At 40.1% G+C, this 56,140-nt stretch overlaps 2 protein-coding genes across 2 annotated transcripts; both read right to left on the reverse strand.

The window, feature by feature from the left end:
* Positions 1–4,175: 4,175 nt before the first annotated feature.
* On the reverse strand, positions 4,176–7,224 carry LRAT (lecithin retinol acyltransferase). The gene is made up of 2 exons (XM_072335899.1): positions 6,605–7,224; positions 4,176–6,228 (listed from the first exon to the last, which is right to left on the reverse strand). The coding sequence occupies exons 1-2, from the start codon at positions 7,148–7,150 to the stop codon at positions 6,076–6,078; spliced, it is 699 nt and encodes a 232-aa protein (XP_072192000.1). The 5' UTR covers positions 7,151–7,224; the 3' UTR covers positions 4,176–6,075.
* Positions 7,225–10,718: 3,494 nt separating this feature from the next.
* LOC140251742 (uncharacterized) lies at positions 10,719–53,595 on the reverse strand. Its single transcript, XM_072335812.1, has 20 exons — positions 53,384–53,595; positions 53,136–53,236; positions 52,975–53,044; positions 51,816–51,946; positions 51,061–51,149; positions 49,912–50,011; positions 47,636–47,679; positions 47,070–47,147; positions 40,280–40,476; positions 38,026–38,090; positions 37,215–37,321; positions 35,094–35,205; positions 31,057–31,156; positions 25,281–25,320; positions 25,015–25,066; positions 22,959–23,070; positions 19,036–19,119; positions 17,423–17,546; positions 12,877–12,967; positions 10,719–12,357 (listed from the first exon to the last, which is right to left on the reverse strand). Exons 1-20 carry the CDS (start codon positions 53,547–53,549, stop codon positions 12,283–12,285), a joined length of 1,938 nt encoding a protein of 645 aa, XP_072191913.1. The 5' UTR covers positions 53,550–53,595; the 3' UTR covers positions 10,719–12,282.
* Positions 53,596–56,140: the final 2,545 nt, after the last annotated feature.

The following is a 56,140-nucleotide window of genomic DNA, read 5'->3' on the forward strand; positions in this document are numbered from 1 at the left end:
TGTGCGATCCAAAGAGTGAGCCCCCAATACACCACCCATCTATCTGTGCACTGTCACCCAGTTCCTTGGCAATAACCATCCACATGGCTCGCAGATCTGCCCGTTGGCTACTCTGACCATCCCCCTCTTCAAACAAGATTGTGTCAGTACACCACTGCTCTCTACACACTCAGGTTACCCCAGTCCAAGCCATCCTGAGTAATATGAACATCCAATTCAGCTGGGAAGGTAGAATCAAATATACCCAAATGCATGGGCTTGTTTAACTGCCAGTTTTGCCCATTGGAAAGCCTTGTGTTCCATTCTCCCCCAGTTGCCCCTTTTTTTGAGTCTATATAAAAGTCTCATTAGCTATGCTAAATGAAATACAAATCAACACCAGTATCCCAATAAACCCAAGAACTCCTGCAGCTGCTTTGGTGTTTAGGAACTGGGAATGCCTGAACTTCATCTATGACAGCACTGGGTAGTACTTTGGTTTCAAGTGGGTATGAGTACAAAACAGGATCAAGAGATGGTATTCACTCACGTCCCACAAGCTGCAGTGATGTGATAGCACGATGTTAAGCCAGTCTTCTTCCACTTGGGCTAGATGCAGTTCAGTTTTCCACAGCTATACTGTTTCAGGTTCTGCAGGCTACCAAGTCGTCACTGGCTCCAGGTTACTCAGTCTGTGCATTACCCCACTGTTCAGACAGACTGTGAATAAGTGTGGTTGAAACCAGGGGCCTCCCTCCCCCTGAAGATATGCTTGGAGCTAAGTACAATCTCGTACAAAAGCAGAAATAGCAGAAGTTACTGTGGTTGATATCTAATTCCTGTCTTTCAAGCAGGGCTATGGGAGACCTCTCATTATCTTCGCACCTGCATTTCTTCACTTGAGAACAGAAGTCATTAATAACTTTCTTCCTACCATGTGACACTGGCAGACCCACCCTTCTCCGTGCTTCTGTGCAGTGCTAAATGGAAATGTACAGGTACAAGATTGCAGGGAACATAGATGCAAGTCTGAGTCAGGCCTAAGACTATGCAGAGCATTATGCAGCTTGGCAAGTTTAGCAGCACATAACCCTTCATTTGCTTGTAATTCTTAATTATATGAAGCAGCATATCTACTTAGCCTCACAGAAAACTCTGGTTTCACAGGGAATGAAGTTGCCTTCTGGTAAAAGAACTGTACATCTCATTTATCTGCTATGTTCTATGCAAGAAACACACAATCTTAGGCAAGTTAACCAAGTCTTGCAGCTGGCAAGAAGACATGAAGACATTTATTCTCCCAGTTATAGACACAGGGAAGACATTTGTGGATTAAAAGCTATAGGAGAATTAGAAGAAGAAACTAAAGGCAATAGGTACAGCAGGTATCTGAATACAAAAAGAATGCTCCACCAAAGTGCCCAACATTTGTTCTTGCCTGATGGCATCTTCCTTCTTTCTACCTGGAAGATTCCTGAATAGCTTGCAATGTGTTGAAATCAGGAACATCCCAATCTTAGCCTTTCTGATTCCCGATTAAGCCTCGGGATGTGCTTCCCACTCACAGCCTCAGTAGCACCCATCGACCACGAGAAGCAACAGCTTCCTCAGCAGCGCTAAAATACGCAGGGCTCCAGCAGAACCAGCTCACAGTGGAAGCTTCAAACTTGGAACCAAAGGTACTGCCCAATTTGATAGAAGTAATTCCATCTTCAACTGTCCCAGTCATCAGACAAAAGTAGAGAAGGGTGACACGTGGCCACCTCCCAGCCATATAGAGTGGTGAATGCTGGATGCAGTCTGAGAAGGTGCTAGAAAGATGTACCCCCCCCCACCCCTACCCCGCCTACAGAAACGCTGTAGCTATCAACCTTATAAAAGGTTGTTGCTGTTTCTACACCAGCACTGCTCAGTCAGGAAGGAACCTAAGGGTTTGCATGACAAATGGGCAAAGACAGCTATACCTTAGAACTCTGGCGGGACTAATCAATGAAGAACTGATTAATAACAGAAATCTAAAGCTACGAGGCACCTCACAAAAAGTTTTCCACCTTGTGACACAGAATCAAAACATAAATCAGTTTTGCTACAGAGAACTGCTGCACTCGGATCGGTGTGACTATGATTTAAGCTTTCCCACAGCCTCTATTCTCAGCTCCGTACCCTAAGTGCTCCCGTGACCAGAAGTGAAGCTATGTCACAATATACGACAGAAAGCCGAGTTTTAAGAATATTTTCCAAAAACCAGCCCTCAACTATTTATATTCCTATAGTAGAGCACGTGCTCTGTTTTATAAGCGCAGTGTCCTGAAAGATTTCCATAGGGCTTACAGGAAAAATCAATCCACTGCAGCAAAGGGCCTCAAACGAGCATGCTGTAGCATCTTCATTTCAGACCAGTCAGCCCATTCAGGACAATTAAGTGCTTACAGGGATCGTGCTGAGCTATTATTTCAAAGCCAGGAGTCAATGGCTCCGAGAATCACCTGAGAACTTTTTTCATCTCAATGGAAAAAGGTGATGCAAACTAACGAGTGTCTAACACGGTTCTGTACCATTCAGTAGCGCGTGACTATTTATTATGAGAACACGCAGTAAGTAATGCTGCACCACATCGCTTGTAGAGATGACAGTACTGGTGTTTCTTGTAGCTGCAGCTCGCTTTCTAAAACCTGGCTGCATGACGTCAAGTCACACAGCAGTTCAGTTCTAACTCCCTGTTCCCCATCCCACAGAATCACAGAATCACAGAATGACCCGGGTTGGAAGGGACCTCAAGGATCATGTAGTTCCAACCCAGACATCCCTTCAGACTTTAACAAGTAATGCTGGTTTTGCTTTCATTAAGAGCCTCAGTGGTATACATAGCATTCTCCTCCAGCACAGGAGGACCCAAAGGTGAAATCAAGCAGCAGATGACTACTCACCCACAAAATGAGTAATAGGTTATGTTCCAAGCTAAAATAAATAGAGACAGAAAGCTCGGTGTTCTAATGCCTTCGTTTAGGAACCTTTTCCCCTGTTTTAAACACAGGTTTTGTAAAAACATCTCGAGCCCCATGAATGCTCATTTCATTTTTGTTTTCTTTGGAAAGGCCAAAGCGAAACATCTCTCCTTTTCACTTGGTGTCCTCGCTACGTGCATTTCCCAGCGGCGCAGGGCAGTGGTTACACCCCTCCATTACACATTCACATTTAACCACACAGCTTCCCAGAACAGCCCCACCGCTAAAATGACCTGCAGCTCTAGATTTACGCTCCCTGTCACCACCACTTAACAGTCATCAGTGAACAATGTCACTTCTAAACTCACCAGCTTTCCCAACAGATGAACCGCTCGGCAGCTTTCCACGGCTTTCTCTCACAACTGGCTCCTTCATTTCAGCAGCGTCGTGCTTGAGCTCAAGGCTGAAACGCAAGGCTTGACCTTGGGGAAGCGCTTATTTTCACTCGAGTCATTACAGACAAGAAGTTGACACTGACATTTACCGAACTATTTCAGAGCGTAACCACCACCTGCTGAGCTGAACATGAGAATTCATGCCTGCTAGTCCTACCTTTCCCTTAGTGCGCGACTTACCTGACTTGTGTTTGACTTCCACAATATCTGTGTCTCTGCTACAATTGCCAGCAGCCAGAAAAACTCCTCACCCACCGCACAGCTGCATTTCTCTTCCTTCACCTAAGCTATTACTCATCTCCGAGGTAAGGCTACAGCCCCACAGTCTGCACTATTTCATAGTATTCTGTAAGCTTCTTAAAACTTGACAATTTGAAGGGAAAATCTCTAATACTAATAATTAGGTAACTGTGAGAAGCTGGTTTCATTTCTTTCATTCAGATGCCTATCAGAATCCCAGCGCAGCTCCGTGGGTTAATCTCAGTGCTTCCTGTACAGCACCGTCAGCAAGGCAGAGCATTGGCCCTTTGATACAGAACCTAGAGCAGCGATGTTTATCCACTGTCCAACAATCTCACTTATGATTTGGTTCCTGGTCATGACCCCGCTGTATATCATATAAGCGAATCATAAGGATTACTGGAATTCTTATAAACCCCCGGTAAATAAAGTGTGAAAGAAAAGCACACTGGTAATCAAACACCATATAAGTGCATGTTAACGGCCCATTCAGTGCCCTACTGGGGCACATCGGAGAAATGCTATAACATTATACTCCATATCGAGAGACATTTTCAAACGAATAAATTCTATTTATATGGTTACAATAGTGACTGGTGACTACAGTTCATTACCTTATGCACAGCGAATACAAAAAGCTCCTTGGAATTTATGTAAATACTACTGACACGTGCTCTATGAAAAAACAACTCACAGTAAGTTAAAATACCAAAAACCACCTTAACTTGGAAAGTTTACCAAACACGGTTACGTGGAGCATCTCAGTCTTTGAAAGCAGAACAGAAACTGTTTGCAAGGACCCGATAGTAATTGATAGACAACTTCTTTGGAGTTGGGCTGCAGACTGGAAGTGTACTGAAAGCTATGCTGAAATCCATGCTCAGTTGATGACAGCAATAGTGCTGCTGTTTCCTATGAGACTGGGATTTCACTCTAGTCTTTGCATCCTTTGTCAGTTATAGTGAAGCAGCCGGAGAGGAAAGATGATTAGAGAGCAGCCAAGTAGGTTCGCAGTTCAAGAATCCAATTTTCAAACAGCCTTGAGGTCTAGGGAGAGGTAAGGGAGTTTACAATGGAGCTACACTAAGTCTTAATGGAAAAATGGGACAAAAATGGCACCTTCCAGTAGCTGAGCTGATCAGAACACTGAACACCACTCAGAAAGGAGTCAGTCTGAGGTTGCATCCTTGGTAAAGGCATCATTGTGTTTGCCTTTGACTAGGAAGGGAGGCAGGCATACTGTGCCGTCATGTAAGTGCGTGTAGAGCAAGACACTCCAAAGCTGACTGATATCCTTGCACACATTAAGACACTGCTGAGGAGGAAAAAACAAGAAAGCAAAAAATAAAAGTATCTTCTAGCACTGATAACATGATTTCAAATGGAGTTTTACATAGCCTTGATCAACAGAAAGGACGCAACATTGGAGATGGAACGTTTTTAGCTGGTTTGCCACTGGGTACTTATTTGCAAGAGAGGAGCATAGAAAGACATCTTCCTTCACAGTGGCTGCAGGAACCACACCAATGAACGCTGATGCCTTACAACACCCACATAGCTCTAATTACTGTGGGAAAGAAAGAGCTAAATAAATACGCATTCATTTTCCTCCCCCTCCATGCCATGTGCCCTGCAAGTCTAGAAACCCATGACATCTGCATGTCACAAGCTTTCAAAAAGCAAACTGTTTTCCTCCCGTACTGCCTGGAAGCTCTCTGCAGCCATTTGCATTCACCATACCCTCCACTACCAGCAGCAAAGAAAATGCCAAGGGATCACAGACTTTCCGTACCACCAACCCAATCAGAAAATTGCTGAGCATGCATTTTTTTTTTTGCTGTTTATGCCACTGATATGAATGAGAGATATGAATGTGGCCATTTCCCAGGAGGGAACTCAAAGCCAATCTGGCCAGATGTGACAGTGCAGCACAGTACCCAGGCAAGGGCCACCTTCTCTTTTTTCTTGGCTATCAAATATGGTCAGCTTACCTGACTGCATCTCCATGATAGAACATTTCAGGAACGGAGACAGTAACTCCTGCACATTAATGAGCTCTACCAAAGTAAGATGTCAGTAATTCTGAATACCCATCACTGCGTGGTACTCCATCATCTATTTTTATTAATAGCTGTAGCACCCAGGCACGCAGCTAGGAGATAAAAGAACACGAAGGGCACGAGCAGAATCACTTAAGGCTAAAGGCATGCAGCAGAACTGCATCACACCCCTACGTTTTCATTATTTTAAAGGTGTGTGAAAATGTATTGAGATTTTCAGGAAATCTATTATTTGGCTTACACAGTAAGCTATACCTTGTGCACTGTGTTCTAGACAGAGCTGCATTTGAAAGTGGCACACAAGGTTAAGTAACTTTACACAGCGCCAGCAAGTAATTTGTGCTCTCATAAATACAGTAGTGTACATCCTATATACAAACAGCTGCGGGCAGGCTGTTAGCCAGCCATCCACAGAATGAAGGTAATGAAGATGGTGGGGAGTGTGGTGGAGGGTGCCAGACCGAGGCAGATGATGGATGCTAAGCCCACGAGCACTGAAGCAAGAACGCTCCTCTGGTCACGAATGATCATCTTGATGGTCTCACAGAACTGCAAGGAAAAAGAAAAGAAGAAAAAGAAAGAAAGAGTAAATGGTCAGGGTTAAGGAGGAAAGGGTTGAGATGACAGCTGGGATCGCTGCCTTCTCTAGTACAGAGGGGGCTGCTGGTGCCACAGCACTGACACGTTGTGTGAGAGCATGCAGCCCGCCGCTCCGTCACCACGGGAGCTTTAGCTAATGTCGTTAATCGGAACTGAGCCCCGTTTCCAGCCAGCGGAGGTGAGGTCGCATACTGTCCCGCAGCCCAGCACTGGAGTAAAGCGGGGCAGCGCAACCGCAGCCTGCCAGCTCTCAGCGGCACTTGTGACTTCAGGAGTCAGGGACTCACTTGGGGGCTGCCCCTGCCGCCCCTCCCCAGGGCTGTACCTTGTCGGTCTGGAAGCTGACCGGAGCTCCGTAGCGGCAGTAGGTGACGAAGTGCTCGCAGTTGTTCCAGAGCAGGCTGTACGCTGTGGCGCCCACCAGCTTCTCCGCACGGCGGGCGGCCTCCTCGCTGCCCAGCACCTGGTCCTTGAACAGCCGGTCCATGTGGTTGACCAGGATGCTGCCGCCATAGGCAAAGTCCTCCACCGTGTCCACGCGGATGCTGGCCGTCTTGGTGATGACGCCCAGGATGAGCCGCTTGTTGGTCACCACCCGCTGGATCTGCCGGTGGTCGTCAGTGAAGGCGGGCAGGATGTCGGGCATCAAGTGGGCGACACGGTTCTCACCCAGGTAGATGCCGAAGTGGATGAACAGGGTGCGCGGCACCTCCAGCAGGTCACCCCGCCTGAAGCAGCTCGTGTCGTAGTAGCCGGAGGCGGCCGGTGGCGGCTCCCCGCCCTCGGTGCCCGCCGGCAGCGCCCGGACGTGGACGAAAAGCAGCAGCTTCTCCAGCAGCAGCGAGGCCGCCTGCGGCACCGACTTCTTCATGGCCGGCCGGGCCGAGGACGGGAGGAAACCGGGGCGCCGCCGAACAGCCCCGCTTTTCTAGGCGGCCGGCCGGGGCGGGGCGGGCACGCGGGGCCACCCCCCCGGCTGCGTGCGGGGAGCGCCCGCCCCGCTCCACCGGGGAATGCCGCCCGCCAGGCTCCGTCCGCAGCCGGGACCGGCACGGGGGAACTAGTCCCCGTCACGATCCGGCTCGGTCCGAAGGGCTCAGAAAGAACGGGAAGAAAGCAAGAGGCATCGCCGTGCGTTTTGTTTCATGCTAATCCATTACGTGAATGGCTAACTCCTGGCAACGAAGCCTACAAAAGAGCGGCTCTCACCGGCCAACAAAGCCGACCCGTCTACAGGGTTCGGTAGCCGAGCCGCTTTCCGCCCCCAGGGCTGCGGGATGATGGATGGGGCCGGCATTCATGGCACCTGGGAGATGACAGGGCCCGTCCGTGCCGCGGCTCCCTGCCCGCCGCCTTTGTGCGGCCGCTTTCGCCTCTCTGCACACCAGGCGCTGAGGAATAGGGGCAGAAGCGCCGGGTGAGGGGCAGCTTGTTGGAACGTCTGCACTCAGAGCCGGGTTCCCAGCGGCTCTTCCCTGCAGGTTGTGTGCACGGTTGTGGTTGCCACACAGCCAAGTACAAGGGAAGCTGTGTAACGTTTGGCACCTCGCCACAGGCAAACAGATGTGAAACAGCAAGTTATTTTTCCTACGAAATTACTTCCAACCCGAGAGCCTGGGGACCATGGACAAGAAGCCCAGAAGAACCTCAAGCTGTGGGACTCCTTTGGTTGCTCCAGGAGAAAGGGCTCAACATCCCTTTGCTTTCCGCTGTGGAACAGCTCTGGTACGAAGGGCAAGGCCCACCATGACACGTACCGAGCCAAGGTTCAAGGGAGGTTCCCGCACACAAGAACTATCAGGCTTATCGCTGACACGAAGCAGTTTTTCCACCACTCCTCAGTGACGCCAACACGTTATGAGAACACACTGCCCTCCTCATTCCTCCTGCCCCAAGCAGGGAGCTTCCTGAGGAGCTCGAGATTGTTCTCAGCTTGTTTCACCTACACAGACGTCCCCAGGAACCTCCCTCAGCCTCTAAGCGCAGACCAGGGCTCCAGCACTGCTTGCCAATGCGATCAGGCATTTGGGATTTTCTCTGAAGGGTCTCAGCCAAACTTTTTATGCAACGAAGGCTTAGCTCTCTCCAGTCAGTTACAAAGGAGGAAATACCCTGTAGATGCAGCTCGTGGTGCTGGTAGGAACCAGTGGATTAGCGACAAGTCACATAATTATTTAAACTCTTTCAAATCCAGATGTACCGATACACGTAGAAAGGTTGATGCATTTGCTCACAGCTATTAGTGAACAAAAACATGGGCAAGGGGCTTTATGCACTTTTAACTGGCACATTTTTAAGGGACTGGAGAAAGGGTGCAGGTTAAAAACACATCACGGGGCTGGTCCAGAGATGGAACAATGTGACACAGCCAGAGGTTTTCAAAGACTTCACTTGAAGTCCTGGCACAGAATCATTCATCTTTCTCTCCTGGAAGCATAAACCTTCCATCTCGAGGCTCCCTCCATCCAGCCCTACCGTCTCAAGGTTCCCTCATCTCAGAACTGCCAAGGGCCTGCATGGTCTCTTTTGAAGCAAATGTAATCCTTCACAGCTACAGTTCAGGTCTCTCTCCTACTCAGCACAAGAGAGGAATTCAGCTGAACTCCCTGACAGAAACAGACATTTCCTAACTGGATCTTTTCCTTGGAGACATCCTTTGTTTGCTCTCTTAATATCCACGAGCTTTAATCCGCTAAATCCTCATTTCAGGTAAATCCAGAGAAAAAGCCAGGATGAAACCGAAGAATCGCAACGAGGAGACTCAAAGTCTTACCACGGGGAAGGGTTTCAAAGGAGTAAGGTGACAGGTGTGACATTATGCAGTGGTCATTTCCTCATACCTTCATACCAAAGCACTAACAAACTTTGTCTCTGCCTCCCCCTAAAAGCACTCAATTTCAGAGTCTGAAACCCCAAAGGAATAAGCACAAAAGGCGTCACACAGACGACAGATCTGTGGGACTACTTCACTTTATACACGCTTCACTTACGTGGTGGCAGCAAGTGAAATCCACCCTGATAACACTGCCTTGAAACTGCAAAGCACTCCATACAACAAACTCAGTTCTGAAATAAACTCTTCAGATTCTGGAACAGCAAACCTACAGGCCAGCAACAGTCAGCCATCTTTCTCAAACTGCCACCATGCAAAGCCAAATTCAAAAGGTATAATTAGTTTTTCCCTCTGCTCAAAAGGGGGGGAAAAAAAGCCCAAAATATGTTGTGCATGAAAACTGTTTTGTCAGAGATGGGCAAATACAAAGCATACCTTGTGCCTCAGACTAAGCCTCCCATTACTTCTTTCCCATCTTCCTGGATCACTTCTGTGTAATAACTTTTAGAACTTTAATAGATTGAATTGCCTCAAAGCTGGCAAGATCACTTTGACATATGAAATATGATGCAGCAAATAAAGTACTTGTTTGGACTGTTACCTGCTATGGAATAATTATTTCATGACAGACCCCATGATTTGCCTTTGGGAGATGCAGTAATAAAGCTGAAGGAGGTGAAGGAATTCAGCGTCTGTTTTGTACTGCAGATGAGCCACGGCACAAAAAATATTCCCAGGTAAGAGGCATTAGCCAGTTTCCATTACACTGAAAACCCAGTACATGAGACGGACCCTTACTTTTAGGATTCGAGTCATTACTGTTTCCATCCTGCCCTCACAGTTAACAGAAGGGAAAAGGCAGGAAAGAAAGGCAACTGGAAGTGCAAGTTCTTGCCTACATGAGGAACAGCCCTGCTTTAACAAGCAGGCAAAATGTATTTGTTAACTAAAGTTAGGCCGATGCTAGCAGTATTCACACCCACCTTCTACTACAATTTATGCTTTAAACAAACGTTTTTCAATTACTGAATCTCTACTGCAGATTAACAAACAAATGCAGCTTTAACAAGCTTTCAGGTCAGCTGGGATTGCTGGAACAAATACAAGTTCATGAATTTAGAACACGTTAAGGAGGATAAAATCTTTGGATGGGGATTTCTGAGAGTATCTTATGCAAGAAAAGTACCTGGTGGGCAATGCCATTTGTTTTACACTGATGCCCTGAAATAAATAATGGACAGAAAACACATTTGTGAAGGAGGCATCCACACGGGGTAACTGCAGGGATAAAAAATAGCCCTTTTGTATTCCCATATCCAATCCATTGGAAGAGTTCTTTTAAGCAAACTGCAGCCTCCTCTGCAGAGCTCTGAGTGCCAAACTCTACAAAAGTCTATCATTTGCTTGTTGCATTTTTGTATCAAACAAAAGCAAAGCACGGATAAGACAAACTCTGATAGAAGAAGGGAACCAACGAGACAAAGCGTGAAACTGTAGGTTAGTGAAACAACCCCAAAACAAAGAGTTCTAAGAACCTCTGAAATATGTATCAAAGTTCTCCAGTAGAAGAGACAACTGAACGTGGCCAAAACAAACTCATACTTATAAATGTATACTTTAATTCCAAAATAGTTGCATACACATTTACAGTCACTTAAGCAGCATATTGAATAAACTGCATATATTTACCGTAGCCTTTCTTATCTCTGCAGGTTTGCTACTGAGGTCTACCTGTTTATTTGCAATTTCCTCTCAATATCTTTGCGTATTTTGCTAGGGTAAAAGGCTTCCAAATTATTAACAACAGTTTTCTAAACAAACAATGAATGTAAACATAAAAACCAGCAAAAAATATATGAAGTCGTATACTTTTCTGCAATGAAGTAATGATTGATTTGCATGACAACTTCCATGAACCATGCTGTATGCACAGGTAGGATTTACAGCTGGTTAAGAGAGCAACGTGCTTAGATGGATAAAGCTCTCACTTATACCTTCAAGTCAAAACCACAGGAAAAGGTGGGAACAATTTGTTGTATAATCCTCATTAGCAAGCAAGAGGCCTGGAAACTGGTAATAGTGGTAGCACAGTCTGAGATTTAGGAGAACAGTTTGAAGTTTACCCAATACTTACTTTTGTCCTTTTTTTTCTTACGTTATTAGTACAGTCTTCCCAAAATAAAAGGGAAGATTCATCTCTGAATAAAACTGTTGGAACGTGCAGAGTAACATCTGTATGGCTTCTGCAGAAGAAACAGAGCTATTTTGAGGGCCAGAATATCTATCCTGGCAGTGCCATAGGAACTGTGACATAGATCTTGGGAGTGTTTGCTTCATCAAGTGAAGAAGTTTTGAGTACCCCAATTTGGATACAGGGGAAAAGGGTGGATGGAGAAAGGGAAATGCGGAGGTGAAAACTGGAGTCAGAACAGACACAAGAGAGTGCTTCACTGGTATGGACTTGGCAGGGAGGCTGGAGCTCAAGGATCTTTAAGGTCCCTTCCAACCTAAGCCATTTTATGATTCATTAGGTAGATGTTGGAAATAGGAGATAAATCTGTCATTAATTGGACAGAGAGCTGGAAAGTTGGTGGATCACCACCAAAGGGCTGCATTTACTATTGGTCGCTACATAGTAGTAACAATTACTAAATTCCATCACCACCCATTAGGGAAAGCTGTTCTCCAGTGCCAGACAGCGCTAACTTCATGGTGATGCACAGCAGGTTATCCAGCTTCGCTCTACACACAGGATAAATACTGTTGACAGGAGCTCAACTACACGGGTCTATTTAATGTTCAAATAAAGATTTAGAGAAGGAAAACAAACGAATGGAACAGAAGGTCATTTTCATCTTGGAACAAAGACTATTTCGTCTCATAATTAAATGTTATGTTGCAATTTGTTTAGTTCTATTTTACAGGAAATAAATTAATTCTTCATCAAATGTATTATCTAGACCGGAAATGTCATCAGTCACAGGCAAAGCTATTAGTCTGGCATTACTCAAAACAGTTATTAATTGGTGCCATATAGCTAAGCCTCTGAGAGACAACTGTCACTGATTTCTCTGCGGTGACTTTTAAAAGTCTGACTCAAAAAAGCCAGTTCTCCTTTATGACATTTTTATGCTACTCGAAGTGTTAAAAACGTTTGTATCGAGCACCTGTTACTCTATCAATGATTTTAAATCAGGAACATTTTTAATCTGGAAATCCAACAGCATCTGCCCAAGTGCTTTGCCCTGTAAGGAGAGAAAAATAACAACAACCACTTACTATCTAAATATACAGTCTTTGTAAATTAAAACTGTATGTATATATATACATATACATATATATATATATATAATCAATATAAGTTTTATCATTGGTGTAAAAACTCAGCATGGTCAGTATGTTTAATGACAATGTTTTATTTGACGCTATATGTACTTAGATTTCAAGTGAGTTTTCAGTCAAGATTTGGATCATAGATTCACTCAAATTATACTTACCTTTTTTTGTAATTTATATTTATCTCTTCCATTTAATTGCCTGACTTGTGAATTAACGCAATTACGTGTGAAAAAGCATTTTATCTTAAACAGATTGAATAGTTTGTTCAATTTGTTACCTGCTAAAATAAAGGAGTTCAGCTCTGCTACCCAATTCACACCTAGCATCATCCTACCTTGTGAACAGTCCCACAGCTAACAACAAAGCATTGAGAAAACAATGCAATATTTAGTTACAAAATATAAACGCATTAAATCAATACATGCCTGCGGGTCACTTCTTAGGGACGCCACGCCACCACCACCAAGGGAATTCTTCAAAACAAAATTTAATGCATGGATTCCTGGCAGTTCATATCTGTAAAATAAGATTTATATTCTTGTTACACCCCCTCCACCCCAGAGATTTTGGACAAAAACTCATTTAAACAGAACAGAAGCAAAAGACTGTGCAAAAACCTGTGTGCTTTTGATAACACCCTCTATTGGTAAGTCAAGTCTAGAAGTTAAACTGAAGGTTAACCTGTCCTACTTTCTTATTTCTCATCCTTAAACCCACAATCCAGGTCCTGCACTTTGGCCACAATAACCCCATGCAGCACTATAGGCCTGGATTGACTGTGAAGAGGAAATGGACCTGGGGGTTTTGGTTGATGCTCAGCTGAACATGAGCCGACAGTGTGCCCAGGTAGCCAAGAAGGCCAATGGCATTTTGACCTGCATTAGAAATAGTGTGGCCAGCAGGAGCAGAGAGGTAATCATCCTCCTGTACTCAGCACTGGTGAGGCCACATCTCGAGTATTTTATTCAGTTTTGGGCCCCTCACAACAAGAAAGACATCGAGGCCTTGGAGCATGTCCAGAGAAGGGCAACGAAACTGGTGAGGGGTCTGGAGCACAAGTCTTACGAGGAGCAGCTGAAGGAGCTGGGATTGTTTAGTCTGGAGAAGAGGATGCTCAGGGGAGACCTCATTGCACTCTACAACTTCCTGAAGGGAGGCTGTGATGATGGAGGGGTTTGGCCTCTTCTCCCAGGCAAGAAACAGGGCCTGAGGAAATGACCACAAGTTGTACCAGAGGAGATTTAGATTAGACACAACGAAAAACGTTTTCTCTCAGAGAGTGGTCAGGCACTGGAATGGCTGCCAGGAAGGTGGTGGAGTTGCTGTCCCTGGCAGCGTTCAAGGGGTGTCTGGATGAGGAGCTAGGAGAGATGGTTTAGTGGTTTGCTGTACAGTAATGGGAGGGCGGTCGGACTAGATGATCTTGTAGGTCCTTTCCAACCTTGTGATTCTATGACTTGTCAGTCCTTAATAGTTCTAAAGGAAGATCATAAAGTAATAATTCTCTCCCTATTTAATGTCAAAATTCATAAATTTCTAATTAGCCACTTTTCTCATTTCCATCTCTCCTGTCATTTAGAAAGCTCTAGAAGCACGAGTTTCAAATCTAGTGTGATTTAAGAAAACACAATGGACAGAAGGAAGTATTTTTAATATTTCCTATGTCTGATACTGAAAAAAAATAATCACATAATCCCCAGAACTCACTTTTCTGATGCTGCCTGCAAGCTGATTTGGAAGTCACACTCAGTGTTACTAAGAAATAACGATGACTCAGTAGCTCAAACTCTTGCAACTACGGAGAATTTAACAAGCAAAGCTACATTTCATCACTTCACTGGAGCCACGTGCTTCGTTAAGATAAAACAATTTTATTTTCGTATGACAGACCCATTTTCCTGTTCCACTGCCACTATATGCTTTTTTTCATCCTTGCTTTTGGTTGCTGCATTTCCAGTTTGGAAACTTTCGTAGAAGTCTGGCAAATGGCTTCATGATTTCCTAGCAAAGCTATTTCAGATTCCATAAATAGGTCTGTAGCATATTTCCATCTGCAATTCCTTCCACAGTTTTCCAGTGCTTTGTCTACTTCTGTGTCCTCATCCAGTGCTCCTTGGTTTTTTGCTTTCCTCCATTACTTTCTTTATCTAAGGACTTGATGGCTTTCCTTTTTATTTATTTATTTCCCCCCACCTCTTAGGAAAGAATTTAATCACAATATCAGCAAGACACGAGGAATAACTGAAAAAGACCTTATCCAGCTCTTGCTGTGTCTCCAGATGTTTGACTGCTACAGTTTAAATCACATTTCCTCCAGTACTGCTTGCTTCTCTTTAGTCATTTATCTGATCTTCATCTGTTTGCAACAGATTCTTCAAATCTTTTATAAAAAACCTGTATTTTCTTGCAGTACTCTTCTATGGTCGAGGTTTATCTTCTCCAGTCCCTCTTAGTATTGTAAAACTTAGGGCTATTGTTGATACTATTCAGCATTCAACAGCAATGCGTAGAACAGAGTAATTGTAGCAGTGTCATCTATGTAACTGATTAATAACATAATCAACAAGGATTAGAGAACCTCACAGCATTTTTCTATACGCAAAAGCAATTTAAAAGTATTGGTTTATTACAAATTTATTGTTTTGTTCCTCAGTTCTTCACAGCAAGTATTTAAAAAAATACCCTCACGGATTCTAACTCAGTTCTAATACAAATGCAATTCTGTGCTATAGAAATAGGTAACTGCAGCAATAATAATGAAAGATGTTGTAGTGGAAATGCTAAGTCACGGCTTGAACCAGTGATGGAGAAGCAGGTGGGAAGGTAAAGGCACCTCAGGGGAGCTGAGGTGCATGCAATGCAAGGCAATGCAGTCCTGGATTTCATTTAAGGAATGGCAGTGGAGGCAAGGGTATCTTGCTGGAGTTACCTGCCTACCTGAGATCTTCCAAGGGTAAGCTTCTTTTCCTGCTTCTGTGCCCATAGCTGCTCCATTTGAGCACATCCTTACCTGCTCTAGCCTAGGACTTTGCTACTATCATTGCTATGTTTTCCATTGTGTTACAGCATTACAATTGTGTACAATTCTAGTGCTGACAGGAGATGAGAGAGTTCTCAATAAGGAAAACAATACGTAGTGAACTAGTGAAGTATTTCATTTTCAGGTTTTGTATAAGAGAAAAATGCTCCCTTCTCCAGTCATATTCACTCTCTAGCACTTTAGCACAATCACTTCTCAATTTATAAAGTGCTGCACGTGCAACACCACATAGGTAAGATTGTATTGGCAAAATGAAGTGTAAAATGACTAAAGGGAAAATAGACCCTTTAACATGCAGTAACATCTTATAGCTACCGTAAGCCTTACCGCAGCATTAATGCTATTTTTTAAACAGCAGTACCATTCAGACTTGTATAAGACTGACATCCTCCTTTAAACACAGAGCAAATTTCTGAGTACGACACTCTCTTACTTTGCTTGATTTGGATTAGCCTAACTTTGCTTGCACATTACTGCTACACACAGGAAACACTATGATTACTTGCTGGGAAGGTACTCTTCCTAAGTGGTGATGGGGGAACAAAGCAATTGTATTTTCCCATCTTTATCTCTGAAAAATCATCTTTTGCTACCGTGTTACCTGAAATTCTGCAGGCTTCTGAGTTTACAGTGCTCTTTATCAAGAATAATCCCATCTTTTTTGGTTATCTATTCTAACAGCCTTAAGGAAAAAAAATGAAAAGCTGACAATCTGTTCTGTATTGAAGTAGAACCATAGTTGGTATGTTTTTAATTGCAAAAATAATGTCTGTTGTTTAACGACTCATATTTCAAATGAAGGAAAATACGACAGCCCTTCTTACAATAATAAAACCTAAAAATAAGTGAGCAATTTCAAAGAAATCACGCAATCTGAAGCACACAAGCATAATACTTACAATCCTAAACAGTTCCACATATGGATCTATTCTTTTTTCCCCCCAGAAGTTTTTCAGTTGTCTCACACAGCTCCACTATCACATCATTAAAAGAAACCAAACCCAGGAACAAATAATCTAATTAATCAGATTTAATTGCCTTTACCCAGACACAGCAAATCTGAACTTCATGAATATAAAGAGTATTAGGGAACCACAATTAATCTATTTCCATATGTATCATTAGAAGGCCTGATATTTTTTATTTTTTCCCCTTTCTCTGCTCTGTTTCAGAAGAAATTTAATTACTTTCTAGATATTAGAATTCCTTAGATCTGTAGATTTGTTAGCACTTCTGAAACGGTGGATGAGATCTGCATAGATCTGTTCATCACGATGCTTAAAGAGCAGGATTTAAAATAGCTCCAAGTTCACTGGGCTTTGAGCTGCACCTTTCTGACTCATACTGTTCGACCAAGCAAAAAAGACACTTATTTCTTGTCATCCACAAAAAGATGTAATGATTTTGGCAAAATGTCCATTGTGGAAGAGTAAATATTATATCAGAACAGGTTTTAGAAGGGTAAAGAGTTTGTTGCAGTATCAAAGTACTTGTTTTTAATGAGACACGTTAAGTTTAAAACCTCTTATCTGCTTTACCGGGCACACTTAGAAGAAAGAGCACTACTTTCTCACTCTGCCAAGGATTTCCAATTCCTCCTTACGTAGTGACTTGGAGGCATGGGAAGTTTCAGTTACTAAGGCTCCTGTAGTTTCCAGATTAGGAATATGTTTCTCAAAAGTAGACTACAAGTTATTCCTGTTTTGTAGACATTCTTTATCATAGTAATAAAAATATTTTTTTATTTTATATTTTATCATAGTAATAAAAAAAACGTAGTACAAGTTTTTACTTAAAAAATGCATAGAAAGATACATTAAAAAGAAAAAAAAATACAGATAGGTCTGCAATGCTCAATTTAATTTAAAATATCTCTTGATACCATCACAAATCTACCATACAACTGAACTGCATAACAAGTTACTACTCACCTTGATACTAGCTCTTCTTCAGGTTTTTCTCGCTCTAAAAGGTGCTCAAAGTAGTTCTCCAAGGCTTGAGCAGTTAATGTTTTCTTTAGATATGGATAATACAGAGGATGCCGTGCTATGACACCTGTTAGGTTAAGATGAGTGTTAGTTGGAACATGAGCTGTTGAAACCTATTTGTAATTATCCTTTCAAAACTGATTTGAGGTCATCCTCTCAACTGAAAAAGTACGTATGGATACTCTTTAATGAACTGAATAAAGTAGCAGGACAGCTTTTCCTCTGTCAATATAGTAGTGTGTTGCATGACACGGAAGAAGGCTCTCAAACCACACGATATTAACCATGATTCTTCTAGGTGCAAGTGGACCCTGACACTGGAAAACACCTAAAGAAAAACAAAATACCCAAACCAACCAACCACGTGAAGTTCTCTTTCCCTAAAAGGCGTGCAGGTCTTAGAAAAGTAATTGTAGCTGACCATAAACAAAGCATAATCAGATCAGTAGTGGGCGCAACAATGGAAGGTTTTGGTTCTTTCCCCCACTAACTGCAAGAAAGGAGTTTTTTATTGCTCTAAGTATTCTTTGATAAACTCTAGGTAACTTTATGCTGAAGCCAACATTCCACAGCAGGATCGGGAAAGCTGATTCATGTCACAGATCTCTTTATCTAGGGACTTAGAATTATTCATCTCATAGGTTGTTCGTTGTTCATTTAACAAAGCAATAGTTTCTTTGTATCTGAGAAAGCCAATTGGCAGCACACGCATAATTCATGATCTGGCAATGCTATATTGTATTAACAGAACAAATTAAATAAAATTAAAAAGAAAATAAAAATCAACACCTCTTCACTCTTCAACCCAAAAAAAGCTTCACAAACAAGGGCAAAAAAACCATATTCCTTAAATATAAATAACAAAATCCATCAGTCTTAGCATGACAGCTAATAGCAAATCAAATCCCAAACGCACCTTTAATTCATACTGAGCTTTGAACACCAACACGCTCTCATCTTCCAACAAGTAAGAGAGCCAATTGTTGCATGCAGAAGTAAGGAACAGAAGGAATTATTAATCAATACAAGAAGCAGCATAATCAAAGTAAAGCCTGCACACTGAAATACACCACTTGGATTTACAATGTAATTAAAAGCATTCTCTTACTCTGAAGAACAACTTCGGTGTTTCCTAACAATATTTGAGCCAACTACACGATACAAAATTAACATACAGAAATAGCGTACAGACAACCATGAAATTATATTATATAATAGACAGACACAGAGAAGTAGCAACTAATGTGCAGAAGAAACCTTATGAATGTGTTTCTTAATTTTGGGGTGCTTACTCTTTGCAACCCTAAACAAAGCTTTGTAGTTTCAGACATTCAAGTATTTTTCTTAATACCTCAGATTTCAAACAGCTGCTGAATGCAGACCTACAGATACTGCATTAGTTAAATATTGTTTCATCTGGATTATTTGGTTTGAGCGCTGAGGCAATAAAAGAAATAATCATGTCATGTTAAGAGATTTCCTCCAAAAATTAAGGGGAGCACACAGTGGCCTCTTATTTGAGAAACTTAGACCACCTTGAGAAGAAAGATAGATACCTATGTTTGCAGAGTTGCCTTTGTCTCCACTTCTAGTATAGGCAAGATCTTCTAAGCGGTAAGTATGGTGACCAGTTGGCAGATCTGTACAATATAAAAATGAATGCACTGTAACGATAGCTACATACAATGTACATACAATTGTGAAGAAGGTGCTGTCTTTACAGACTTCCTGCATTGTTTTTAGTACTCTCACAAAGTTTTTCTGCCCTAATTTGTATTTATAAAGGCAAATCTGTTTTACTTTTACAAATCTGAACACTGTGCCACACATCCCCCGTGCCGCCACCTCTGAATATGAAACTTCATCTCCATCATAACAGTGTAAAGTTTCTGAAGGAAGCTTAGCAGATACATGGTATTTCTTGACCAGCTTTTTTCCAGTTAACACAAAGATCTCTCTGCTTCCAGTGTGGGTAGAAAATACATTTAGTTACTGATAATTTGCTGTCTGTAGAAAGCAGTCACAATTTAAAAGTCTGTCTGAAGACTATGCATCTCTCTTGCTTTCATACATGCTGCCGTAAAGGTTATTTTTTCATTTGCACAGGTTTCTTTTTCAAATAACCAATTTTGCAAATATCTCAGTGTCATCTAGAAAAGGCATTTCACGGTCATAATTGCAATATGCTACAGCAAGCTAGTCAGTTTTTTAACTTGTCTGCAATACTGGACTTTCAAGTCTTCATGAACATTATTATTATTGCACTTCACAGAACATAAAGTATTATTTTTATCTATTTATAAATAAATAAAAAAATAAAGCAGTCCTACTCCTGCCCAACTCTAGAAGTTCAATCAAGCCACGGAGTTTACAAACAAGGTTTGATGGTTCAGTCATACGTCACAGACCTCTTGCAGTTCTTCATTAGTAAGCAGCAGGCAGCCACCACCTAGCTGTTCCCCTGAAGGAGAGGTCAAGTGCTCACTTTGCCACCAGGTTTCAGTTATCCACTACCAGAAGCCTAATGTTTAAACTTGAAGTACAGTTTATATCCCATTTTTTAGGCAGAGAGAATCCAGTCATTCCAAGCTTGTTTTGCATCTAACCCAACTTCTCTCCAGACATATCAGCTTTCCAGGCATGTTCAGTGCCAGCATCTCAAACTTACCCATCTATCTGTCTTGCATTCAGAATTCCCATCCTCCAGCTACCCTTTCCTATAACCCCTTCCTGTCATTTTCTATCCTTCTGCACATGAGTTGGCAGGTTATATCCTCTCTCTGCTCCTCGAACACCAGTAGAGGGAACATGCATGGCATGGAAGTGACATTTTTTCATTCAATAGAGAAAAACATTAGCAGGGAACAACCTGGGGCTGATCATAGCAAACATTTTCTGATCTAGCTGCACCAACAGAAAGAGGACATTACTCACATTCTAAAGAAAAATCTGGAACTGTTAAACTACTGAAATTAATTCTGGGTCAGTGTAGTGTAACAGCACTTCACAGGTAATAAATAGAACTTGAAATGTTGAAAATACACCACAGAAGAATTAACGTAGTACATTTGCTTTGAGCTTGATGCTCAGTCCTTTCTACATTCACTTCTATGCTCAAGTAGAAGCGGGTCATAAAACGTGCCAGAAAATATTAAAGGGTATATTTATTTAAGTGGGGAATATTTTTTGTGATTAAGCAAGTCAGATCTTAATTCTGATGCAGAAAGAGTCCAGGTAAGGCTCATTCCTCACTTTGGCCAAATCTGCCATACTTCGTACAGCACAGAAACTGCTTTTCTTTTTTTCTTCTTTAATTTTTATTCAATCTGCCATTCCAAAAGAAAAACTATTTTTTCAAAGGTTGAAATGTGGCAGCGTTCAAATTATAGAAGATGTAGAAGTCACCAACAACGCTTCAGACAGTCATTGCGAGTCTCCATTTAAACAAAACCATTTCAAGATAGCGCTCTGGTGTTCTCATGTATTATTACCCTTATTGATTTATCCTTCATGATCTGTTTATCAGGAAGTTGTTTCCATTTAACAAACATCTTAAATCTACAGAAGAATCCTCTTTGAAGCTAAGGCAAACAGTACATTCAAATTCCACCCTTCCAGAACTGCATCTAGCAGAATTTTTTAAATCCACTTTTGCATATTTCTCTTATCTGTTCGAAGACAACCAACAGTCCCTCACACTTGAGATAACCATGAAACCAAGAAAAAATACTTCTGTCCTTACTAAATGCTGACAAAATGCTTTAGCAGAGTTTACTGCTTTTACAGTCCATCTATTTCTCATCTGTGTTGTCCATGTGTTAAGCCACAGAAGAAGGTAAGAGAAAACATTTCTATTTACAACTAAGGGCAAAAGTTTAGAGGTCCTTCTCAGGGGAAAAAAAAAAAAAACAGAGGAGATCTGCTGACCCTCAAAAGTAAGAGTTCTGCCTGAATAGAGCCTGAAGAATTCAGTACTTATAAGATGACGTCGGGCACCTCAGAAAGCCTCCTCTAATGATAAGAAGGCATTTGAAAGCAACAGGAAGTCTGATTGGTTTTTTTCCTCCAATATTTAGTGTTGCAGTCATGTTGAAATTAAAAATAAAATAAAAAATCAGTAACTCTTCTAGCCTCTTTATTAGACAAGCCATGACCTTCTGTTCCTTAACTCACTCAGTCTGATTATGATAATCCCCTACTGCCCTCCCTGGAACTCCCATATATCAAAAAGACTCTGCTATGAGCTTTGATTTGCAACAGACATTATCAAGAGCTGAACACACACTGAAGACTACAATTTATTTCTGCTTGACACAAAGACTTCCTTGAAGGGATGTCTGAAAGGATGGAGAAGAACTCACACATGACAGTTCAGTATCAGTGACTTTCAGCAAATAAACACACAGCCACACATGTACTGGAAAATTTCTCTACATTATATAGAATATCTTCCATTAACTTACAATAACTACTCGTAGTTTTGAGAAATTCCACTCATTTATTCTGGATTCCAGATACAGATGATATGAAGGCACAAAATGTTAAGATGTAATCTTTTTTTTTTGGCATATCCACATACTCAAAGACCTAAATTTTTCTTTTTATATTTAGGAATAATTTGAACAAATCACCTGATTTAGATTTGAAAGGCTCTATCCACAGCTTTAAATTAATTACCACATCTCTCTAGTGAGAGAAATAAAGATTTTGTCTTGATCAAAAGGAAATTATGAAGTACGCTATATGTTTCAAAACGCAGCATGCAGTTCTGCCATTAGAAAGGATAGGAAAAGCTGTTAGTACCTAAGAGGTTCTGTAATCCTTAATCTGATACCTAGGTTCCATGAACAACTCAGACTGAACACTTCGTTGCAGATGTTCAGACCTGGTCATCTTAGCTCACTGGTTCACCCAGTATCTTCCTTTCCTTCTTCAGACATACAGATTAGAAAAGCTGAACAGAAATGATCGCAAGCAAAGCATTATTCTAATATCCTTTCTTCAAAATTTACTAGCTCCAGATCAGTCCCATTCTTATGCATTTTATGAAGCCTGATGTAATATGGCGGAATTTATTTATCCTAATTATTAAGGATTTTGTACTTCTGCCTTCCACTCTGAATGCAAGTATTTTGATTCGAATAAAACCAACTTGTACCAGGATTAATACAATAAATTTGAAATAAGACTTTCAAGCCATATTTCAATATCAAGTCAGAGTTCAAGTGCTTTCCTGTGGCTAAGGCTAGGGTGTGTTTTTTTTTTAAAGCAACTTGATATAGCCTAGTTATGGACTCTGATGCAATACCGTCTGATGCTAATCACCATCCTTCCTAAGAAAAGTGGCTCAAGAGTTTTGCAAAGGAATTCAAAATGCACAGTGTAAGGAGGTAAAAGAAATTTCTTGGACAAAACTCAGTACATGATTTTCTAGGAGAAAGATGGAAAATGATACATTTCAAATAAAAGATGACCATACCTTTCAATTCACCGTTAATCTTGGATGGATCAAAGGAAACAGCTTCATCTGATGTAAACGTGAGATCCTCCTCAAATGTCTCAACATACTGACCATTTAGAAATAATTTGATCTGGAAAAAAATGCCCATTTCCAAACTGTCACATTAGACCAAGAAATCCAGCACGACACGTGAACAGTCATTTTCTAATTAAATATTCACCTGCAACATTTTAAATAAAACCTTTTAGGTCATCTTACTCAACTGCTTTTCTTAAGATTGTTCTTAGAAAACAGCTAATAACAACAAAGGCCCACAGAGCTTATTTAAAGGGAAGACTAACAAACAAAAAGGAGAAAAGTTATTCTTGCCTTCAGAAGGATTCTTTCTCCTAGCACAAGTTTTAGGTTACCCCTTAAACATGAAAAAGCATACTTGGAAAATAACTCATGTTTGCACGGTAAAACCACTCGTGACCTATGGCAAAATCAGGACAATTGTGTAAGAGCAGTGAAAACAACACATAACCAACGTGATATTGAATCCAACCTGAAATCCAGAAAAGTATTATCAAACACAAAACAAAAGAACCCACTGTGGCAATATTAACGTATCTGAAAATCTCCTTATGTAGTATTTTTGGGTTTAGATCAAATTCTAAGTTTATCTCTATGGCAACTAGACTCCAATCTAGAAAAGCAGTTAATTTGTACCTTATTTACTCTGCAATCTCTAGTGAGAACTTTCTTAATACATGGCTAAAACTTTGGCCCAGGGTCTGAACCACCTAGACCACGCTTTTATATAACCTTTGTTGCATTTCAATGGTGACACAGTATCTTTATGAACATATTAGTTTGCTCACCAGATTAGTTCCCCAGAACAAGCACTTTGATTCTCTGTATTGTTAAGAGACAACGTTGTCTTCCCTTGCTAAATGAAGTTACTATTTAATCTTAGCAGGCATTTCACCACACCTGGAAACTGGCGCTCACTAGTAATTTTACACGTGATTTGAGAAAGCGGTAGCCTGATCTTCCATAAAGACAATACTTTAATATTAAACAAAGACAAGCCATCCATACAATTGTCAGTGGCGATTTTGAATCCCTAAATTGATTACTGTAATTTATTTACAAAGTTCATTAGATATCTCCATTGGTTTCTTTAAGTTAACTGTACTTGGGGTTTCTTCTCTCTTGCTGCCTGTGCTAGTAATGCTTCTCTTCACCACCTTCAACAGAAGGCTCTGTACTTAAAATCATAGAATCACAAGGTTGGAAAGGACCTACAAAATCATCTAGTCCAACTAATCACCATTACTACATGTTAAGCTACTAAACCATATCTTGTAACACTGCCAGGGACAGCAACTCCACCACCATCCTGGGCAGCCATTCCAGTGCCTGACCACTCTCTGAGAGAAAATGTTTTTCGTTGTGTCTAATCTAAATCTCCTCTGGTACAACTTGTGGTCATTTCCTCAGGCCCTGTTTCTTGCCTGGGAGAAGAGGCCAAACCCCTCCATCATCACAGCCTCCCTTCAGGAAGTTGTAGAGTGCAATGAGGTCTCCCCTGAGCATCCTCTTCTCCGGTCTAAACAACCCCAGATCCCTCAGCCGCTCCTCATAAGACTTGTGCTCCAGACCCCTCACTAGTTTCGTTGCCCTTCTCTGGACATGCTCCAAGGCCTTGATGTCTTTCTTGTTGTGAGGGGCCCAAAACACAATCCTCAAGGTGCGGTCTCACCAGAGCTGAGTACAGGGGGATGATCACCTCTCTGCTCCTGCTGGCTGCGGTATTTCTCATGCAGGCCAGGATGGCGTGCTGCTATGATGTGGAATACTGATAACCAAAAATCATAAAACCATGACAAAAGAGTTGGGTCTTATCAATTGCAATGGAAGGCTGGGAAGTTGTAAAATACAGCGTGTGAATAACAATACCTGGGAAAATATTTTTCCAAGTTATCAGTACACTTTGCAGGACTCAAAGTTGCTTAGAAATGGCAAGTCAGCATAATTTTTTTTAAAGACTTCAGAAGAAACAGAGCAGACTGTAAGTAGTAAGTCTTACCTGGACATTGCTCTTTGGATAATGGAAGAAAAATGGCTTCAAAACCGGAGATCTACGTACACAAAGCAATCATAAATGCATTTAAATAAAAAAGAATGAAAATCTTCACATTATTCACATACTTTGCAATCACTTGGAAAATTGAAAGCTTTTTACCCATGATTAGCAACACTTCTCTGAACAATTTTAGTAAGCTCGAGGAATGCAGAAATTACTTGAATTTCATTATTAATAAAGCTAGATTTTATTTAAAAAAATTAACTTACATTCTAGGGCGCCCTCCAATAATTCCATTGAGGCCAGGAGCTGGAGATGAAAATGAAATTCACAAAATAACTGTTAAGTTCATCTTCATAATATCAAAGCTCAACTGCTTAAGGCTGTTAAAATCATTTCCATAAGACAGATTTATTAGTACTTGGAAACATCCAGCAAATTACATATGGCATCAACTTAATATAACCAAACGTTTTAGAGAGCAGGTAAAATGGCAAAACGTGTGAAAAGTACTGTGTCTTAAAAGGAAAAAAAAAAGGTTTTGTCTCAAGATGTGCAAGGCATAAACTGCTTCAAAGGAAGACCCTACTGATTTTTCTTTTCCTATGCCAATGCCAGTCAGGTAATACAATTGGCACAAAAAGAGGGTGAGGAGTGTTAGTTTTTTTTCACTTTTCAAGAGAGCAAAGAAACAATTCTGACCAGATCCACACACGATTTCCTGTTGCTTTATTAGATTAACCATTTCAGATGCATCTCTCTCTCAAGCAATTTCACTGGCTAACTTAGCCGGTTTTAGGTTCCTCTGCACTACAGATCCCATTCTTTCTTTCTCTTTTCTACATAGGCATTTTAGGAGCTTTAAGTCACTAACATGATTCAAGATTTGTAGTAAATCAGTACTGTGATTAGACTCTTCTCAACATCTGGTTGTTAGGCTTTACTGCCCTTAAACCCATCTGACAGATCAGTATTCCTGAAATAAACAGTTCTGTTCTTCCTAGCTTATCTTCTATCCTGTCTGCATGGCACAGATAGTATGCATACATGATACATCTAAGTTCCCTACAATTTCTTTCCTCTGCAGTTCTGTAAAGTGTGTATGTTATATCAGCCTAGGAATTAAGCATCCCAAATGGTGTGTTTACCCAAGTGTACCCAGACTAACATGCACCCACTTTCCTTCATGCTTCTTCCAGGTGTACTGTCTCTGACCAAATGCCAAGAAACACATTCTCATGGCAAAAAAGCTCACACTGGTAACCTCTACCTCTCAGCAAATTGCCTTAGCTTAGGTTTGGTGCCTTGGAAATGCAGACCAAGTGGTAGCATGGGAGCAACATAGCACAGGTTGACATTACAGTCCAGATCCATGTTCACTGGAGGAGTGATTTCCCTGAAACTGCATTTAAGCAAGATGCCTTACTGAAGTCTTTGATAAGGCACTCTGTTCCATCAATCAATCAATCAATTAATCTCAAATAAATTAACCATGAATAATCAACCCTCTACCCACCAAGTTCTGCTGCAAATAACATGGATGTGGACAGAATGGTAACTAATCTCTTACAATTACAGTTTCAAATGATCCAGGGAAGATTAGACTCTACAAACACTACCTATGTGCTCTTTTATGGAAAAAAAAAGAAAATCAATTCAATGTTAAAACCAACTGCCATTATTTGCTGACTGAATTATGCTCTTAGTTTATTTAGGTTGTTGGGCAAGGAAGTGGGATATGGTAAGGTCATGTTGAAAACAGGCTCAGAAAGTTAATTTAATATTATCTGTGGATTGTCACATGGCTCACTTCCCACTAAGCAGCTGAACTGCTCATTAAGGGTACCAGATTTTGCTCCAAAATCTATTTCAACTTCCTGAAAGCTCGCAAAGAAAGCTCTTCACTTGTCTGCTCTCATACAGTGAAACTTGGCTCCCAGGACAAAGCAGTTCTCTGAACACTAACAAGAAAACAATATAAAAATCTAAAAGCATCAAGTACTCACACTCTGAGGCTATGATAACCTTCTATTGCTGCTTCCTATCACTACTTTTGCAAACTCCTCCAGCATAAGCTTCTGTAATGCACAACGTAAATGCTGAATGTCCTTTCTCAAGACATAGTGTAGCTATCCTGCACATAAATGTAATTGGAAAGCAAAGCCATGTTGTTACATGCCAGCAGCAATATTATTCATTTCTGTGTTAGAATTATTCAGTCCATTGCTTACGTTAACGTACATAGGACTGAAGCACTTCTAAGTATAATTTAACACACGTACATGCCATTCCTATTTAGACTTTAGGCAGAGAAGATGAACCAGATCTTCAATTGACTGTGGCTTGTGGCTGGTAATTTGTCTGGACAGATTGCACCAGAGCACAAAACCTCACCTCCATCCCATGGCTCCCTATTGCATTTCTCAATCAAGATTGGGAACGGAAGGTTAAGCGCAACTCTCCAAAGGCAGGTCTGATCAAAGCAGCAAGCCCATTTCTAAATTACTTGTGATTTCCCTAAATCAGCTGTTGTCCCAAGACATCTTTGACATAAGAGGGATCTACCTGTGCTGTAATTCACACTTACTATATGTTCGTTATGTAAATATCTGTGCAGATGTTTCCCTACTTCCTTGCTGGAAGAAGGTGTACCTATCTACAATGAAATCTAACATGAATAATTTGTCATGCTTGCAGAGAGTATCAGTCAGACTGCAGCATCAAGTAAATAAGGTCATCAGCTAAATCAAATTTACTGATTTACTTTCCCAGAAACACTGCATGAACATCTTCTGTTATCAAAATGCATTCATTAGTCCCCCAAGGCAGATAAGCATTGCTAAGAATGGTGTCATCCAATCTGCAACCAGTCCCTTCAACTGAAGCTACCGACTCAGTTCAGTTACTCAGCATCAGTATCTGTCAGCTTCTATGCCTCAGAACAGCACTTGCAAAAAGGATATGAATGCCTTCAAGTTGATAAAACAGTTTCAGACTTTTCTAATCCATCTATATTCTGTTCATCTGCATGTATAGTACCATTACACTGAATATTTATTTTGACTCTATTTCAACATGAATAACTGCCACCTCTAGTAAATTCTAATGCATGCCACAGATATGACACTTGTAGATGTCCTTCAACCTATTACTGCCAAAAATAATACTTTTGCACAACTCTATGCACTTTCCAACAGAATAAAATGCACAATATATGAAGGATGGCAGACGGCATTAGTTCTAATTTGTAAAACATTTGGGGAGTAAAAAGAAAAAAGCATCAAAATGGTCTGACTGGTAGAGATTTAAAAGCCTTAAGCAGTTTAAATTCAATAGCTGGTACTGTCTTTGAAACTTCACTGAGTTCCAAAGTACAGCCATGTCTCCTGGTGGTGACTGAATCAGCTCCAACAAAAGCTGATTAATGTATTTATTGTATACGTTAAGGAATTATCTATATGCTATATGTTTATAGTTAGTTCTTACAGTGTATTTTAACAAAAGCACAAATCGTATACTTTCTTTTTAATGGTGGTCAATTATACATTCTAATTATTAATACCCTCTGCATACAGCAGATAAATTATCTTCTGCAATATTATTCACAAACAAAAAAGGAGACTGCAATAAACTATGATGTTCCTTGAAGTATCTTCCAACACACTTATGCGATCAGTCATAATATTTACATACACGCAAGTACTTTAAAATCTCAAGTTGCATTAACCAGCTGTCATCTCAGTGTCAAACTCTGGTCATTTCAATGTGAAATAAGGGTCAGCACATGATTTCAGCTATTAATAAAACACTTCTTAGCTACTGACCTATTAAACTACAAATAATGACACTCATTCAGCAAGGCTCTTCTTGAGATTCTTCCCCGCTTGGCTTTAGTCAGAACAATCTATCCAAATTTTAAAAGTACGCAAAAGCACACTTTATAGAAAAAGAAAACAGCTCTAAAATTGTACTACTAATTAAGTCTGAACATTAAAGACTAAATCACTAGCAACTATTATCTTCATCTTCCTCAATGACCTTGATGAAGTTTGTTGGGAGGATTGGCTGACACACCTGAAGGCTGTGCTGCCATTCAGTGAGACCTGGACAGGCTGGAGAGCTGGGCGGTAAGAAACCAGATGAGGTTTTTAACAAAAGTGAGTATAGAGTCTTGCACCTAGGGAGGAATAATTGCATGCACCAATACAAGCTGGGGGATGACCTGCTGGAGAGGAGCTCTGCAGGGAGGGACATGGGTGTCCTGGTGGACAACAGGTCGGCCATGAGCCAGCAGTGTGCCCTTGTGGCCAAAAAGGCCAATGACATTCTGAGGTGCATTAAAAAGAGCGCGTCCAGCAGGTCGAGGGAGGTGATCCTCCTTTTGCTTTTTATCCTGTTCTTGCTCCCTGCAAAGACTGAAAAGCTGAATTTTCCCTCTAAGTTTTACCAGGTAAATAGCTCAAATATTTTTGGACTGAAGTGATCAAATTTCACTTAAGTAAAAGATATTGCTCTGATAACATGAGCTGACAGCTGGCCAGCCACCTTAAGAAACAAATGTTCACGTACGATGGAAACTCAGTGTTAAAACTGTGCAGTACTGTGGTACTCAAGTCAAGTAGCACAGATTTTTTACTATATAATCTATAGACAACAGTAGTGGGGGAGACAGCTATGTATGTGTCAACTTCACATCCCAAAAAGGAGTGACTGTTTTAAATCTGGCCATCTCTCCTTTGTTCACAGACACATGCTAGGGGATCATCTATGCACATATAAAATAAAGAACAAGTAGAGATTTTACTTGCAGGAGTAGAACACGAGAATGATGAAGAGGAAAAGCACTACTTAAATTATGAACCCTTAACTGATTTTAGAAATGGTAGCTCGATCTAACCGTGAAAACAGTATAATTCGTTAAAATAACAGTCTTTGGAAGTAATGAACATCTATGGTAAATGCTGATCCACTAAATAACCTTCACAACTGCAAAACATTTTAAAATGAATCTTCCTAATTACTTCTGAATTACTGTATTCTGTCTTGTAGGATGGAGTAAAAAAAAAAGGAAAAAGATGACCATGCATCGACTTGACCCTTCTTCTATAAACACAACTGAAAAAAGTACTATACTACAGCTCTGATACCACTGTAAAGACAACAGAGAACAAGAGAACATGCTTAGTTCCATACTAAGTTCCATGCGATTTTGAATCCACTAAAATAAAATGGACTGATTATTTAATTGCACAGCATAATTCAGCCGCCATGAATCAGGATTCTAAATGTGCTATGGGAGCTGACATTCAGGTCAAGTAATTTAATTTGAAGATTCATGTATATCAGTGCATTGCTCCACTAGGTACAGAGAAGCAATTGCAACACAGTCAAGCTCCAGTCTTCCAAAAGAAGCTCTCCAAATTTTAAATGCATTTTGAAAAGATTATACGAGTATTTATAGCGGAAGCAGCAGTCAAATCCCAGCATTTAAATGCATTCCTTACAACTAAGACAAATACAGTGGTAACACTTAGATTTGACTAGGGAAGAGAAAAAAAGAGAGGAAAATTGCTCAAAGTGATCAGTTAGTAAGTGTTCCTAGAAAGCTATGAGAAGCCACTGAAAATCACAGTGAATAAGTGCAAAGTTTTTCTTGGAACAAATATCTACTAACACTAGAGAAGCGTAGATGATTTCACAACAGGTGACCCTTGTGCAAATACTCAAAACTGTATAATCTTTAAACTAAGACTGACTTTTAATTAAATCCTGGTGTTTTGTCTTTACACCAGAAGTCAACGGAAAAAAATCCAGTACAACACACTCACTCAAAGTCAAAAGTTAATGACATTACTGTGAGGCTAGACATAATAGTGCGAGATCAGAATTTAAGTTGGGGAGCTAATATGCACAGTGTGAATAAAGACTTCGATGGAGGCCATCAGCATTCACACTGCAGCATACTATTCAAAACGTTTTAATTAGATGTGAAAGTTTGACACAGGCAGATAGATTATATTGTTAGAGAAAGATGTGAATGTTTACCCATGCCAGTTCCAGCCGGCGCAATCTCTTTGGAGAAGATTTCTAAAGCTTCTTTTTGCTTATGATGTACTGCAAGCCAAATAACAGCTTCCCGAGGACCCTGCTTTGAAAAAGCAGATAAGCTTAGCAGCAGAACAGCAGTTATATCTGTCAAACCAAAAAGTAACTGTAACTCAGCATTCAAAGCAAATCTAATGGACATCTCATGCTCAATACTAACTATAGTTTTCATTTAGTGGCTTTCCATCCAACATATTCGTAACTTTCAGTTCACGTTTTATCATCTTTACCAGTAAATCAACCATTGGGTACTTCAGACTGTTACAATGCTGTGTATCAAAACACCCTTCAAAATCAAGTACTATAATGAACATAAATTTGCAAGGAAATTGTTTCGCTCAGTGAGGTGGGCACAGAGAATACTCTGGGGCCAAGGCTATTTCTCTTAGCATCAAGAAGTAAATAGATTTGCTCACGGAAAAGTAGTCAAACCTAATCCTTGGGGATTTAAAGAGAGAACAGAATTAAAAAATACCAGATTTCCAACAACAATAGACACAATAGTTCATCCCGACTTTCTGAAGCATTTAACGGCTTCCTTAATTATGCATAAATTCATGAATATTTCAAAGCAGCATTTCTCTTATTAGTGTAAAACATTCAATGGATTTTAGAAAAAGGCCTGTTTCTTTACCTATAGAGAAACTGATGACATTTGCACAAGAAGATCCACACTGCCAGAAACAAACACCCATGAACACCTACAGCCTCTCAGCAAGTTTTAAGACTCAAATGAGCATCTTAAACTTAAAAAAAATAAATGCTTTCCTCTTCAAAATAACTAGAGAAAGCTCATGCTGGATCTAAACTCCTGAACTGCCTGTCTTTTAATATAACTTTAATCCTACTTATTTTAACTGTCAATGTTTCTCTAAAGTTCCATTCCCTAAAAAACACTGCATAAAAGTAAACAGCTTTTGAAATATAGATGTCTTGTAAGTACAATTTCTGAGCATATACAGCATACACGTTCACAAAAATAATACTGCAGGTCATGACAACATCAGAAAAATCCCAAGTCAGTCTCAGGAACTTGAGTAACTTCAAAAATGTAAAAACATGGCTGCGTTTCCTATTGACAGCTGCTGAAATGGTGTTCATAATAAATGTTGCAGTACTCCATACCAGTCATTCTGGCTATTGTAAGATTGTCCCAGAGAGGCAGTTATTTTAACAGACTACTAATTCCTGGACTCCAACTCATATACATACTAAAATTGCAAAATGAACAAACTCATTTATTCCAGCTCACAGCGACACAGAAAATTCCCGACTCTCCAGCTAAAAAGCAGCGAAGGGCCCTGCAGAAAAACATGTGGCAATGCTACAAATAGAAACTGTCTTTCCTCTTCTTTATTTTTAAATCCCTCACAAAGCTGTCTGGAGATTCATTATATTACTATTACTAATAATTAACAGGAAATACTCTTGCAGAAAGTATGCTTACGTATTCACATCTGCTTCCTGCTTCTAAACTCCATGAACTCTTGAATGCTGCATTTAAGCCTGTGAGAAGTAGACTGTGTTTTTGCAGCAGATATTGCTACTATGTACCATAGTATAAGTTGCCTTTCATAAAGAAAGCTGCTGAACAGAGTAAAGTTGAGACTGGAGCATTCCATCCTAGGTAAAGCTGGCACAGGCAATAGGTAGTTATGTAGGGTAGGGAAGAGGCCAGCATAGGCCGCTTATCGTCATTAAAGATACAGAACATACCCAAAGACAACAGATGTTTAATGTAGCAACAGCATCAGAAGACTGTGAGCCTGAGACGCTCAACCAATGAGTGCCAGGAGAGGTATTACCTGCGCCAGGACCCAGGGTATATAACAGAATGGAGTTTACTGACTAGTGGCGCAATTTCTCCCTTGTCAGTAGCAGTGTGCGCCCATTACTGCAATAATGGATAAACTGCTCTTCACAGATCCCACGCCCAGCGCTGTTTTTATAAAGCCAACTAATAGACCAGGTACTGTTAATATTTAACTTTCACGTGAAGCACATCTAGTATTTCTAAATCATGAACTCACTGATACTGTGACATTGCCATAATCCCTTCTTCCTCAAGATCAGAAAAATCAGAGCAGGAAGTATTAGCAATTAAATACCACCAGCGTTACTCGGTGCTGACTCAGATCCACAGCTTCTGCTGATAAAGCAAACTATCAGAATGGCAGACAATAGCTATGGAAACAGGTGGAGTGACTGAGAAAAAAAGGAAGCAAGGATTTTGTATTTCTCAAGGCTACCCTCTTTTGTCGGGAATATTCAGTGCTGCACATAATCTCACTCTACATTAAATGGACCCAACTATGAGAGACACAGTCAGTGCACAATTTAAATTCAGATGGACAAATCTTCAAAGCATGGACTGTTTCCCTTGTGTGATAATATACCACCGAGCACAGCATGCTTTGACCGCTGTTACTTGCAATCCAAACAAGCACAACTAATTTTGTACAGAAAGACATAATCAGAAAGAGAATATATCTACTAAAGGACGTATGTTTCTCTCATGAGTTTACAGCTTTGATTTAAATGGTAAAGCAACCCCCATTCTTCCCCCATTCCTCTGAAGCTACTGCCACCACTTTCCAGATGAGGTTCCTCTATCGGAGAACCAGTGTGAAGAAGATAAGGTTGTAAAGCAGCTTCCTGTGTTTCAGCTTCAACTGTCACATCCTATTGCAGGCATGTATGGAAAGCACGTACAACAGAGATACTGCTGCATTTAATTTTATTGCAAGACCTGTAAGCTGAGGCTAAAATATGAGAAATACTGTAAATATTCAACTTGGTTTGAAAAATGCCTTCAGTATAGTGCAAGCAAGGCAAACTGAACAGTACAAACAGAGAAGCTGTTCTTTTCCAAATCATTATTCACTTCAGTGAGCAACAAACTTCCCATGTAATGATATAATTAAAAAATGAATTACAATGCCTAATTAAAAGGAACTGGTACAGAGAGAACACTGAAGTTTAATATCTGGAAAATGTGGTCTTATGTTCCAATATTTTCCTTCTGCAATCTCAGTACAACACTTAATGTAGCAGGGTTTGTCATCCTAAAAAGACCACATCATAGATGGCTCCACAGGAAGCAACTCCTGCTGCTGTGCAGAATAAAACTGAAGCTCAAGCACTACAGCGCATACAGCTGCAGACACAACTTATCAACTTCTCTCATTTCTAAGAGTAATTAATTTCTATTATAAAAGTTTCATTATCTTTTTATTTTTCCCCTACATAGACAGATTTTCAGCTATTTCACATGCTGGCATTGCTAAGATCAAACTCACAGAGCTGAGTTTTGACAAGCATACCATAAGGTTTTTGCAAGACTTTCATTGACAGAAAAGAATTAGATCCTACTGTTTTGGAACAATCTAAACTGTCTAAATATTTTAAGTGCATGTAAGTGGGGACAAAATTTACAGCCTTCTTCCTATGAAAAGGTCTTCCATTCCTAGATAAGGAAAACAATCTGGATATCACAGCTGCAGAGGCTGCAGCCATCATTCATATTCTTACAGATGAATCCAACAAGTCACAAAACACGCTGCAGAATTATGTAGTTGAGGACTGTTTCGCATATAGGACCTACAGAGCTTCAGCACAGGCAATAATAATTCTGCCTTTTCTTGTATAATGCTGTCTTCTAGAGTTGTGCCATAATGCAGTTAAAGTCTGCATTGTAAGAACATTTAAACTATTTCTTGAGATGAACAACACTAGAACAGATCACAGCAACATTTCTGTAAGTTTCCTTATCAGTGCTTCTGGAAGACCCAATACTGCAATGACTTTGTCAGTGTAATTTTGCACACTAAGTACGACACTGAATTCTTTGCAAGATGGTGGGGTGAAATTCCCAAGATGACAGCAACTTCCTTTAAAGTGATGGAAAAGACAATGATATGGAGAGATTAAGAAGAGGAGGTCAGTAAAAGTTTAAGAACACTCCACTGAATACTTACACCATCTATACTCCTTCTAGCATGCGGTCCATATGTATCTTCAGACCCTAAAATCTGTATGTTTACTGCACTGTAATCTTCGTACCCAAGCTGACTGAAAATAAGACGCGTCCTGCAACAAATGATTTTTTTTTGTTAATTAGTAAACTGTCTCAAAGTAATTCTCTATAGTAGCCCTGTGTGGCCACAGGAATTTGCTCTGCAATGTGAACTGGCTACTAGTAGCTTTCACTACACAAACAAACAGGAATATTAGATCCAAAGTGATATGGGCTATGTCACACCTCTGAATTTCTCCCTACGTTTCAGTTTGAGCCTTTTTTTATTCAAATTCTATGACAGATGATAGGCAAAGCCAAACAGATGATCTTTTTATCTTAAAAAAATAAGTGCTTGAAAGGGTATTACAGTACATGCAGTCTTCCTGGTTTTCACATTAGTAATTCATTTCTTACCTCTATTTCTCCTGCAACATTATGACCCACCAATAAATACAAGCAATCATCTCACTACACCACAGCCATCAATGAAAAAAAATATAACTGGAGGAGGATCTTTTATTCAGATATTCAGTTCCAATTAATGAACATACAACCCAAATGCCACGAATCTGACAAAAACTGTAAGAACTCCTTCTCATTACTCACACTTGCCTATTCTGGCCCTGTCTATTTCCTCAGACTAATTCTGTAAGGCTGTTTCTCCCAAAAGCATGCTGTTTCAAGAATGCCACGTTTTCCCAATGGTGATTCATAATGAAAGCTGACTTTTTTAAAATACACCATAACAACACATGCTGCTTTTAGAGAAACAGCAACTGACACTTTTCTGGGGCAGGGTTGACAATTAAACTGGGTATTCCTCAAGGTTCGTAAAAGGCAGCTTAACTTTCAAACACTGAACAAACTGAGAATGATCTTCATCTTTTATTTTTTTAACAGTCATATAAAGTCCAAAGACCCAAAAAATTACAGCAAAATATATACATATATATATATATATATAGACATTTTGGACTACTTATCATAGCTTTATTATGATAAACCATTTTTCCTCTCATCTATATATTATAATATGATAAGTAGTCCAAAATGTTAACAAGTTGCAGACTGGAAAAATAAGTTAAATACTGAAGCAGCTAAATTGCTTTTCCTTTCTTTCTTTGTCTGGAAACCCTCCAGCTGTTTGAGAGATTTAATCAGCTGAAACACTGGACTTGTTTTTAAAAATTAAAATTAAATTATTGTAATTATACATTTCCCATCAATTGACTACTTTGAAGACACTAGCAATATCACCACCGTTCTAAATATTAAACATGGCACCTGGAACATGATATAGGCTCTAAAGTGAAATTCTTACTGATATAACAAAAAATGAAGGTGGTTGCTATGCTACCACTGAGGCCATTTCTCTTCCAATGAGCATGGGAAAAAAATACTTGATTTATTTGATTTCTGAAAGTTGCCTGGCCCAGTGAGCTTGTTCCACAGGTGTATAATTTGATGAATGACAGAGAAGAAGTCTTATATAAAACTGAGAGGAAAGCAATAGCTCACATAACTAGGAAGCTTGGGTGCCATTGGAATAAATGATCCAAGACTTCTGTGAGTACAGACAATTATATTTAAAAGGAATCCCTCCTACAAATATCCTGGCATGACAATATGATTAGAAGTTTATCAGGCTGTTTTCCAACCAGAAAATTGTTCCAGCAAATAAAAACACCATTAGTCCCATTTTACAAGGTAATAAGATATTTTGTCTAAAACAATTCTGGCAAACTGCCTACATTTCATAGCTTTGAAATTTTTGATCATAAGTTCTATGGAAAAGAAATGAAATAAAAATGTGTCTGGAATCTAATAAATTTGGGTCATAGCTGTCCATTTTGAACAATATTTGCTAACTTTTTCCTTTCTGTCAAACATACTTTAAAAGTGTATTTACAGGTTGTTCAGGAAACCTCTTTTCAGTCAACTAAAGTCTCGAAACGTCCTCCCGACTTCTGCCTTCTATGGTTCTTACAAGATTAATGTGATTACCAACATGTTACCGTTCTATTTTCATTATCTCTGAACATCAAATAACCAAAACCCCTTTCAAGCAACAAATACTAACCTTTTGAGAATACTTTCTGCAGTGAGCTTTCCTTTTTGTACTGCCTTTGGACCTCCCACCGGACAGACAGCAGTGGCTCTGAAGCCATCAAGGTAAGTGGCACTTACCTAATGAGAAAGGGATTAAAAACTACATGTGATTCAGTACTGATAAATGCTCTCTAACAGTTATTTTCTTTACAATCACAGTAGTGGAATGATAAGAAAGCACAATAATCAGTAAACTTACTGTAATACTTAAAATGTGAAAAGTCAAACCTGTAGAACTGTAAAACTCAGTATTGTTTCTCACTGTTATCTTAAATTATCATAGTATCATAGTATCATAGTATCGTGCAAGTTGGAAGGGACCTTAGAGATCATCGAGTCCAACTCCTGGGTTTCGAGCCCTCTGTGTAGCGAAGCGGCACTTCTACCCCCTGCACCACAGGGGGGATTCGAACCCAGGCCCTTTGGTGCCGCAAGCAGCACTTTATACCACTGCGCCACCTATACATTTTGGTACACGAGATACACTCTGGAGCTGAAAAGCTGAATAGCATATCACAATTATTCTTAAAAAGAACCACTTCAGCCTCTTCTGGCTATATCTGGATTTGCCTGTTACATAAATAATCATGTTTTATGCATCTAATATTGTATGTTTGGTCTTTGTCTCTCTGTTACTTATCCAGCAACAACACGGGTGCACTTGTGTTTGTGTAAAGATATTGAAGAGGCAACAATTTTTGGCAGAAAATATTTTATTTTCTCCAAAATATCAAATTTTATATGGAGTGTAAAGTATCCCTTACTTAGGAAGAAAGTAATACCTTATAAAACATTGAAGGAGGTGATCCTTTCGCTCCATGAACTTTCACTGCCCCACCTTCAAAACCTGGAGTGGTTAAAAAAAAAAGTCAATACTTGAGCTTCTTCCGAATAACTTTCAAAGACATGCTCTTATGTTAATCAAATGTATTTTGTCACAAAAACAAATCACTGATAGCTGTACCATCCCACAGAAGAGAGAACCTTCTACAAAATGGTCCTCTCTGCCTTCTGAACTGAAACATCATGGCTATGTTTCTAACTTCAATGAGTCTTTTAGCAAAACGCTTGAAACCTTTATATTAACATTATAAATTCTTAACACAAATAGAGACTTTAAAAGTTTAGATCCAGTAGTTACTTTCCACAACCAGTCATTGCTCACACACACAGAGCATGTCATTTACTGCAGCTTGCTGGAGAGGATGACAGTCCCTCACACTTGGCAAAGAAACAGAATCAGAACAATGGTAGCTTATTTGCTCAATGAAGGGATAATTTAACTTCAGCCTTCTCGATAACAGAAACAGAACAGTCTGAATATATGTTCTAGTACAACTACCTTGTTCAGTATTAGGTATATGAATAAGAAGATGAAACAAGAAAATGCTGCCATGTCATCAGGTTCAAGTTTGAACTGGAATAAGGTGAAGTCACAGCACAGGGCCAGCATCTCACCTCAGACAGACAGCATTACACTGTAGCTATCTGTGCTTGCAAATAGTTAGGAAACAGTTTCAAGCTTTACAGAAATACTCTGAAGTGATCAAAACAAAAATCCCTTCAGAATACATCTGAAAAACAGAATCACATGAACTCACCTTAGTTTTAAGTACCATGCACAAATATCATCACTCTCTGCAAGGCTGAAATGAGGTTTGTTCAACAGAGGAAACTGATTTGTTTTTCAACAGAAAAAAATATCCCTACAGTCAGTAAAAATTTGGAAGACTTTCATATGGCTGGTTAAGGAGTAACATAAACAAAGCCCACAAAACAAAATGCATAACATCCATTGACTAAAAGAAAACAGAAGCACCTCTCAGTTCAAACATTCTCACTAACCCAGCAGGACAATAAAATCAGCAATGTAAACAGCCAAACCAGATAGCATGCCCTGTTTTTACTGGTGTACGTGTCAAAGCACTTTAAACTAAAAATATTTAAGAAATCTGTCTATTTTCCATCTGCTATGTTTCTAAGAAGACTAACTGAAAGTTCATGTGAAAGTTCATTTTAAGTTCAAACATGTCATATCAGGTCATTTGCAAGCTGAAAGTTCATAGGAAGGTTAGGGTTCTCTTTTCCTTTTTTTTCTTAAAACAAAAAGAAGACAAGACTGCTTGAGCACGAGGTTCACTACGGTTTTACAGTACTTTTGTTATTGAAGCACTGTATCTTCCCTGGGAAGTTCTCAATTCGAAATTTCAGTTGGTTTAAGTTTTACAAAGGCACTCAGCATGGTGTCACAGGTTCAATTCCATAAGAGTGAAAATGAATATACATATTACAGGTGCAGTAAGACTTCAAATGATTGTAGCTAAGCATTTTTATCACACACTCTAATCCAATCAACAAATCTTGTAGTTGTGGGCTTTTTGGGTTTTGTTTTCTTGCTTTGCCTTCGAGTCCAAACTTGGAACAAGCATTATAAGCATCTTTAGCCCATCAGCTGTTCATATGACTATGGTAGGTTTGAGGGTGGAAAACTACTGCTTCTAATAGAGGTTTCTCAGTGGATGTCCTCTGCTAAGCAAGCCTCTACTACTTAAAGTGATGCAACTAATTATGCCTAGGGAAAACACTATTATTAAGTGACGCTTAGAATAATACAGCTGTTCATTGTTACATTCCTAATGTAAAACAAAACAAAACAAAACCCACCTTTCTGAGCAAATAAATGGAGCTATAGTTTACAAAAATACAAAATCACAGTGGAGCACAGTTCAAAGTCTTGGTTGGTGTTAGAGATGCCTTAAAAGTGAAGCAGTAAGAGCAGCAATTGAAGAGTTAGATTAGACAACCAGAAAAGTAGGAGTATGGTTATAATTCCTAAGACAATTTCTAACTAAGTTCCTTGAAAAAAAACAAAGCCTTTCAAGGAAATTTGTTTCTATGAAAAATATCAGTTGGTTACATATCATGCCTTAAGGAACTGATATAGCAAGGAATACACAGATAAAACATGGAAATTACAGTAATAGCTTTAGTTTGATCATCTAGTTTGCACATCTCTTAACATAAAGGCAGACTTACCTGGAATTTCAGTGATGGAAACTTCAGAAAAGTCACACGTGACATCTGGTAAAAGGTAGTGCTGAGGATCGCCCACTTCATACACCAACTGCTCAGCCACAGTGCCAAAGGAGATCAGTCCCCCTGTGTCCGGTGGTTTGGAAATAATAAAGTCTCCTTCAGAAGAGCACTCTACAATGGGAAAGCCTATGTTATGCCTAAAATAATGAAAACATTGAAAAAAAAAAGAAACCACTATAAATACAGGGTGAAAAGAAGAACGACACAGCAGAATTTTATGGTAATTAATAATCAACTAAAATTGATCAGGATCTAGAATGTAGTTTGGTGCTTCTGCAGAAGTGCAGGAAAAGCAATGAACAGGCTAACCAAAATAAGAGGATGCTTTTTATTGTCCATCAAAGAACAAAACATATAACACCAAACACCAACAGTAAGCGGACAGGAGTGGAGAATGACACTAATGTAATCACCAAAAGCAGAGCAGAAGTCGGAAGGTTTAGATAACTTTGATTAAGGAGGAAAATTCAGCAGAAAAACACGACTGTTCATTCTAGCCCAGCTGGCTGCAGGAGCATATCCAGCATCAAGGGTGAACACAAGTAAATGCATTCTGCAGTCTGGATTTGTAAAAAGGATATCAAAGCACAAAGGACAAACTGCTGGAAGTAGGAAACTGAAATAATCAGAAACATATTAAGGACAATTGTTCATTTTTTCTGATAAGTTTTCTCAGAAAAGTTAGATACAGAAGACAGAGGAACACATGAGTGTAAGATCTCTAGCCCAGAACAATAATAAAAGCAGGAATTAACAGAAAATTACAAGGCATAACAAAGACAAAAGCAGTAAAATAGAAAACTATAATCATATGCTCTGTAGATTAATGTACAGAAAGCAAGTAGCTCACAGTAAGAGATACATGCTGATTTATATAGGAGCAGGGTAGAATTTTCAGGGTTCTGTGGAAGATATCTAGGTATTTGCTTTCCATGTTATAAGGCTTTTCATTTAGAGATCATTTCTCTGAGCAAAAGTATTAACTTTCAATTAAAAGCTGAGAATTAAAGCAGTATTCACGTCCTCGCAGAAGGGCTACCTGACTCTCTTCCCCTCAGAAGAAGTTAGAAATTTGTGGGAATACAATGTTAGAGAGAAAAAGAATCCAAATAAAGGAGATAAAGCTCCTTGAAAAAGCAAAACTCTTCTCAAATAAAAAGGTGCTTGATATCCCCATCCCCATTACAGTCAATGATCTGCAGGTCCTTTGTGCATAATTAAAATCAGCTCATCCCTGAAATTAATTATGTTTGGGTGCTGGAGGGAACCGTGTGCTGACCATACAACCAAACTGGTTACTAGCAAAGGTTACAAGAACATAGTTTGCATAACATACATTCACAAACTTCTAAAGGAAGTAAGCAAAGAAACCAGTGAACTCTGAAATGACATTAGCAAAAGTTCATGGGAGTTTGGACAGATTCCTTATAATTGGGAAGATTAAAACTTAATCCTTTTCTTAAATAATGGAGAGAAGCTCTGTTACCAGAGATCAGCAACTTTAATACTGCTAGCATACAAAACTTTGAAAGAACAGTAGCTGGAGGACACCTAGAAAAGCCCACCAGGAATCAGTAAGGATTATACTTCATTTGTCTGGTCTTTGAAACTATTTAAACCATGAAAAAGATAGAGGCTATTAAAAAAGGATTTAATAAAAAAAAAAAAAAGAAAATGGAGAAAAAGTGGGAAAAAGAAAAAACATAAACCAAACCCCATGAATACAACAAATGAATGAATCAATCTGATTCCAAATGATTACAATATGGGGTTTGTTTGGTTTTTGTCTGTTTGTTTGGAGGGAAAGAAAGGGATGAAAGTTGGCAGCAGGACGTAACATTCTCCATTTTAAAGTGACAAGAAAATATCCAAGAAACCTCTCAATTATCAGTCAAGACCAACCATCTATTATCTGTTCTGTAATATCTATTAATGGTCTGTAACTATCCCAACTTTACATGTAATGAGACACATTCAGGATGCAAACTGGCTCACATAGTGTTACAGAGCGTGATCAAGAGACTGTACAAGATGAGCATTAAAGAGCTGTCAAATGCACAGTGCTATCCTCATATCACCTATCTGCCTGCATCCGGGGCCTTGCTAGCAGGCTGAATGCAGCTTGTTTGAACCACTTACCCAAAGTGAAATCACTTCCACTGAGACAGATGATCCAGTCTGCCCCATTGCACTGAGAACAGACATCCCTACTGTAACCTACTTTAAGTCATCATTGCAAACAGGATGTTCATGCACCTTCTTCCTAGCGAACTTGCTTTGAAGGAAAAAGAGGTAAACTGCAGACACACACCTTCCCAACGCTGGTTCTGAACTACTAATATAGACTAAACTTCAGTTTAACCAAGCTTTACCCTCAGAAGACTCGAATCATTACACAAAACATGACTGCAAAAATCCATGTGTCCTATATTGCCTCACAGATGTCGGTAACAACTCATATTAAAACGTGCCCTCATAAAATAAGAACTTATTTATATGCTGCCACAAGATATTACTTAAAATTAACTTTTAGCTTGGAAACAAACAGGGCTAAGCTACCCCAATGGCATGATTCAGTCAAGTGACAGCTGTTTAAACCTGGAGTTACAGCTACCCATCAGCAAATACCTGCATGTAGTCTTCTAGAGCATACCATATGTACCTTCCACCGGAAGAAGAAACTCTTTCCCCAGCTTACCACTATGCTGAATGACTATGGTGCACATGACACTTGCTAGCACAAACCAACACAACCCACAGCCAAGTTGTAATTTAGCACAGTACAGCAAGGGAGTTAGATCACAAAACTGAACTTGAACTTTGCTAGTAGTCAACAACGGTTACAATATCCAAAGTGGCAGAGAGTGAACTGGCACTCAATAAAAGAACTGCAGCAGTTTAGTGACAGAATCATAGAATGGCTTGGGTTGGAAAGGACCTTAAGGACCATCTCATTCCAACCCTCTGCACTAGTCAGAAACACCTTCCACTAGGACAGGCTGCTCACAGCTCCATCCAGACTGGACTTGAACACCTCTGTGAATGGGGCATCCGCAGCTTCTCTGGGCAACCTGTTACACTGCATCATCACCCTTCTCAGGGAAGAATATCTTCCTAATACCAGATGTAAATCTATACTCTTTTAGTTTAAGGTTCTTATTTCCTTGTCCTATAACTATATCCCCAATGAAGAATCCTTCTCCAGCTTTCTTTACTGGAGAGGATAAAATCCCTCAGTGGGATGAGGCAATATAAATGATTCTGAAAAGAAACTCCTGAAATGAATTTTAATTGTTACGTGATCGTGTAATTAACAGAATACTCAAGATAAATATGAAAGTAATACTCTAGACACATTTTGAGCAGTTTTTAGTAGTTAAAATACAGAAAGAATAATGAACGTGAGTTGGTGAAAGGAGAGAATAACAAACATCATTTCATCCAAAATGTGTTTTTGAGTTGCACTTTTGGTATTTAACAATTTATATATATATATATAAAACTATATTAGCAAGCCACAGAGCTGAATAAATCCAAGCTAAGACTAATCCTCAGAAACTCATTTCAGTTGCTTAGAGGAGGACTTAACAAGTCCTCACTGACTACAAGGGTAACAAAGGCCCCAAACTGGTTTTGCTGAAGAAGCCATCTTCTGATTATTGGCAATAAAAGATAGGACAACATACTATTGTACATTCACTAGCAGAAGATCACAAGAAAGATGAAGAACCCACAGTACTGCATACAACACGAAAGCAGACCAGGGTCCAAGCCGGCTTTGATATCAACTTTTAGCTTTATAGACAATGCAGTTTCCTGGGTGACTCAACAAACATTATGCTGAGGAGAACTCTAAACCATGTGTCTCAACCCCCTGGATACCTATTTTATACACAGTGTTATTGGGCAAAAAGTAAGAATTGCTACCACTTGCAGCAATGTTTATATAACCCATTCAAAACTATTAATCTGTGCCCAGCAAGGTCAGCACATGCTTTTGGATAGCTTACACACATGCATATCTACATGGAGGTACCAACACAATTCCTAAACACTGCTGCACCCCCTGTTTTAAGAAAGTGTACTCATCATAACACCTACCTCCTCTAACTAGGGCATTTCACAGTATACATAGCACGTGCACACTAAATGCCTTGAGAACCTCCAGCCAAACAGACGGCCAGGCAGTTTCAGCTCCATGGAATAGATGGTGCTACAGACAAAAGGGCACACCACACTGCTTAATCTGGGCCTTGAACAGAATCCAGCATGCAAGTCCCAAACAACAATCTGGATCCAGCCCTTAAGAGACTACAACTACTGACTTACCCTTTTGGTCATCCCAGGCCAGAGGATTATGAAGTCTCAACCACTGTACACTCTTGGCTTAGGGCAAAATTTCAGTGATTATCATCTCCTCAAAATGATTATTTTACTGATCAGCATTAGCTTATTCTCTCCTGCATTTCAAAACAAAACAAAACAATGCACTAGTCACCCACTGACACTAAATAATAATAAGAGACAGCAACGTCTGGGATTAATTAAAGTGAAATACAAAGCTGTGTGTCATCAATACACTTCTGACATCACGGTCCATTCTGACACTGCATGAATTCCCTGAGTGCCATGCACTAGAGACTAAACAGGGAGTAGTGATGTGCTACTCAGTTCTTTTCTTCACCTAATATATATTACTGCACAAATAACATAAAAAGAGTAGGGGCCTTTTGGGACAGCATTTACTTATAGACAGTAATTTAAGGATGTTTATCAGTCATCTACAAACTCAATGATTTCTTCAATTTTCTCTGCTAAGCATCAGATAATCCACATAAGGAATGACTCAAGCAGCCTTTGTCTAACTGGAAACAACAAATAGTTACATTTCATAGGCCTAAAACTTTTATCTATCTATATATTTATTTTTTCTTTTTGCTTGCTTAAAACTCAGAAAAACTCATAGTACCAGTAGTATTTCTTAGCAGTGCATAAGCTTAAATCTGCTTCAGCAAAGACTGAACAGCAACTTGACTACTGTTCAAAACCAAACCTACCTTCTGCAATAAAATGTGAGTGAATGAGAGAGGTTGCCTTCTAGCATTCACTAGAGAATAGTACAAGTAGTGTGAAAATATCCTTCAGCTCTAATGTAAAGGTCCAGTAATTTTTTTGCAGACATGAATGACAAGCATTCTCAGATGCATGAACGTGTGTTCTCATGGTGGTTAATTTCAACGTGCCTTTCACATACTAATGACAAGAGACATTTCAATCTGTTTTCTTCTTCCCACATTTAATGATTCCTCTGGGTTGGTGTGGATATAACCTCGCATATCGTATTTAATCTGATTTATTGAGATTTAGGTTACACAGGTTTACTTTCAGAAGATTTAAAAACGTAGCTCTTTTTAAACTAAGTACAAATCACTAACAGACTCAAGTCCTTTCAGAGCTCTGTTGACCTAGTGGCAATTCAAGTTATATTGGAGACAGCAGGTTTCCTAACTTTTAACATTATTGAAGCTATGTATTTGACTATATAGATTTGCACACATTGAAAATGGATTCGGGTTGACCAAATAATCAGAAAAATTCATATCATCAAGTTTCTTTAACTTACAGTCAGGCTACTACTATGCTATCAAATAGAAAATTCATTTACTTGTAAACCATGAGCTTTCGTAATGGATGGGGCACTCCCAAAGTAATGCCTCCTATTTATTCCTACCCAAACTAAAACAGATACAAAGAACAGAATAACATTTTCTCATAGAGCAAATTCTCAGCTACAAAACACCATTTTTCAACATAGTTCCTGCTATCAACTATGCATTTTCACTAGCAACAAACAAGAGACTACAACCGCCATTTCTGATAGAAAAATCCTCAAAAGTACAGAGCTACCAAAATTTTTAATAGGAAAAATGTATCCTGTGGGTCCCTGCAGGACCAGAGCTAAACGAAACCCATCCTTTTCTCCTGTATCTTTTCCACAGTTCTTCAGATTTCAATCATGTAAAGGTAGCACTGACTTTGATGGACAGTGCACAAATCAGGACTCCTTCCTTTCATCCGAAGGAAAACAGGAATAAACTGCAACTGGAGAATCACTCATTGTGTGTCAAATACGCCCCCTCAACTGCTTTTAAGCTACTCTTAAAAACAAGTTCATTAAAAGCAGACTACACGAGTGCTTTCTCATGGCAATTCTCAGCAGGCAGGCAGACCTACCTACAAGAGGGTCTCATCCAGGATGCTTGAACACAAGTAATGTATGTAACACTTTTTCAAAGGTCAGTAACGGATATGCAGACACCGACAGTTCAAAACTGGGAAAGCGGGACATACAGGAAAGGAGGACAGTGGAATATGTAGCAAGAGAGGACTTTGTCATCCCTGTCAAAGCAAGCTGTGTGAGACTGGACAATGCACAACTCTGATCTAACTGAAGACTGACAAATTAGCATCTCAAATATCCTTGTTTTCCTTTCCTTTACACACACACACTCCTCCCATGGCAGGGGATTGGAGGCAGACGATCTTTCAAACCAAGCCATTTTATCAGTAGAATGAATTAGAAACTGTTTTTTACAACACATGACCTTCTATCTGACCCTGTCTGTGGAAGAGGGGTTGGAACTTGATGATTCTTGGGGTGCCTACCAACTCAAGCCATTCTATGATTTGGTTTACTACAAACATACATGGTGTTGTCACGGTTACTTACCAGTCTGGTACCACATGCCAGTCAGTGAATATTCCACCAGTACACTGAGCACCACATTCAATAAGATGACCTGCAAGGCTGGGAAAACAGCAAGTGTTCAAACAACAACATATTCTGTAAAAGGATGTATCACAAATCCCATCTGAAAATGTAATCATACGATGGAAATACAGCTAAATTTTAGAACATGCTCATTTTTTTCCTCCCTGGAGTTTTGTTTATAAACTTTACATTAAATATACGTAGGAATTCTGCAAGATGACTAAGAAGAGGTTAAAAGAGTAAAGTTTCATATGAAAAAATGTTTGGTATGTTCCACCACAAATCAGGTTTTGTGAGTCATTTCAAAAAGTATTGATCTAAAGTCAGTATTCTAGCTTTCCACATTGTTGTAACTGAAAACACGCAAGACCCGTTTTTAATCAAGAGGTGTACAATCTCACACAGCTCAGAAATAATGAGCTCAGAAATAACATCCAAATTCCCGAAGTGCTAAAAAAAAATCATTATTCTGGCGTTATACAAGATGAAATACAGATTTACCCATTTCTTCTTATATCATTTACCTTCCTGCTGCTAGCAAGTCAAATTCATCCCTATTCCAGCCAAACTAGAAGAGAAATACAAACATATTACTTATATGGACTGATTTGATTAACAATATATTTATCATTGACTGCAGCAAGAACAATTTAGCTAACTGGAAAGAGCTGTAGGTGTATTTGAGCTCCCAAACAGTAAATCTCTGAAAATACTCTGATGTATTTCAGTTTTCACTGAAATTTTCAGTCCCAGACCTCTCAAAAATATAAATTCTTAAAGTCACACCCTGTTCAAAAAAATCTAGCTTATTTTTTTAATGTAAGCAAAGCATAAAAACCAAGAGATAAATCAAAAACAAACAATCGATGTAACAGAAACTTCCTTGATATATTTTTTTCTTGGACCTTCGTCTCACTGACAAGGAGAGTCTGACTGAAGAGGTGAAGGCTGAAGGCAGCCTTGGTTACAGTGACCATGAGATGGTAGAGTTCAGAATCTCATGTGGCAGGAACAGAATACCAAGTAAAATCACAACAGGTACAGTACAGGTTGAGGACTGGCCTGTTGGAGGGCAGTGTAGGGTAAAGGGACTTGGGGGTTCTGCTGAATGACCATGAGCCAGCACTGTGTCCTTGTGGACAAGAAGGCCAATGGCATCCTGAGATGTAATAGTAGGGACATGGTTAGTAGATCAACAGAGGTTCTCCTCCCTCTCTACTCTGCCCTGGTGAGACCACATCTGAATACTGTGTCCAGCTCTGGGCCCCTCAGTTCAAGAAGGACAAGGAACTGCTTGAGAGAGTCCAGCACAGAGCCACAAAGTTGATTAAGGGAGCAGAGCATCTCCCTTACGAGGAAAAGCTGAGGGAGCTGGGTCTCTCTAGCTTGGAAGAGACTGAGAGATGGCCCCATTAATGTCTGTAAATATGTAAAGGGTGAGTGTCAGGAGGATGGAGCCAGGCTCTTCTCAGTGACACCCAATTATAGGACAAGGGGTAATAAGTGCGAGCTGGAATATATTCCAAACAGAATTCGAGAAAAAACTTCTTTATAGGGAGGCAAACAGGACACTGGAACAGGCTGCCCAGACAGGTTGTGGGTCTTCTTCTCTGGAGGCATTCAAGACCCACCTGGATGTGTTCCTTGCTGATCTAATCTAAGTGTTCCTGCTCCAGAAGGTGGATTGGAATAGATGATCTTTGAGGTCCTTTCTAACCTCTGTCATTCTGTGACTGTGATTTTTTTAAATATGCACCAAGAGAAAGCCTCTATCTCTCATAGCATGTGGTCATTAACAATGCCATAGAGTAGTCTGGGTTGGAAGGGACCTTCAAGATCACATAGTTCCAACCCCCATGCTATAGGCAGGGACACCTCCCACTAGACCAGGTTGAGCACAGCTCAGGGAGGGGGCATCCACAGCGTCACTGGGCAGCCTGTTCCAACAGTGTCTCAACACCCTCACTGTAAATAATTTCTTCTCAGTATCTAGTCTAAATCTACCCTCTTCCAGTTTAAAGCCATTTCCTCTTGTCCTGTCGCTATGTGCCCTCATAAAAAGTTTCTCCTCAGCTTTCCTGTAGTCCCCCTTCAGGTACCAGAAGGCCATTATTAGGACCCCTAGAGCCTTCTCTTCTCCAGGCTGAAGAGACACAGCTTTCTTAGCCTGTTCACACAAGAGAGGTTCTCCAGTCCTCTGATAATCTTTTGTGGCCTCCTGTGGACCCTCTCCAACAGCTCCATGTCCTTTTTGTGTTGGGGGCCCCAGAACTGGACACAGTACTCCAGGTGGGGCCATATGAAAGCAGAGCAGAGTGGCAGAATCAGCTCCCTCGACCTGCTTTATGTACAGCCTATTCAAAGCACTTCAGAAATCCATATATCCTGCTTGTATTATTTGTGGAAATTTGAGGAATTTGAGATATGTTGTCCAACTACTTAAAATTGCTTACTCACCGAAAAAAGACCACACATCCCCCACCACAGAAAACCAGATCTACTACTGCCACCTTGCGGTACTAAAAATACATTTGCTCCTTAACCTTACATTAAATTTTAAAGTTGGGGAAAAAAACAACCCAAAAACAAGAGCAAAATGCTGGTGAAACGTGGCAAAGCTCCCTTCGCTTCACTGAAATAGTTTCAAATTTCATGATACTTAAGAACAAATATGTCCCTGTTAGAGATTTAGTAGCAGTGAAAAGGTAGCAAAGTTTCATGTGTGCACGCAAAAAAATAAAATGAAACAAGAATGAAAGAGCTTCTGTTCATCATCGCCTTGTAAGTAACTTGTACTTACAGAATGAATGAGTGGTCCTAATACAATCCCACTGTCGACGCATCTACCAGTGATTACAATATCTGCCCCAAGGTCAAGAGCTCTGCTTATTGGTCTTGCCCTAAAGGTAAAAAGCGTATGTATTTTTAGTTTTTAACACACCATTTAAAAATCAGTTAATGATGTAAGCAAAAATACATATTTATTGACATTTCAATACATAAAAGTTAAAGGATGCTGATTAGAGAGACAATAAAATATACAGGGTAAAACAACTCAAGCTACTGAGCATAGTATTATGTAATGGCCATGTGAGAAATGCAAATGGGTTTCTATGGGATACTAATAAAGCTATGTAACTACACCTAAAAAGCAGTCAATTAGTAAGCTTACATCTTATTGAAAAAAACACATGAACTCAGCTCACAGATCATAAATCAGGGGGGACAGAAGAAATATTTCATTATCTATAACAATAATTCTTCAGATGTAGCTCATGCAGTGAACCAAAAATCAGAAGTTAATTTTATCCAGAATACTATGAAGTTGATTTGTTCTATATATATATATATATACACACACATATATACACACACACATATATACACACACACATATATATATATAAACCAAAAGAGACATTCATACAATTAAGCATCCAACGTAGATGCTATAAAAGAAAAATGTACATTATGAAACTGTGATTTAAGAAGCTGGATAATAGCTTTACATTTCAATGCATCCCAGATGAAGGGGCCCATAAAGAAATATAGTTTATTTGAAACAAATATAAAAGTAAAGTAAGGTCAAAGATCACTTGTTTTAGCTTCCATTAGTAAAGCAGAGCCATGCGCAATGGCAGTCCTTAGCAACTGTACCATGCAGTGACAGGATGCTCCACTTTCAGGAAAAATAGTTTTACTAATTGCAATTACGGCAACTTTGTCTTGAATCAAACCTGAGGATTCTCAGGGGATGTAACACTAAAGTCACAACCGGCAAGGTTCTAATGTAAAAGTTCATTAACAGGTTAGAAGAAGAAAATATTTTCTAGTTGCTTGAATCATACAAAGATGAACCTTAAGTGCCCTGGTAGTTCTACTTGCAAATCATGCCAACATATTAAAAGTTATCTTTCCATTCAAAAAACAGCTTGTTAAAGTAACTCACCCGAGATACACGTTCATGCTATGAATGCTCTCTGGAAATGGTTTGCCACTTTCTAAATCAGTGATGCCAGCTGCTCTTAGGTTCTCCTTCTGTTAGAAAACAAACCACCACATTTATAAGTATTTTGTAGCATCTACTGTGAAATGTTCATTAGTATCAGACAACAGATTCACTTCATAGCAACTCTAAGAGAAGTATGATCATTAAAACTAATAAAAAGCGCAAATCAGTCGAATGACCAAAAGCTCTAGATGCTTATTTTTCTGAGTGCTAGAAAATAAAGATTGTAAAGAATGCTTTTCCTTCCAAAGATGATCAACCATGAAGTAGCATACTCCTTAGGCATTCAAATCACCTTTAATTACTGTAAGACTGAGCGAGTCAAACCTTGCCAGCAGAAACGTCTACTGTAACAGCAATGGTGATGTGGCCAGAAGTCAAAGACAATTCTGAAGCTCAAAGCAGTTAATCTCAGAGCACATTAAGCTCCCAGAGAGGCATACGTATACTGGAAGCATTCAAGGCCAAGCTGGATGGAGCTGTGAACAACTTGGTCAAGAGGGAGGCATCCCTGCCCATAGCAGAGGGGTTGGAACTAGATGGTCTTAAAGGTCCCTTCCAACTCAAACTACTCTATGATTCGTTATATGAACAAAGATAGTACAGAAAGAAGCAAAAAATAAACTCAGGCCAATTTTTTCTCTATGCAGAATAACTTGCACAGTCCTACTAAGCCTAAAGGCGAAGTGCCATACCTCACTCATTATGTCATCTCCAGTAACAACAGCTATTTTCAAATCGACGTCTGCTTTCTCTGCCACCTCCTGAAGAGCGGCTGCACAAGCCAGGGGATTCACTCCACCCGCATTACTGATGACTCGAACACCTTAATGAAAAGGATGAACCAAGCCCAGAAGCATTAACAATCACTTACATTTCAACAACTCAAAGCAAGCAGAAAGACAAGCAAGATACAAGCTTTGCAAGGTATGAGGCATCTAATCAAGTGAAATATTAATGCTGTGTTAAGTCTTGAGCCCCAATACGTTTGTAAAATAAAAGAATGAGACAAAGCCAATGAGGGACTGTTTTCAGAGCACTTAATTGTTGTAGACGGGCTTTATGATGTGGATGACTCCACTGTTCCTGGAGGTGTTCAATATGTGTTTAGATGCTGTACTGAGGGATATGGTTTAGTAAGAAACACTGGTTGGACTGGATGATCTCAGAGGTATTTTCCATCCCTGGTGATTCTACAATCCTACAATTATCTTCTTCCCTTCCTGTAAGAAAGATGAAAGTGACCACCGAGACAAACATGATGAGGATGTGACAGCATCATGCCTGTTCCTACAGGTACGTCTCCTGTCCTGTGTCTCCTACACAGGAGAACAAACTCACAAGGCACTCATACTTTCCAAACAACATCACTTTAGCACAAACAGATGTTTCTCTGCATTCCAGTACATTAGCGTGGTACTGGGTGCTTAGAGGAAACGATTCATCTCTTCCACTCAAACTCATTCAGTTGTAAAGGTGTAGCCATATAAACAAAAAGAATTGCATTAGGAAAACAGAAGTATTTGAACTACTTTGGAATGCTGACAAATCGTTAGATTGCATTAAACCACGAGATTTAGATATTTTAACAAGATATTTTCCATTCTCAAACTAAAGCTACAAAAAGAATTACCTGGAGACATGCAAACACGTTTATAATTACCGGCAAACATTTCATATGTGCCTATATAGATCCTACCACCAGACAAGCACTTCTTGTTGTGTCTTTTGTGGTTACGTCCATAAGGCAGCACAACACCGGTGTGACAAGCAGCTGTTTACAGGAACACAACCCACACAAAACTCATTTTGCAACTGCACTTCGTTAAGGTGGGAACACGAAGAGGAACGTACCTTTCCTGTGAATATCTTTTATGTATGGAGCCATAGCAGTGGAGACGAAATCCGGAGTGTAACCCAGCACCTGCAATCGCAGAACCACACGGGTTGGAAGGGGCATCGCGGAGCCCGACCCTGCTGCTAAAGCCGGCTGTACGCCGACAGCCGCTACTCACGGGAGAACGGGCTTTGGCCGCCGTCAGCAGCGACATGGTGATCTCGGAGAGGTAATCGAAGACGAGGAAATCCAACTTCCCGCCGTACAGCAGCTGCGGCACTGCAAGCAAGGAGGAAGGCGCCGTTAACCCCACTCCCCGCCGGGCCTTGTTGGCGTCCCCTTATGCAACGGGGCCTCCCGCGGCGCTCCCGGCCGCCCCGCCCGGGCCCGGCTCCCCGGGCCCTCCAGCCCCCTGCGGACACCTACCCGCGGCAGCCGTGTCCCCCCAGAAGCCCGAGGCGCAGCCGATGCGCACGGCGGCGCCCGCCGGAGGCTCACAGCTGTTACCGCGCCGCCGGCTCCAGCGCTGCGAGCGGGGAACCGGCCGCAGCAGCCGCGGCCCGCGGAGCCTCAGCAGCGCGGCGAAGCTCATGGTGGCGGCTGCAGCAAGGGGCTGGAGGGCGCCGCCCGTGACTCCGGCTCAGGCCCCGACCTGCTGCGGAGAGCCAGCAGGTGGCGCTGTCTCCCCGCTCTGTCGGTGGGAGTCCCTCACGCGTTCGGCTCCGTTTGATTAAAAGATGATTTTCTGTAAATCAAGATAAGCCCCGCCACCCTCCCAACCCCCGATCATCCTTTCTTCCTGACAGCTAACTCACCGTGCCCTTGCTGAAGGAGGTCCAAACCCATGACCACCCTCGCTACCCGTTGCTGGGCCCACTCCTGTTTTAACATCAACTTTTTTGGTGTGTAGGGACAAGCACAGTATTCAAGGCACAGGTCAACAGGAGACACACGACAGCCTGTAGTATTTCCTGCTTTGTTCTGTGCTGCATTTCTTGCAGTTCCAGCCCAGTGTTTGGGGTTTAATACTACCTGAGCACTGATACAAATGTTTCCACAGAGTTTCCTGCCAGCTCCGTCAGGAGCAGCAACACTTGACACCTTATACATGAGAGATTTGGGTTATTTGGATGAAAGCAGAGGCAAGTCATTCGAATTATCTCTTCTATATTAGACGTGGGAAGCAATGTCCCATAATGTTGAGGTTTTGGCCTCTCTGTGATTGCACAGATTGCAGAAAGTGTTGCTCTTGGAGGACGCCAGGAGGCACTGTGTGATTTGGAGTGAAGCTGATAGTCAGCAACAAGTCCGTGTGCGATGCAAACAGAGGTACAAGTTAAAACTTCTTGCTGGTTAAGGGACAAAGCTTAATGCACGTAAATGCCATAGTTCTATTGTGTGGTAAGGACCTACATCCCCTTCCTCTATTGCTTAGTTCCCAGCTTGTAAGACACATTTTGCTGTCATAAACTGTGAGAAAAAAAAACAACATGGCTTTAGGTTTTGCGTTGGAGAAAGATAAAGGTTCTGATTTTAAAAAAACAAAGCTATCAGCTGATACCAACAAATATTTCAGTTTATAAAGGAGGTTCTATTTGTCATTTATTGAGGTTCTGTCCTCTCGACAAATTTCAAAATATTCAGCAAATATTTGAATTTATTACTTATCTTATTCCCACAAATTAGTGAATGCTTTTGTTTAACAAATGGAGTTCACTGCTCTTCCCTTCAAGGTAAAGCATACATTGCAATCTCTCTTTTGCAGATAGTCTAAAAGCCAACCTTTTCTAAGTGTATCAACAGCTGAAAACGGTCCCTGTAAATCAGTAAAGGGAGAGAATTTGCAGTGTTGCACCTAATAATCCTTATTTAAGGCACAAGCTGTTCAGGGCCCAATGATGATTCTTAACTGATCCCAGCTCATCATCCAGTATGTTTGCTGGATTTTTAGTGCGTTGAAGCATAACATCCTGTGCTCTGGAACTTGGAAAAGCTTAAAAGCAAGAAAACACAGCTATTATTTCTGCATCCATGGTGTGCATGCAGCAAAATAGCTTCTGTATTTTCTCCAGAGCACTCCAAATGAAACCATACCGTGAATGATGTGGATTTCATATTTATCCTTGCTCAGCTTTCTAGAGAACAGAACTCTTTGCAGCCTCATTTGAACAGAAGCATAGCCCATATCTGTGCTGATTTCATAAGTGGAAAGAAATAAGAGCCTCTGCCATGCAGAGCATCTGGCAGACAATATTTGGGGACCCAAATCCTCTAGGCATTTCTGTTCAGGAAGGCTGACGGAGTACCCGATGCACAGAGTGGACTGTTGAATTGGCTAAAAATGTTGCCATTTGCCTTTTGCCCAAGACTCAAATACTGAAAGAGAAAGATGACTTACTGAACCTTTTCCTTTTTCTTTTCATTTTCACTTTGCTATTTGTAAAGCAGTTTGTTTCCTAACATACCAGAAGCATAACATCAACACTAGACAGCTTTTTAACCATCTCTGTTCCTCATCATAATTATCACTTGGTCATTGGTTGACCTAGCAAAGAAGCTTGTTAGTAATAGAAGCATGGCGGTACATATTTGTGATAGGTTGCAAAGCAAAACAGGGTTTTTATTTCCGTCATTTACTTCTTGAGGTTTTCAGCATTTATTTTTTGTCCTTATTTTTACATTCACGTTTCCATTAAAACAACAACAAAAAGGTGTTGGATCACTGTAGTGTTTCTGAGATTTTAAGAACTGGAATTTCACATTAGATCCTTAAGACATGTACGCGTGAGTCATACATTTGGGAAACCAGTCATACATTTGGAAACGTTGTTTTCCAAAGGCAGTAATAAGAACAATCTGCTATTCAGGAACAGATTTACAAATACATGCATATTTCCTCTGTACTTCTGTGATTTACTGTCAGTAACGGGAAGGTGCTGGATAGCTTTCCAACGGCTGTTTGACAAAAATACTAATTGAATCGAACATGACACTTTTAAACAAATACTGATTTAGTTTTATCACCCTCTCAAAAAATAAACAGTGAGGAAAAGTTAAACTGAAATTGAGAACTCTCCATTCTGCCTTTGTGGCGTTAATCATTCCTCGTTTGTTAGCAAATCAGGAAACAAGCTTACCGGAAAGGAAAAGAAAAGCTGACAACATTGCTAACATATGTTGGGC

Source organism: Excalfactoria chinensis, chromosome 4 (genome assembly GCF_039878825.1).
Source record: "Excalfactoria chinensis isolate bCotChi1 chromosome 4, bCotChi1.hap2, whole genome shotgun sequence".
Classification (NCBI taxonomy): domain Eukaryota; kingdom Metazoa; phylum Chordata; class Aves; order Galliformes; family Phasianidae; genus Excalfactoria; species Excalfactoria chinensis.

Coding starts and splice junctions, on each gene's coding strand:
- LOC140251742 (XM_072335812.1), bottom strand. CDS start 53,549: ATGAGCTTCGCCGCGCTGCTGAGGCTCCGCGGGCCGCGGCTGCTGCGG. Junction 40,477..47,069: donor TGGCATGTGGTACCAGACTG/GTAAGTAACCGT, acceptor TCATTATTTTAG/GCATAACATAGGCTTTCCCA. Junction 38,091..40,279: donor TTCCATCACTGAAATTCCAG/GTAAGTCTGCCT, acceptor TAACCACTCCAG/GTTTTGAAGGTGGGGCAGTG.
- LRAT (XM_072335899.1), bottom strand. CDS start 7,150: ATGAAGAAGTCGGTGCCGCAGGCGGCCTCGCTGCTGCTGGAGAAGCTG. Junction 6,229..6,604: donor TCAGCTTCCAGACCGACAAG/GTACAGCCCTGG, acceptor TTTTCCTTGCAG/TTCTGTGAGACCATCAAGAT.